This window comes from Rutidosis leptorrhynchoides, chromosome 4, assembly GCF_046630445.1.
Source record: "Rutidosis leptorrhynchoides isolate AG116_Rl617_1_P2 chromosome 4, CSIRO_AGI_Rlap_v1, whole genome shotgun sequence".
Lineage (NCBI taxonomy): Eukaryota > Viridiplantae > Streptophyta > Magnoliopsida > Asterales > Asteraceae > Rutidosis > Rutidosis leptorrhynchoides.
Genome location: NC_092336.1, coordinates 540,443,013 through 540,515,101, shown reverse-complemented (window position 1 = coordinate 540,515,101; position 72,089 = coordinate 540,443,013). Strand labels below are relative to the sequence as shown.

The 72,089-nt window shown below is 34.0% G+C and overlaps 3 protein-coding genes across 5 annotated transcripts in view; 1 reads left to right on the top strand and 2 right to left on the bottom strand.

Annotated features, from left to right (window-relative positions):
- Positions 1–27,081: 27,081 nt before the first annotated feature.
- LOC139839645 (probable protein phosphatase 2C 60) lies at positions 27,082–35,325 on the bottom strand. 2 transcript variants are annotated; one of them, XM_071829768.1, is made up of 7 exons: positions 34,987–35,325; positions 34,748–34,869; positions 34,226–34,641; positions 32,858–33,225; positions 32,513–32,749; positions 32,290–32,412; positions 27,082–28,045 (listed from the first exon to the last, which is right to left on the bottom strand). In XM_071829768.1, the coding sequence occupies exons 3-7, from the start codon at positions 34,542–34,544 to the stop codon at positions 27,923–27,925; spliced, it is 1,170 nt and encodes a 389-aa protein (XP_071685869.1). In that variant the 5' UTR covers positions 34,545–34,641; positions 34,748–34,869; positions 34,987–35,325; the 3' UTR covers positions 27,082–27,922. The 2 variants fall into 2 exon arrangements, with proteins under 2 accessions (XP_071685869.1, XP_071685870.1); XM_071829769.1 differs by lacking the exon at positions 27,082–28,045 and adding an exon at positions 29,225–31,666.
- Positions 35,326–47,716: 12,391 nt separating this feature from the next.
- Positions 47,717–48,379, top strand: LOC139842621 (uncharacterized). The gene is made up of 2 exons (XM_071832741.1): positions 47,717–48,048; positions 48,124–48,379. Exons 1-2 carry the CDS (start codon positions 47,717–47,719, stop codon positions 48,377–48,379), a joined length of 588 nt encoding a protein of 195 aa, XP_071688842.1.
- Positions 48,380–67,026: 18,647 nt separating this feature from the next.
- The window catches only part of LOC139839644 (probable hexosyltransferase MUCI70), a 5,643-nt gene continuing 580 nt past the window's right edge, over positions 67,027–72,089 (bottom strand). The window contains exons 1-8 of one of the 2 annotated variants that reach the window (XM_071829767.1): positions 71,738–71,872; positions 71,515–71,640; positions 70,999–71,175; positions 70,819–70,887; positions 70,533–70,732; positions 69,623–70,038; positions 67,475–67,659; positions 67,027–67,391 (exon numbers count right to left, since the gene is read on the bottom strand). In XM_071829767.1, the coding sequence (XP_071685868.1) occupies positions 67,027–67,391; positions 67,475–67,659; positions 69,623–70,038; positions 70,533–70,732; positions 70,819–70,887; positions 70,999–71,175; positions 71,515–71,596 (1,494 nt within the window). In that variant the 5' untranslated portion in view covers positions 71,597–71,640; positions 71,738–71,872. Of the gene's footprint in view, positions 67,392–67,474; positions 67,660–69,622; positions 70,039–70,532; positions 70,733–70,818; positions 70,888–70,998; positions 71,176–71,514; positions 71,641–71,737; positions 71,873–72,089 lie in introns of those variants that run through there. The other variant, XM_071829765.1, reaches the window with a different exon arrangement.

Sequence of the window (72,089 nt, the reverse complement as noted above, 5' to 3'; positions counted from 1 at the left end):
AAATTACTTCCCTTTATGCGTTAATGCAGTCAAGGGTTTTGCTATTTTGGAGAAATCTTGGATGAATCTTCTGTAGTAACCAGCCAATCCTAAAAATTGAAGTATATGCTTCGGAGTTTTTGAGGTTTCCCACTTTTCAACGGTTTCGATCTTTGCCGAGTCCACCTGGATACCTTCTTTGTTCACTATGTGACCGAGACATTGAACTTCTTCCAACCAAAATGCACACTTTGAAAATTTAGCGTACAGTTTTTCTTTCCTCAATACTTCTAGCACTTTTCTCAAATGTTCTTCGTGCTCTTGATCATTCTTTGAGTAAATAAGTATGTCATCGATGAAAATAATGACAAACTTGTCAAGATATGGCCCACACACTCGGTTCATAAGGTCCATGAACACAGCTGGTGCGTTAGTCAATCCAAACGGCATAACCATAAACTCGTAATGACCATAACGCGTCCTAAAAGCAGTTTTTGGAATATCATCCTCCTTTACTCGCATTTGATGATATCCAGAACGTAAATCGATCTTCGAATAAACCGACGAGCCTTGTAGTTGATCAAATAAGTCATCAATTTTCGGCAGTAGATAACGGTTTTTGATAGTAAGTTTGTTCAACTCTCTGTAGTCCATACACAACCTAAATGTACCATCCTTCTTCTTGACAAACAAAACAGGAGCTCCCCATGGTGATGTGCTTGGTCGAATGAAACCACGTTCTAATAGTTCTTGCAGTTGGCTTTGCAGTTCTTTCATCTCGCTGGGTGCGAGTCTATAAGGAGCACGAGCTATTGGTGCAGCTCCTGGTACAAGATCTATTTGAAATTCAACAGATCGATGTGGAGGTAGTCCCGGTAATTCTTTCAGAAATACATCGGGAAATTCTTTTACGACGGGAACATCATTGATGCTCTTTTCTTCAGTTTGTATTTTCTCGACATGTGCTAGAATAGCATAGCAACCTTTTATTATTAGTTTTTGTGCCTTCAAATTACTAATAAGATGTAGCTTCATGTTGCCCTTTTCTCCGTACACCATTAAGGGTTCTCTTTCTTCTTGTACAATGCGAATTGCATTTTTATAACATACGATCTCTGCTTTCACCTTCTTCAGCCAGTCCATGCCAACTATTACATCAAAACTCCCTAACTCTACTGGTATCAAATCAATCTTAAATATTTCGCTACCCAGTTTAATTTCTCGATTCCGGCATATATAATCTGCTGAAATTAATTTACCGTTTGCTAATTCGAGTAAAAATTTACTATCCAACAGCGTCAATGGACAACTTAATTTAGCACAAAAATCTCTACTCATATAGCTTCTATCCGCACCCGAATCAAATAAAATGTAAGCAGATTTATTGTCAATAAGAAACGTACCCGTAACAAGCTCCGGGTCTTCCTGTGCCTCTGCCGCATTAATATTGAAAACTCTTCCGCAGCCTTGTCCATTCGTGTTCTCCTGGTTCGGGCAATTTCTAATAATGTGGCCCAGTTTTCCACATTTATAACAAACTACATTGGCATAACTTGCTTCGACACTACTTACTCCGCCATTACTCGTTCCGACACCATTTGTTCCTTTCGTTCTGTTAACCCCTGGTCCGTAGACCTCACACTTCGCCGCGCTATGACCATTTCTTTTACACTTGTTGCAAAATTTGGTGCAGAAGCCCGAGTGATACTTTTCACACCTTTGGCATAGCTGCTTCTGATTGTTGTTGTTGTTGCGGTTGTTATTGTTGTTGGGATGATTGTTGTAGTTGCTGTTGTTGTTGTTGTTGTTGTTGTTGTTGTTGTTGTTGTTGTTGTTGTTGGGCCATTTGTTGTAGTTGCGATTGATGTTACGATTGTTGGGATAGTTGTTGCGATTATTGTTGTAATTGCTGTTGTTGTTGTATTGGTGATTCTTATCACTGTTTTCCTCCCACTTTCTTTTGACTTGCTTCACATTGGCCTCTTCAGCCGCCTGTTCTTTAATTCTTTCCTCAATCTGGTTCACTAGTTTGTGAGCCATTCTACATGCCTGTTTTATGGAGGCGGGCTCGTGTGAACTTATATCTTCTTGGATTCTTTCCGGTAATCCTTTCACAAACGCGTCGATCTTCTCTTCCTCATCTTCGAACGCTCTCGGACACAATAGGCACAATTCTGTGAATCGTCTTTCGTACGTGGTAATATCAAATCCTTGGGTTCGTAACCCTCTAAGTTCTGTCTTGAGCTTATTGACCTCGGTTCTGGGACGGTACTTCTCGTTCATCAAGTGCTTGAATGCTGACCACGGTAGTGCGTAAGCATCATCTTGTCCCACTTGCTCTAGATAGGTATTCCACCATGTTAACGCAGTACCTGTGAAGGTATGCATAGCGTACTTCACTTTGTCCTCTTCAGTACACTTACTTATGGCAAACACCGATTCGACCTTCTCGGTCCACCGTTTCAATCCGATCGGTCCTTCGGTTCCATCAAATTCCAAAGGTTTGCAGGCAGTGAATTCTTTGTAGGTGCATCCTACACGATTTCTTGCGCCGTTAGCTGCATTGCTAGATTCGGAGTTATTGTTGGTATGTAGCGCATCCTGTACTGCGGCTATGTTTGTAGCGAGAAAGGTACGAAATTCCACTTCGCTCATATTCATGGTTTGTCGAGTAGTCGGTGCCATTTCCTTTAAATAGTCAAATGAAACAAGTTAATCATACAGAATATTAAGAGTAGTCAATAGTATCTCGTAGTATAATATGAACTCATTTATAAAAGCTTTTTCTTCATATTAGCGTTTTATAAGTTTAAATTCGGGTAGTACCTACCCGTTAAGTTCATACTTAGTAGCTAATATACAATTCAACTACTACAATTCTATATGAAAAACTGATTATAATAATATTTCGCGTTCAAACTTTTTCACAATATTTTACAAACTTACAATACCGCTTATTTTACATATAACATGAAATATAGCACACAATAACTTTGATACAAGATAGTTGTGAAGATAATTCTAGCTAGTACGCAAGTCGTTCAGTAAAGGCAATAAAGACACGTAATTCATACGTCCAGAAACAAGTCATGCATTCTGGTTTTACTAGGACTACTTCCCATCCTTGGTCTTGTGGAACATAACCGTTATGGCCGTTGATAAGACAGCGTGTTGTAACGTCGTCAAAGGGACGAGGGTTACGTAATGTCCAACAGTCCCGTAACAATCTAAAAACCTTGTTTCTCACCCTAACTACTGAGTCCGTCACTTGTGAGAACGTTTTGTTTAATAGTTGTAGCCCAATGTTCTTATTCTCACTTTGGTGAGAAGCGAACATTACTAACCCGTAAGCATAACCTGCTTCTTTATGTTGCATGTTAGCCGCTTTTTCTAAATCACGAAGTCCTATATTCGAATATATTGAGTCAAAATAATTTCTTAACCCGTTGCGTAAAATAGCATTTGGGTTCCCCGCAATATATGCGTCAAAGTAAACACATCGTAACTTATGAATTTCCCAATGTGATATCCCCCATCTTTCGAACGAAAGCCTTTTATAAATCAAGGCATTCTTGGAACGTTCTTCGAATGTCTTACAAACTGATCTCGCCTTAAATAGTTGTGCCGAGGAATTCTGACCGACTCTAGACAAGATTTCATCAATCATGTCTCCGGGTAGGTCTCTTCAAATATTGGGTTGTCTATCCATTTTGTGTTTTTATACTGTAAAATAGACAAAACTTAGATTCAAAAAAAAAATACTTATTAATACAAGCAATTTTTACATATATCATAAAGCATAAGCACACTGTGACAACCCGGAAATTTTTGACCAAATTTAAACTTTATCTTTAAATGATTTAACGTTTCCGACACGATAAGCAAAGTCTATGAAGTTGAATCTCAAAATTTTAGAACTGTTTCATATATACAATTACCTTTGACTACTCTCGACGATTCATGAACAATTATATGTATGTATGTATATATATATATATATATATATATATATATATATATATATATATATATACAAGTAAAAACGACTTTCCTACAGTAAAACACTATTTGTTACAGTAAAAATGACTTTGCTACAGTAAAACACTATTTGCTATAGTGAAACCGTATTTTGCTACAGTGCTACAGTGAAAACGACTTTGCTACAGTGAATTGCTCAGTAAAACACTATTTGCTACAGTAAACACTATTTACTACAGTGAACACTCTTTTCTACAGTAAACACTCTTTGCTATAGTAAACACTATTTGATGTCGGCAAACTAGCAAACAAAAATGGATAAGGCGGCCATGCGATCGCATGGCAAAAACACTGAAAACTCATGCGATCGCATGAGGTACTGTAGCAGGCCACATACTATAAAACGCGAATTCTGGTTCCAATGTACATCCATCTATCTCGATCTCTTTCTCTATTATTATTATTATTATTATTATTATTATTATTATTATTATTATTAAGATTAATGTTATTATTAATCTTATTATTATTAATATTATTAATTAGTATAATACATAAAATACTACGACGAGGTCATGAGCGTATCACTTTCAAAATAGTTTTATGAGTGGGATAAAACTAAGGAAATTATGGGTTATTGCCAAGGAGGTTATGGGTAATGTTCGGGGGTATATTTGTGAATCAAATCTAGTGTTTATCATCTCCGTTACGTCTACGTACCTTCCTACAATATTAAATCACAATATTGATATGTAAGCATTTATATCTTGTCTATTATATATTAATAGTGTATCCATGTCTAGTGCTCGAATATATATTTATACATACTTGTATACTAAATTTTGTCGTTAAACAGTTTATAATGAATCACGAATTAAATACATATATTACTGGTAAAAGGTATATGATATACATGTTTTCGGAAAGCTGGCGAAAAATCAATAACTTTTCATTTAGATATCGAATAAATTCGATGAACGGATTAAATGATATGATCAACTGAATTATGATTGACGTTAATTGAAATTGCTTTTGAATCTGCAATTAAGATTTAAACAACTTGTTTACGAGATTGATAAATTGGATTTTTGAATATTACCAACCGAGTAAATGAATCCTTATATAAGGTACGTCTCATTTTGTTAAACAACTGTCAAAATTGACTTTTTGAAACGACTTTGGATAACTTTTATATGTCGATCTCGAGCATTAGGATTGTGATACACTATGACCTGACCTAGCTTGATAGACATTTATTGACCAACATATGTTCTCTAGGTTGAGAGCTACGGTTATTTGGTAATCCGAGTTTCGATCACATTTTGGTGAACGACTTTATATGCTGCTAAAGTGAGTTTCATATGCTCCCTTTTTAATTGCTTTTGCAATCTATATTTTTGGGCTGAGAATACATGCACTTTATTTTAAACGCAATGGATACAAGTAAATACTAAATTCTACACCGAGTTTGAACCGAAAATCCCTTAGCTTTGGTAACTAGTAACTGCCAGTTATAAGAACTGGTGGGCGCGAGTAGTTGTATATGGATTCATAGGGCTTGACATCCCCGTCTGTCCCAGGTATAGAAACCCTAGCCTGAACTATTAAACAGACGTATGCTATTTGAGTTTAGTACACGTTGGTTTGTGTGTATTGTACATGTTGGTTGCATGTATGTTAAAACAGGGGTACTTATTATAACGTTAAAGCTTAGTTACCAGGGTGCTCAATCTTGTAGAATATTTTGATAAACGTTTCTGGATTGAACAACTGAAATCTTGTGATCCACCTTTATATACAGATTATGCGCAACATTAAAACTATGAACTCACCAACCTTTGTGTTGACACTTTTAAGCATGTTTATTCTCAGGTTTCTAGAAGTCTTCCGCTATTTGCTTATATGTGATACAAGCTATGTGCATGGAGTCATACATGCTTTATTCAAGAAAACTTTGCATTCACAAAATCATCACCGTGTATTTTTTTTTTTTTTTTTGACTTCATTGTCAATGGATGTATTATGGTAAACTATTATTTATGGTGATTGTCTATATGTAGAAATCATCAAACGTTGAAAACCTTAGAAATTGATATTCATTTATTGTGTACCTTTTGAAAAGAATGCAATGTTTACAAAACGTATCATATAGAGGTCAAATACCTTGCAATGAAATCAATGAATGACGTGTTCGTCCATATGGATTTGGAGCGATCGTCACACTATATTACATATATTACACCACACGAATACAACTATCTTATTCCGACTCGCTCATTTCTTCTTCTTCGGTTTTGGTTCGTTTTGCCAAGTTTCTAGGGATATATGATGTTCCCCTAATACAAGCCGTCGTTTTCCATATTGGTTTAGAAAAACCTGGTGGTTTAGAGGTTCCCGGGTTATTGTCACAACTTAAGAAATATGGGTATTGACGATACATATAAAGTTCATCGGGTTTGAAATCAAATTTCTCTATTTTTATGCCCTTTCCCTTATTGTTCTCTTTTGCCTTATTAAATTGTGTTGGGATAATTTCTATAACATCATCGGAATCCTTGTCGGGATCCGATTCATCGGAGAATTGGTAATCCTCCCAATACTTTGCTTCCTTGGCGGAAACACCATTGACCATAATTAACTTTGGTCGGTTGGTTGAGGATTTTTTTCTACTTAACCATTTTATTATTTCCCCCACTGGTTCTATTTCTTCTTCCGGTTCTGATTCTTCTTCCGGTTCCGATTCTTCTTCCGGTTCCGACTCTTCTTCCGGTTCCTCTTCGGGAACTTGTGAATCAGTCCATGAATCATTCCAATTTACATTTGACTCTTCATTATTATTAGGTGAGTCAATGGGACTTGTTCTAGAGGTAGACATCTATCACATAATATCAAACACGTTAAGAGATTAATATATCACATAATATTCACATGTTAAAAATATATAGTTTTCAAAAAAAAATTGTTAAGCAATCATTTTTCAAGTAAACACGGTCGAAGTCCAGACTCACTAATGCATCCTAACAAACTCGATAAGACACACTAATGCAAAATTATGGTTCTCTAAGACCAATGCTCGGATACCAACTGAAATGTCCCGTTCATATTGATTATAAACGTTCCATATTAATTGATTTCGTTGCGAGGTTTTGACCTCTATATGAGACGTTTTTTTCAAAGACTGCATTCATTTTTAAAACAACCATAACCTTTATTTTATCAATAAAGGTTTCAAAAGCATTAAGTAGATTATCAAATAATAGTTTACAATAGAAATATATTACATCGACATATGTTTCTTGAATGCAGTTTTTACATAATATCATACAAACATGGACTCCAAATCTTGTCCTTATTTTAGTATGCAACAGCGGAAGCTCTTAGTATTCACCTGAGAATAAACATGCTTTAAACGTCAACAAAAATGTTGGTGAGTTATAGGTTTAACCTATATATATATCAAATCGTAACAATAGACCACAAGATTTCATATTTCAATACGCATCCCATACATAGAGATAAAAATCATTCATATGGTGAACACCTGGTAACTGACATTAACAAGATGCATATATAAGAATATCCCCATCATTCCGGGACACCCTTCGGATATGATATAAATTTCGAAGTACTAAAGCATCCGGTACTTTGGATGGGGTTTGTTAGGCCCAATAGATCTATCTTTAGGATTCGCGTCAATTAGGGTGTCTGTTCCCTAATTCTTAGATTACCAGACTTAATAAAAAGGGGCATATTCGATTTCGATAATTCAACCATAGAATGTAGTTTCACGTACTTGTGTCTATTTTGTAAATCATTTATAAAACCTGCATTTATTCTCATCCCAAAAATATTAGATTTTAAAAGTGGGACTATAACTCACTTTCACAGATTTTTACTTAGACGGGAAGTAAGACTTGGCCACTGGTCGATTCACGAACCTATAACAAATATGTACATATATATCAAAGTATATTCAAAATATATTTACAACACTTTTAATACATTTTGATGTTTTAAGTTTATTAAGTCAGCTGTCCTCGTTAGTAACCTACAACTAGTTGTCCAACGTTAGATGTATAAAAAAAATTGATATATATTATCTTGAATCAATCCACGACCCAGTGTATATACGTCTCAGGCTAGATCACAACTCAAAGTATATATATTTTTAGAATCAACCTCAACCCTGTATAGCTAACTCCCTCATTACTGCATATAGAGTGTCTATGGTTGTTCCAAATAATATATACACATGGGTCGATATGATATGTCAAAACATTTGCATACATGTCTATGGTATCCCAAGATTACATAATATATTAGAATACATGTATAATATAATATAAGTTAGCTAGGATATGATTAATATAGATTTGTTACCAATTTTCACGTTGCTACAACAAGAAAAATTATCCAATCTTGTTTTACCCATAACTTCTTCATTTTAAATCCGTTTTGAGTGAATCAAATTGCTATGGTTTCATATTGAACTATATTTTATGAATCTAAACATGAAAAGTATAAGTTTATAGCCGGAAATATAAGTTACAAGTCGTTTTTGTAAAGGTAGTCATTACAGTCGAAAGAACAACGTCTAGATGACCATTTTAGAAAACATACTTCCACTTTGAGTTTAACCATGATTTTTGGATATAGTTTCATGTTCATAAGAAAAATTATTTTCTCAGAAGAACAACTTTTAAATCAAAGTTTATCATAGTTTTTAATTAACTAACCCAAAACAGCCCGCGGTGTTACTACGACGGCGTATGTCGGTTTTACAGTGTTCTTCGTGTTTCCAGGTTTTAAATCATTAAGTTAGCATATCATATAGATATAGAATATGTGTTTAGTTGATTTTAAAAGTCAATTTAGAAGGATTAACTTTTGTTTGCGAACAAGTTTAGAATTAACTAAACTATGTTCTAGTGATTACAAGTTTAAACCTTCGAATAAGATAGCTTTATATGTATGAATCGAATGATGTTATGAACATCATTACTACCTCAAGTTTTCTGGATAAAGCTACTAGAAATGAGAAAAATAGATCTAGCTTCAAAGGATCCTTGGATGGCTTGAAAGTTCTTGAAGCAGAATCATGACACGAAAAACAAGTTCAAGTAAGATTTCCACTCGAAATAAGATTGTTATAGTTATATAAATTGAATCAAAGTTTTAATATGAGTATTACCTTGTATTAGAAAGATATATTACTGTAAATAAGAAAGATTTTTTGAGGTTGGATGATCACTCTACAAGATTGGAAGTAAGCTAGCAAACTTGGAAGTATTCTTGATTTTATGAAACTAGAACTTTTAGAATTTATGAAGAACACTTAGAACTTGAAGATAGAACTTGAGAGATATCAATTAGATGAAGAAAATTGAAGAATGAAAGTGTTCATAGGTGTTTTTGGTCGTTGGTGTATGGATTAGATATAAAGGATATGTAATTTTGTTTTCATGTAAATAAGTCATGAATGATTACTCATATTTTTGTAATTTTATGAGATATTTCATGCTAGTTGCCAAATGATGGTTCCCACATGTGTTAGGTGACTCACATGGACTGCTAAGAGCTGATCATTGGAGTGTATATACCAATAGTACATACATCTAAAAGCTGTGTATTGTACGAGTACGAATACGGGTGCATACGAGTAGAATTGTTGATGAAACTGAACGAGGATGTAATTGTAAGCATTTTTGTTAAGTAGAAGTATTTTGATAAGTGTCTTGAAGTCTTTCAAAAGTGTATGAATACATATTAAAACACTACATGTATATACATTTTAACTGAGTGGTTAAGTCATCGTTAGTCGTTACATGTAAGTGTTGTTTTGAAACCTTTAGGTTAACGATCTTGTTAAATGTTGTTAACCCAATGTTTATAATATCAAATGAGATTTTAAATTATTATATTATCATGATAATATGATGTATGAATATCTCTTAATATGATATATATACATTAAATGTCATTACAACGATAATCGTTACATATATGTCTCGTTTCAAAATCATTAAGTTAGTAGTCTTGCTTTTACATATGTAGTTCATTGTTAATTTACTTAATGATATGTTTAATTATCAAAAAATCATGTTAACTATATATATATCCATATATATGTCATCATATAGTTTTTACAAGTTTTAACGTTCGTGAATCACCGGTCAACTTGGGTGGTCAATTTTCTATATGAAATCTATTTCAATTAATCAAGTCTTAACAAGTTTGATTGCTTAACATGTTGGAAACACTTAATCATGTAAATAACAATTTCATTTAATATATATAAAACATGGAAATGTTCGGGTCACTACATTTGATGACTCACTAAGGGCTGCTAACAGCTGATCATTGAAGTGTATATACTAATAGTATGTACATTTAGGAGCTAGGTATTGTACGAGTACGAATACGGTTACATACGAGTAGAATTGTCTATGAAAATGAATGAGAATGTAATTGTAAGCATTTTTGTTAAGTAGAAGTACTTGATATGTGACATGAAGTGTTTCAAAAGTTTACTAATACATCTTAATACACTATATGTATATGCATTTTAACCGAGTCGTTAAGTCATCGTTAGTCGTTACATGTACATGTTGTTTCGGAACCTTTAAGTTTACGATTTCGTTAAATGTAATTAATCCCATTGTTATTATATCTAATGAGATGTTAAATTATTACATTATTATGATAACATGATGTACTAATATATCTTAATATGATATATAAATATTAAGACGTTATTACAACGATAATCGTTACGTATAGATATCGTTCTGAATTTCTTAGGTTAGTAGTCTTGTTTTATGTATAAGGTTCATTGTTAATATACATAATAAGATGCCTACTTATCATTTCATCATGTTAAACATATATCTATATATATATATATATATATATATATATATATATATATATATATATATATATATATATATATATATATATGTTCATATATATAATATCATGTCATATACAAGTTATAACGTTCGTGAATCATCGGACAAACTGGGTGGTCAAATGTGAAATGTCCCGTTCTTATTGATTAAAAACGTTCCATATTAATTGATTTCATTGCGAGGTTTTAACCTCTATATGAGACGTTTTTCAAAGACTGCATTCATTTTAAAACAAACCATAACCTTTATTTCATCAATAAAGGTTTAAAAAGCTTTACGTAGATTATCAAATAATGATAATCTAAAATATCCTGTTTACACACGACCATTACATAATGGTTTACAATACAAATATGTTACAACAAAATAAGTTTCTTGAATGCAGTTTTTACACAATATCATACAAACATGGACTCCAAATCTCGTCCTTATTTAAGTATGCGATAGCGGAAGCTCTTAATAATCACCTGAGAATAAACATGCTTAAAACGTCAACAAAAATGTTGGTGAGTTATAGGTTTAACCTATATATATCAAATCATAATAATAGACCACAAGATTTCATATTTCAATACACATCCCATACATAGAGATAAAAGTCATTCATATGGTGAACACCTGGTAACCGACATTAACAAGATGCATATATAAGAATATCCCCATCATTCCGGGACACCCTTCGGATATGATATAAATTTTGAAGTACTAAAGCATCCCGTACTTTGGATGGGGCTTGTTGGGCCCGATAGATCTATCTTTAGGATTCGCGTCAATTAGGGTGTCTGTTCCCTAATTCTTAGATTACCAGACTTAATAAAAAGGGGCATATTCGATTTCGATAATTCGACCATAGAATGTAGTTTCACGTACTTGTGTCTATTTTGTAAATCATTTATAAAACCTGCATGTATTTCAATCCCAAAAATATTAGATTTTAAAAGTGGGACTATAACTCACTTTCACAGATTTTTACTTCGTCGGGAAGTAAGACTTGGCCACTGGTTGATACACGAACCTATAACAATATATACATATATATCAAAGTATGTTCAAAATATATTTACAACACTTTTAATATATTTTGATGTTTTAAGTTTATTAAGTCAGCTGTCCTCGTTAGTAACCTACAACTAGTTGTCCACAATTAGATGTACAGAAATAAATCGATAAATATTATCTTGAATCAATCCACGACCCAGTGTATATGTATCTCAGTATTGATCACAACTCAAACTATATATATTTTGGAATCAACCTCAACCCTGTATAGCTAACTCCAACATTCACATATAGAGTGTCTATGGTTGTTCCGAAATATATATAGATGTGTCGACATGATAGGTCGAAACATTGTATACGTGTCTATGGTATCTCAAGATTACATAATATACAATACAAGTTGATTAAGTTATGGTTGGAATAGATTTGTTACCAATTTTCACGTAGCTAAAATGAGAAAAATTATCCAATCTTGTTTTACCCATAACTTCTTCATTTTAAATCCGTTTTGAGTGAATCAAATTGCTATGGTTTCATATTGAACTCTATTTTATGAATCTAAACAGAAAAAGTATAGGTTTATAGTCAGAAAAATAAGTTACAAGTCGTTTTTGTAAAGGTAGTCATTTCAGTCGAAAGAACGACGTCTAGATGACCATTTTAGAAAACATACTTCCACTTTGAGTTTAACCATAATTTTTGGATATAGTTTCATGTTCATAATAAAAATAATTTTCTCAGAATAACAACTTTTAAATCAAAGTTTATCATAGTTTTTAATTAACTAACCCAAAACAGCCCGCGGTGTTACTACGACGGCGTAAATCCGGTTTTACGGTGTTTTTCGTGTTTCCAGGTTTTAAATCATTAAGTTAGCATATCATATAGATATAGAACATGTGTTTAGTTGATTTTAAAAGTCAAGTTAGAAGGATTAACTTTTGTTTGCGAACAAGTTTAGAATTAACTAAACTATGTTCTAGTGATTACAAGTTTAAACCTTCGAATAAGATAGCTTTATATGTATGAATCGAATGATGTTATGAACATCATTACTACCTTAAGTTCCTTGGATAAACCTACTGGAAAAGAGAAAAATGGATCTAGCTTCAACGGATCCTTGGATGGCTCGGAGTTCTTGAAGCAGAATCATGACACGAAAACAAGTTCAAGTAAGATCATCACTTGAAATAAGATTGTTATACTTATAGAAATTGAACCAAAGTTTGAATATGATTATTACTTTGTATTAGAATGATAACCTACTATAAGAAACAAAGATTTCTTGAGGTTGGATGATCACCTTACAAGATTGGAAGTGAGCTAGCAAACTTGAAAGTATTCTTAATTTTATGTAACTAGAACTTGTAAAATATATGAAGAACACTTAGAACTTGAAGATAGAACTTGAGAGAGATCAATTAGATGAATAAAATTGAAGAATGAAAATGTTTGTAGGTGTTTTTGGTCGTTGGTGTATGGATTAGATATAAAGGATATGTAATTTTGTTTTCATGTAAATAAGTCATGAATGATTACTCATATTTTTGTAATTTTATGAGATATTTCATGCTAGTTGCCAAATGATGGTTCCCACATGTGTTAGGTGACTCACATGGGCTGCTAAGAGCTGATCATTGGAGTGTATATACCAATAGTACATACATCTAAAAGCTGTGTATTGTACGAGTACGAATACGGGTGCATACGAGTAGAATTGTTGATGAAACTGAACGAGGATGTAATTGTAAGCATTTTTGTTAAGTAGAAGTATTTTGATAAGTGTCTTGAAGTCTTTCAAAAGTGTATGAATGCATATTAAAACACTACATGTATATACATTTTAACTGAGTCGTTAAGTCATCGTTAGTCGTTACATGTAAATGTTGTTTTGAAACCTTTAGGTTAACGATCTTGTTGAATGTTGTTAACCCATTGTTTATTATAACAAATGAGATGTTAAATTATTATATTATCATGATATTATGATATATAATATATCTTAGTATGATGTATATACAGTTAAATGTCGTTACAACGATAATCGTTACATATATGTCTCGTTTCGAAATCATTAAGTTAGTAGTCTTATTTTTACATATGTATTTCATTGTTAATACACTTAATAATATATTTACTTATCATTTAACATAATTAACCAAGTGTATCAATATCTTAATATGATTCATATGTACCTAGTAAGACGTTGTTATAACGATAATCATTATATATATCGTTTTCGAGTTTCTTAAATTAATAGTCTCATTTTTATGTATATAACTCATTGTTAAAATACCTAATGAGATACATACTTATAATAAAAACATGTTAACTATATATATAATCATATATATGTCATCGTATAGTTTTTACAAGTTTTAACGTTCGTGAATCACCGGTCAACTTGGGTGGTCAATTGTCTATATGAAACATATTTCAATTAATCAAGTCTTAACAAGTTTGATTTCTTAACATGTTGGAAACATTTAATCATGTAAATATCAATCTCAATTAATATATATAAACATGGAAAAGTTCGGGTCACTACAGTACCTACCCGTTAAATAAATTTCGTCCCGAAATTTTAAGCTGTTGAAGGTGTTGACGAATCTTCTGGAAATAGATGCGGGTATTTCTTCTTCATCTGATCTTCATGCTCCCAGGTGAACTCGGGTCCTCTACGAGCATTTCATCGAACCTTAACAATTGGTATCTTGTTTTGCTTAAGTCTTTTAACCTCACGATCCATTATTTCGACGGGTTCTTCGATAAATTGAAGTTTTTCGTTGATTTGGATTTCATCTAACGGAATAGTGAAATCTTCTTTAGCAAAACATTTCTTCAAATTCGAGACGTGAAAAGTGTTATGTACAGCCACGAGTTGTTGAGGTAACTCAAGTCGGTAAGCTACTGGTCCGACACGATCAATAATCTTGAATGGTCCAATAAACCTTGGATTTAATTTCCCTCGTTTACCAAATCGAACAACGCCTTTCCAAGGTGCAACTTTAAGCATGACCATCTCTCCAATTTCAAATTCTATATCTTTTCTTTTAATGTCAGCGTAGCTCTTTTGCCGACTTTGGGCGGTTTTCAACCGTTGTTGAATTTGGATGATCTTCTCGGTAGTTTCTTGTATAATCTCCGGACCCGTAATCTGTCTATCCCCCACTTCACTCCAACAAATCGGAGACCTGCACTTTCTACCATAAAGTGCTTCAAACGGCACCATCTCAATGCTTGAATGGTAGCTGTTGTTGTAGGAAAATTCTGCTAACGGTAGATGTCGATCCCAACTGTTTCCGAAATCAATAACACATGCTCGTAGCATGTCTTCAAGCGTTTGTATCGTCCTTTCGCTCTGCCCATCAGTTTGTGGATGATAGGCAGTACTCATGTCTAGACGAGTTCCTAATGCTTGCTGTAATGTCTGCCAGAATCTTGAAATAAATCTGCCATCCCTATCAGAGATAATAGAGATTGGTATTCCATGTCTGGAGACGACTTCCTTCAAATACAGTCGTGCTAACTTCTCCATCTTGTCATCTTCTTTTATTGGCAGGAAGTGTGCTGATTTGGTGAGATGATCAACTATTACCCAAATAGTATCAAAACCACTTGCAGTCTTTGGCAATTTAGTGATGAAATCCATGGTAATGTTTTTCCATTTCCATTCCGGGATTTCGGGTTGTTGAAGTAGACCTGATGGTTTCTGATGCTCAGCTTTGACCTTAGAACACGTCAAACATTCTCCTACGTATTTAGCAACATCGGCTTTCATACCCGGCCACCAAAAATATTTTTTGAGATCCTTGTACATCTTCCCCGTTCCAGGATGTATTGAGTATCTGGTTTTATGAGCTTCTCTAAGTACCATTTCTCTCATATCTCCAAATTTTGGTACCCAAATCCTTTCAGCCCTATACCGGGTTCCGTCTTCCCGAATATTAAGATGCTTCTCCGATCCTTTGGGTATTTCATCCTTTAAATTTCCCTCTTTTAAAACTCCTTGTTGCGCCTCCTTTATTTGAGTAGTAAGGTTATTATGAATCATTATATTCATAGATTTTACTCGAATGGGTTCTCTGTCCTTCCTGCTCAAGGCATCGGCTACCACATTTGCCTTCCCGGGTGGTAACGAATCTCAAAGTCGTAATCATTCAATAATTCAATCCACCTACGCTGCCTCATATTCAGTTGTTTCTGATTAAATATGTGTTGAAGACTTTTGTGGTCGGTATATATAATACTTTTGACCCCATATAAGTAGTGCCTCCAAGTCTTTAATGCAAAAACAACCGCGCCTAATTCCAAATCATGCGTCGTATAATTTTGTTCGTGAATCTTCAATTGTCTAGACGCATAAGCAATCACCTTCGTTCGTTGCATTAATACACAACCGAGACCTTGCTTTGATGCGTCACAATAAATCACAAAATCATCATTTCCTTCAGGCAATGACAATATAGGTGCCGTAGTTAGCTTTTTCTTCAATAACTGAAACGCTTTCTCTTGTTCATCATTCCATTCAAATTTATTCCCTTTATGCGTTAATGCAGTCAAGGGTTTTGCTATTCTGGAAAAGTCTTGGATGAACCTTCTGTAGTAACCAGCTAGTCCTAAAAACTGGCGTATGTGTTTCGGAGTTTTCGGGGTTTCCCACTTTTCAACAGTTTCTATCTTTGCCGGATCCACCTTAATACCTTCTTTGTTCACTATGTGACCGAGGAATTGAACTTCTTCCAACCAAAATGCACACTTTGAAAACTTAGCGTACAATTCTTCCTTCCTCAATACTTCTAACACCTTTCTCAAATGTTCACCGTGTTCTTGGTCATTCTTTGAGTAAATAAGTATGTCATCAATGAAAACAATGACAAACTTGTCAAGGAATGGTCCACACACTCGGTTCATAAGGTCCATGAACACAGCTGGTGCATTAGTTAAACCAAACGACATGACCATAAACTCGTAATGACCGTAACGTGTTCTGAAAGCAGTCTTTGGAATATCATCTTCTTTCACCCGCATTTGATGATACCCGAAACGTAAGTCAATCTTTGAATAAACAGACGAGCCTTGTAGTTGATCAAATAAGTCGTCGATTCTCGGTAGTGGGTAGCGGTTCTTGATGGTAAGTTTGTTCAACTCTCGGTAGTCGATACACAACCTGAATGTACCATCTTTCTTCTTGACAAACAAAACAGGAGCTCCCCACGGTGATGTGCTTGGTCGAATGAAACCACGCTCTAAAAGTTCTTGTAATTGGCTTTGCAGTTCTTTCATCTCGCTGGGTGCGAGTCTGTAAGGAGCACGAGCTATTGGTGCAGCTCCTGGTACAAGATCTATTTGAAATTCAACAGATCGATGTGGAGGTAGTCCCGGTAATTCTTTCAGAAATACATCGGGAAATTCTTTTGCGACGGGAACATCATTGATGCTCTTTTCTTCAGTTTGTACTTTTTCGACGTGTGCTAGAACAGCATAGCAACCTTTTCTTATTAGTTTTTGTGCCTTCAAATTACTAATAAGATGTAGCTTCATGTTGCCCTTTTCTCCGTACACCATTAAGGGTTTTCCTTTTTCTCGTATAATGCGAATTGCATTTTTGTAACAGACGATCTCTGCTTTCACTTCTTTCAACCAGTCCATACCGATTATCACATCAAAACTCCCTAACTCTACTGGTATCAAATCAATCTTAAATGTTTCGCTAACCAGTTTAATTTCTCGATTCCGACATATATTATCTGCTGAAATTAATTTACCATTTGCTAATTCGAGTAAAAATTTACTATCCAAAGGCGTCAATGGACAACTTAATTTAGCACAAAAATCTCTACTCATATAGCTTCTATCCGCACCCGAATCAAATAAAACGTAAGCAGATTTATTGTCAATAAGAAACGTACCCGTAACAAGCTCCGGGTCTTCCTGTGCCTCTGCCGCATTAATATTGAAAACTCTTCCGCGGCCTTGTCCATTCGTGTTCTCCTGGTTCGGGCAATTTCTAATAATGTGGCCCGGTTTTCCACATTTATAACAAACTACATTGGCATAACTTGCTCCGACACTACTTGCTCCGCCATTACTCGTTCCGACACCATTTGTTCCTTTCGTTCTATTAACCCCTGGTCCGTAGACCTCACACTTCGCCGCGCTATGACCATTTCTTTTACACTTGTTGCAAAATTTGGTGCAGAACCCCGAGTGATACTTTTCACACCTTTGGCATAGCTGCTTCTGATTGTTGTTGTTGTTGCGGTTATTATTGTTGTTGGGATGATTGTTGTAGTTGCTATTGTTATTGTTGTTGTTGTTGTTGTTGTTGTTGTTGGGCCGTTTGTTGTAGTTGCAATTGATGTTGCGATTGTTGGGATAATTGTTGCGATTATTGTTGTAATTGCTGTTGTTGTTGTATTGGTGATTCTTATCACCGTTTTCCTCCCACTTTCTTTTGCCTTGCTTCACATTGGCCTCTTCAGCAGTCTGTTCTTTAATTCTTTCTTCAATCTGGTTCACTAGTTTGTGAGCCATTCTACATGCCTGTTGTATGGAGGCGGGATCGTGTGAACTTATATCTTCTTGGATTCTTTCCGGTAATCCTTTCACAAACGCGTCGATCTTCTCTTCCTCATCTTCGAATGCTCACGGACACAATAGGCACAATTCTGTGAATCGTCTTTCGTACGTGGTAATATCAAATCCTTGGGTTCGTAACCCTCTAAGTTCTGTCTTGAGCTTATTGACCTCGGTTCTGGGACGGTACTTCTCGTTCATCAAGTGCTTTAATGCTGACCACGGTAGTGCGTACGCATCGTCTTGTCCCACTTGCTCTAGATAGGTATTCCACCATGTTAACGCAGAACCTGTGAAGGTATGCGTAGCGTACTTCACTTTGTCCTCTTCAGTACACTTACTTATGGCAAACACCGATTCGACCTTCTCGGTCCACCGTTTCAATCCAATCTATAATGTTTGTGAATAAAGTTTTTTCAAAAAACGAAAAAAAAAAAAATTGATTCCCCCTTGATCCTACCACTATTTATATATATATATATATATATATATATATATATATATATATATATATATATATATATATATATATATATATATATATATATATATATATATATATAGGGGCAGGATCAATGGGGAAGTAACCAATCGGGGGGAAGCGGGGGGAAGCAAAATTTTTTTTCGTGTTTTTTTTGAATTTTTTTTTCCGGCATCAAGATCACACGAAAATATGAACATTTAGAAGAGACACTTCGTGATGAATGTTATTATTTAGGCGGGAAAACGATCGACAAAAATAACATTCAAGATAATATTGTTCGTGAAGAATATGAACGTTTTTTTTCTTCTTGTTTTGTGAAGTAAAATTTAGCCCGATTTAGAGTTTAGGGTTTAGGGTTTAGGGTTTGGTGTTTTGGGTTTATTCCATAAACCCAAAACACCAAACCCTAAACCCTAAACTCTAAACTGTTCGTGTTAAAAACTCAATCTAAATCCTAAATCTAAACCCTAAATCTAAACCCTAAACCCTAAATTTCTAAACCCTAATATCTAAACCCTATAAACCCTAATATCTAAACCCCAATAGCTAAAACCTCAAAATACGCTCGAAAAACACGATAATTGTTATATATTACTTCTTCGAGCGTTTTCCCGCCAAAATAAAAACATTTATCACAAAGTGTCTCTACTAAATGTTCATATTTTCATCTCATGTATAATGTTCGTTAACAAAGTTTTTTCAAAAAACGAAAAAAAAAAAAAAATTTTGCTTCCCCCCGAATGGTTACTTCCCTCTTAATCCTACCACTATATATATATATATATATATATATATATATATATATATATATATATATATATATATATATATATATATATATATGCTTTCATTTTTATTGTTTACGATCCCAGTTTTATTTATCCTTAAAGATTGCCAACTTGAAAAAACTTCTTAGTTAAAATTATCAAACATAAAATTTTAGTTTCATTTATAGTTTTTGGTCATTTATTTATTACAAACTGTCAGTCAACGTTACATACTTACATTATACGGAGTATATGGGCAAAACAAATATTTACCTAAAAATCTTAATCTTAAATCCTACGGAGTATAATTTTATTGAACAATTATACTGTAACAAGACAAAAGGATGTTAGTAAAACGGACGAAACTCATTCTCTCATTCTTATTCTTATTCTCATTCTCATTCTCATTCAAACTAAACACCCTAGACAAGTTGTATTTTATTTGTTAGGTCGTTGAACTTTTTCTCCGGACCTATTTTTACTCTAGTTTCATACTCCGTAGTTTTGTTATACCTGCACCACGATACAAATTGATGTACCATGCTGATTTGTATAGATAAACACGAAACACTGTCCTTTTCTAAACTTATTTTTCGAATAAATTTGAGTGGCACAATTTAAACGTACATACGTGAGCATTTGGTGTGGAATTCGACTGCTAACATGTCTAAACTCTCTGTTAACGTCGGTTTTTAGAAAATTTATCGACAAAGTACTTTTATGCGTAAATGAAATTAGTACGTAATACGAGTATTGAGTAGTATTTTTGTGCTTTGGTAGTTGCATAGTATAGTACTCCATCATACTACAAGTATCCACATTAGTATTTTGAAATATATTATTTCAAGTGTCTACTGTAACTAATCAGGAGGAGTTTATTCTAGAAAGAAATTTTTTAATTAGTGAAAAATGAAGTTAATGAAATTTTATAAAACCGTGTGAAAAAATAAGAAGAAACTTGTAATTGAATGGAGGTAGTACTAGTGTAGTTTCCAATAACAATGATCCACTCAAACAACAATAATGGAGTAACAAAAAAATAAGCCGAAAAAATAATAAGAGATAATTTTACTCTCAGTCACAATACAACGGTCAACATCAACTATTCTAGTGGCTAGGGAGGAGTATTTATAATCCAATCATATCCCGTTACATTTAACCTAATGGGTCAAGCCACACCATCATCGCGCAAGTAGCGTTTTTAGAATCAGAACTCAATGAGATTATAAACCTTCCGAAAACTATAAATTCGAACAATATATGTGATCCGTATAGTTAAATTTAGTAGTGTCATATAAAATTAAAAGAAAACTAGAAATTAAAAAAATATGAGTTTTAGGTGTTGTTTGTTTTTGCATCTGAAGACCTTGTTATGTCTTATGTCTGCGGGCGGGCAGACGTTTTCATTACAGACGGTTTGTTTTTTCGAAGACATAAGACAAATTAAGACCTTAATATGTCTTCAAATTCACAGCTATTATATACAGCTTCCAAAGTTAGAAGACATTTTGTCATTTTGATATTGTATAATTATTTGTAAGATCATCCCCTTCTCCTTCATTCTTTCACCACCCATACACCCACCTCCATTGTTAGCGGCCCACCAATCTCCACTGTTAGCGGCGGCACTTCTCTGGCGGCACCTCCTCCGGCAGCGGCGGCGGCACCTCTAACCCACTAAATTGGTACATCTTTGTATATGGATATAGTTGTTGTAACAATCCATGTTTAACCATCACTTTTAAGATCTGAATAATCAATATATTTTGTTTGGATTTGAAATCAATTTTGAGTTTTTGACTCACCGATCAAAAAGATGAATGTTCTTTGACTTTGGGATTTTGATGACTACCCACTTCTTCAGCTGATATTTGACAACATTAATGAGTGAAATTAGGTGAAAATATTATTTATGTATCAAATTAAAAAGTAATCCCTGTATAAATGTATTAATTTAATTTAATTTAATTTAATAATGATAATAAAAAGGAAAGTTCATGACTATAAATGTGTTTGTATACGTTACACGAAGTTTTGATATTAGCTATATACTATTTGTATATATTGATATCCAAATCTTTTTGATGGTTTGATTACTTACAAAAATATCATAACTAGCATACATAAAAACAAACAGTTTTCAATGATTAGCATGCAGACGTTCAAACCACATCTTCTCTACAGATATGGTTCGCAGATCTTTAGACAAAAATATCTTAAAAAACAAACATCACCTTATAGTTAAATTTATTGGTGTCCTATATAATATAAAATGTATTTACTGTTAAGAATTTTCAAGCTAATTTTTTGTTTGAACTATTAATATTAATATCAATATAATTTCGTTTTCTATTTTTTAAAATAAGACTATAAAGTTGTAGTAATATTAATATAAACTTTTTATTTTTATTAATATTAATATTTAATATTTATATTTATTTTGTGCTGGTAAAGTACAGTGAAACCATTATGCAACAAGCCAACAAGTGAGGTGAGAGGAGGGGCCAGAATCCAAGGGTATAACCCAAAAAGGTAGAAGGGCTCGAGGAGGATGGTGGGTTTTATAGCCTATCCTTGTTTCCTACTCCGTATTACAGTATTTATTTTGGTGAACAATTTACAATCCTTTATTTGCTTTCAAAATAATTTAAAACAGACTTTAATAGCCTTTGATCTTTAGGACACTAATTTATATTTTTATTTGCATCTATAGTTAATATTAAAATCTTATAATGATATAATGATGATATCATTATTAGACAAATTCATTTGTTAAGAATAAATCAAAAAGAATAAGAAAAAAAATCTAAGCATGGTGGGTGATGTCATTAATCTAAATAAGTTTGAATTAAAATTAAATCTTATTAATTAAGTAATTATTATTATTTTATCTTATTAATAATTATTTTAATTATTAACATTAAATAATTTTGAACTATTTTAATTAATTATTTTGAATTACGAGAAGGTATAAAAGCTAGGCAGAAGAAAATCATTCTAAATTTTATTTTAATTTACACTTTTAAAATAAAATGACAACCAATATTATCTCTTATGATTGGATATGAATTATTTGATATGCATTTTAGGTGTTTGATGAAATGTTCAGCTGACAAGTTTCTTAGTCGGACTATGTGGTTTCACGGTGCATTAAACTAAATAACTTTAGCATTTACGTTCACATAATACCTAAAACATATCATTAAACTATTTCGTTTAAACAAACTCGTAATTCCACAGATTATTTCACTAGTTATTATATTATAACTAATAATTATTAATGTATATTATATTACTATTATATTATATATTATATTTATATCACCTACATCACATAAAGCATGATTACACATCCTACGTGTCACTCTGCTAATGACCCCTATAATTACGTGCCACGTGTTAATTATACATTTAATCATGATTATTTCAATTAATTACGAAAAAATTACAAGTGTCCTTCTAAAACTCGTCATTTTATAGTTGTTGCTTTACAAAATACACAGAAACCAAACCTCTCTCACTCTTAAAAAACCAATACCCCCAAATCGTAAGCAACGCCAATTATGACCGGACACCGCTGCAATAAACCGCGCCGCTACCACCAGTTAATCCGTTGCGTTTTTCTCTACAAAACGGTATAAATTTTGTATACGAACACCGGATTCTTCGAAACCGCCGGAAGTTTCTCCGGTGATTAAGCCGGCGTGATGAAGATTGTCAGTTTCTCCAGATTCTTACCGGCTGTTAATAATGATTGTCGTCTTCGATGTTTAAAGAATCGATTCGACACCACATCAATGCTTTAGGGATGATTCAAGGTTGTTTCATCGAATTGATTTACGTTTCTAAAAAGGGCATAAGGTATTAATCGATTTGATTTCGGTTTCCAAGTTAATTTTTCAAACATTATATTTTTTTGATTATATGTCAATCTTAAATTTTAGGATTTATCTTTTAATTTCGATATTAGTTGTTAAAACTCAATTCGATGTGGCTTAGAGCAACACAGTATCGTTTTTTTATTATTTGTTGTAGTTTTCATGGTTGTTAGTACCATGTTTTATTCTTAGCATCTGTTGTTGTGGTTTTATGTTTGTGATGTATGTTTGAGTATTACATATAGTGACTGAACGATGATATTTTTACGGCACACCAAGTGTAAGTGTTTGATTAAATTCTTGAATGGATATATGAGAGCTGCAATTAAATTTTGCGCTTGAACTAATATGATTTTTTATCACAATAGGTTTCATGAACAATATGAAGTTTATTAGTACACGTAGAAGACTGATCCTTTCTAAATTGTTGGAAATCATAATTATGATATTATTGTTGCATCTCAAACTGAGACTACAGTAGTAACTTTATTAGTACATGTAGAAGACAATTTTTTTGAGTAGTACCTTGAGTTATAAGAAAATTATTATAATCCTGAAGCTATATGAATATGAGTAATGTGTCAAATTTTTGCATTAGGAAAGTATTTCTTTTAAAATTCGTCATTAACAGTGAACTACTGAACTCTGTAAGACATGGTGCACACGTCCTTATAATTTCAGCTCTCTCTTTCTTTAATTTAGGTACTACATTTAGAATTTAAAATATTATTAAATTACTTTATATATCAGAAAAGCCATTGGAAGGATTTCATATAGTTATAGATGCTGGGAATGGAGCTGGTGGATTTTTCACAATAAGTTCAATAATTGCTTTATTGAACTGAATTCACGTGGTTATACCAATCAGGTAACTTTACGGGTGTGTTTGGACGTTTGGTTATTGGTTATGGGAATGAAGAAGTAGTTTTAATTCCAAAGTTAGGAGTTTCGTAAAATGTTATGTCTTTACAAATTGGGTTCAAATCCACTTACTTAGGCATACTCCAATCCACCATGAGAGTCGGGTTTCAAAATTTATTGTTATTCCCATTCTACCCTGCCATTAAACCATAACCATAGGCATTTCTTAATTAAAACCCAACACACACTTGATTTTTGTTATTATTTATATTTTCAGTATATGCATCTAACTCATTTCAAGTATATTTATAGTCATTAACGGGCCGAATTAAATTTACAGGAGCTGACCCATCGGCAGACGCTTAATGGTTTCTTGCTGGATTAGTTTGAATGTTTTGTTGAGTTAGGATCTATAATCTTTTTTTTCTTTGCAGATATTTGCTAAATGAGTGGATGTTGTATGGTGGTACTGATGGCTGCAAGAGCTTCTAGGGTCTAGAACCAAGTAGCAATAGATGCTGCAATATAACAAGTTGTGTTCTAATTTACGCAATTTGAATATGATGTAAATGCAACAGTATAAACCTTTGACTGCAAATGTGAAGAATGAGGGTGGAGTAGCTAAGGTGAGAGCAACCATCATTTAGTATCAAATGCTGTTATAATTTTTGTATAATATGAAATTTTTTATCAGATGTGTGGGATGCAGTAACCGGGACAAAACAATATGCATTTGAGGGTCATGATGCACCGGTATATTCCGTTTGTCCACATTTTAAAGAAAGTTTACACCTCTAATAAGGATGGTCAATGAAGTTATCATAGTATATTATAATCCTTTTTAAGATGATTTAATTACTATGCTATTGTGATTAGTAAACGGTACTAAATATGCGCTACATAGAAGCTTCTAATGGTTTTCTTACAATCGTTGTACCAGTTTATTTTCTCAACCGCAACTGTTGGGAAAATTAAAGTGTGGTTATATGACAATATGTGTTCAAGAGTTGACTGTGATGCCCCTGGTCATTCATCCACTACAATGGCATATAACGGAATGAAAGTGAAGGAGCTCTGAGACATACATATAACGGGCTTGGCAAACGATCAGTTGAGGTTGTGCACTTTGCTACATTTGGTCATGTGTTTTGCTAATGTCTGAATTAGTAGCCTTAAATTACCTGTTTTGTGTAAAGCAAAAAAAAAATAACCGTATTATGTTATATTTCATCCACAAGAATACTTGTGATGTTTTCTTTATCATAACGTTAATTGACATAACATATACGTTTCTAGTTTGTTTGATTAAGAGTCGCCGTGCAACGCACGGGCTCTTAAAGGCTAGTATAAGTAAATAATAATAACAACGGAGTAATTAATAATAAACTATAAATATTACAGGCTACTCCATAATCTATCTATTCTATTTATCTATCTATCATCTATCTTCTATCTATCTATTTACATATTTTTTATTATTAATTTTTTTTTAATAAAATAACGATTACTATTAAAATTAGAATATCTTCATCAATAAATGAAGAATTCTATAAACTGATACACGAATCGATGAATCGATGAACGTTATGACTCGAAAAGACCTATGTGATTTTTTATTAAAAAAATAGTAATGATGTCATAATTTTTATTAAGCCTTTGATCTTTAGGACACTAATTTAATTGGTACATCTCCTCTTCTCAATTTTCACCTTAATTTTTACTTTTTGATATGGGTATCAAACTTTTTTTAACTGACTAATCTCAAGGCGACTACTCGCTTTGCGAGCAGTTAGGAGTTATTGCAGGCAAATCTCCGTAACCACAAGAGATAATAACTTTATGAATGACAGAATCGAACCTTTGACCTCCACATTAGAATGTGTGCTTACATTAAACCCATAAATATGCAACCTAACTCAAGTCATTTTTCGGAATCTTAACAATTAGAGTTTTGAAACAAATCTTCTTATCAATTATCCCTTATAACAATCTAACAATTTCGAAAAGGTATTGATTATTTGCAGTAGCCATAAACTAACTCATTTCGAAAAGGTATTGGTTAAACTTTCCGATTTTTGATTTCGTTTAATACTATGATTGATTTGGTGACATCATTTTCAAAAGATTGGTATACGTTGTTTGCTACACTATTAATTTTACTGTTAATATTTTTCTTCCAATGTAGCAATGTATCACAGTGGTTTTTAACCGACCCCGTAAAATCACGGGTCACTGACACTAAATTCTTTTTGTACTACAAAATAAAAATTTTTAATGTTTGCCCCAGCTGTTAATGCAAAATTTAATAAGCTTTTGCATCCGTCATTGAGTTCAAGTTCCGCCACTACCGCCTACATCACATCATGTACACACAACAAGAGAGGCATAAAATACTTAAAATAGTTATGTCAGAAGTGTAGGACAAACTCACAAAAGTGAAGTGATGGACTTGTGATAAGAAAGAGGAGTCAAACTTTCATATTTTCAATTAACCCCTTTAGGTACTACTATCGTTTTATTCATTTCCCTACACATTAAATTCACTTAACCTTTAAAATATTGTCTTTTTTTTTCTTCTAAAAAACTTCGAACTTTATAAAAATTCGAGATCTTCACCAAATAAATGAACACTCGCAACAAAGATACAAATAAAGGTAGCAAGGCCCACAAAGACTAAATTAAACTCTATAACCCTAAACTCAAACTAGCGAAACGTAGAATCAACCAAAATAACGAAATAACAATCAATTAAATAAGAGAAATAATTAACAATCCTATATACCAAAAAAATGAGGGAAACGAAACGAATCATCACATGTCTTCAACGTTAAAATTTCGTAACTCTTCCCCGTGAACTTTCTTTATCTTAAGTTTCCTCTTCTCTTTTTGTTTTGGAAGTGCCTTTGAATTAAGCCGTTTGCCTTTCACCCTAATACAACCATCAAGATCTTTAGCCACCTCCTAAAAAAATAGTGTGTTTACCCGATAAAGTTCCCCCACCTAAGCCCAAAAAGAAACCGGCCCGTCAGAACAGCCACGACCCAAATCTTCCACACGGCCTATCTTCAAGCCCTCTCTACTTTGACCCAAATTGACATGATAAACACCCACTTTAGTCAATAGATTGTTGTCTGGTTGTGGATCATGAACATCATTCACCACCGTTAACTCAGGCACACGATCTGAAACACAGTCTACGCCATCCTTCTCGATAATCTCTGAATCAACAACATGATCAACAAGACGTATACTACGAACTCATTTGGGAAAGCCTTGAGAAACAAGAGTCGCTTGAACTTTTTCTAACGAAAACGTAACCGAGGGTGACCGAACTAAACCCAAACTTGTTTTACCTATAGAATTACCCCCTATGAAGTTGCCACCCGCCTTTGAACCCGTAATCACCAGAGAGGAAAACCAAATTTCAATATTCCCAACAACAAAATCGACATCACCAAGAGCAGCGTGCTCGGACTGCATTGCAAGTCACGACAGATCAACAGTACCAACACCACCTCCAATAGCAGTAGCAGAAGGGTCAATCGGATCAACCGTGTGAACAAGAGTACCTCCCGAATGTGCCCCCGAGAAAACAGAATCATTTGAAGCCTGCACAAAGTCATAAGCAAAATTATCTATCGGCAATCTCTCCATAATCGACACGTTTGAACTTCGTTGATCCAAATGTGGCAGTTAACAAGTGAATAAGAGATTAACGCCACCTGGACAAGTTCATGAATATGTTTTGAGTAGGTAGTTTCAACAAAAGCAAATGAAGAACCTATGCTTGACATATCGGACGAAGGTTGAACCACCTTCACCACCACACCCACAATGCTAGCAATTTTAAATTCTCGCTGGAAACAAACTTGGCAGGAAAACCACGTTATTCGTCCCAAACATACCTGAAAAAATGTCTACCGATAGAGAAAAAGGAACCACCATCTCGAAAACGAACCCCGAACGATTCGCAAGAATGTTGGAATAAGTAACCAAATTGGCGCAATCCATAACCCCAACAACGTACCCATCTTTATGAAATTCGAAATAAACGCTTTGCAATTGAGTAAACTTTATCCTCCACTAGAGGAGCAAAATCAACAATGAGCATACATCAATCTAAACATTCAACAAAGGAACGATTTGGTGCAAGTGAAACACTTGAACGAGGATGAAAACCATGGTTAGAGTGGCCTCTACCACGTCGAATAGGTCACCCAATAAAGATAGGTTTTTCGAAGACATTCGAGCTGTTTATCTCATTGATCGCCGAAGCAGTATCAACATCTTGTTCAAACGAAATAAACGCGAATTGGCAGAACGACCACGATTTGATCTCCTTAATCGTGCCAAACTTACCAAATGCATCATTGAGCATATTGTGAGAATTCCTTTCCAGTTGGCCGATAAATATGGAATCACCCACATGTGGATCTGTGGGGAGTTGAATCGAGTTATCCACGTGAGCAGGTTCGTCAAAAGACATGTAAAGGAAGGGTTTTATAGCTAATTGAAACTGAAATTGAAGGAAAAGAAACACCACAACCGAAAAAGTTGGGTGAGATTTGATATTGGCCGAAAAAATCAAATCATCCGTTTAGAGTCGTTGGGCGTAGTTCCGAAGTCAAAGCACAAAATATAGTTCTTTTCAAATGTCGAATGTATAATCAAATAATGCACCCAATGAGTCCCATATTGAATGTTCCATGCTAACTTCTAATTATTTTTACACAGTTTTAATTATAAACTTTTATGTTTATTTTATTTAATATTAAATTGTTATTGTTATACTAATGAAAACATATGTAAAATTCAAATCTATTCATATACCCTTCGTCAAATATCATATCATATATAAAAAAACGTAAAATTAAAGTTGTTCAAGAATACCTTTCATCAACTATCATATCATATCATATATAAAAACGTAAAATTAAAGTTGGAAAAGAATGCCTATGAAAAAATAAAAGTTCAAAGAAACACATAGTTGGAGGAGCAACATTATGAAATACACCACTGCAAAACCTTCAAACACAGAAGGAAATACACCAAAACACAACTAATTGGAGGAGCAACATTATGAAAACTATGAAAACCGTTTTAATGAGCGCGATTTATATCGAGTTACAATTCTATTACATGCAGTACGTTATGATTTAAGAATAATTGTTAATTTGAGTAAGAAAACCAAAAGAAAAAGGCAAGATATATGTTGGGTGGAGAGATTATGTTTGACCGACAGTCTAACCAAGTTATGTGAAAAGTCTCAAACTCATTGAAACTCATGTTATATTTTGTCGTTACATTTATATTTTAAATTCTTTTAGAAAATATTTTATTATTATGGATGGACTAATTAATTAATTAAACAATAATCAGGAGTATGTAATTATTTAAAGTGTGCTTAAGAGTTACAATTGATGCAACTTTAGGTGTGCTTCTAAACGGAAGTTTTACCTTTTTTATATTACTCCGCACATTACTACTCATTTTCAACCACTAGGTAAAACCAGAAAAATGTAAACTTACTCTATTAAACAAAAAGTTAAATGATGCAGAATCGGGCAACAATTTTGGGTTTGCATGGATGGGGCCTCGGAATTATTTGACTGAAAGATTGGGTAAATTTGGGTCCGAACAAATGAATCAAGTTAGTGGGTTGCAAAATAATTTTATTGGGCCACATGAGGATCAAGTAGGGATAGGATAGTAGACGTGTTGGCTAAGGAAACAAGAGAAGAAGTCGGCTAGATCGGAGTTAAAATTCAAGAGCTAAATTCAATAAGGATTTTGATATTTTAAATTTTTATTTTCATGTTTATCTACTCCATATTTATTTATCTATTCCGTATTATTTTATTTAGTATTTATATCCATGTATTAGCTTTGCAAAACTCAGTTTTTGATTGATATTGTCTACGTGAAATAAAAGAAAGCCTTGTGGGTTTTTTTTGTCTATCAACCGAGAAGGTTGTTGTTTCTGCTAAACCGTGAAGGTTAGCACATCTAGGTTCAAACCGAGAAGGTTGAACTATCTATCCATTCTTTATTTTAGCCATCGATCCTTCATTCCGCATTATGTGGTATCAGATTCCAGGCATGGCTAACATCATCTACCGAGGTGACTATAGCAGATACGCCGAACGAGGCAGTTATACTGATCCAACAGATGCTGAAATCGAGCGTTTGCGACGAAGAATAGTAAAATTAGAACGGGGCCGACATCATAAATATGATGAACGCTATGCTTCGTATCAAACAGAGAACCGGTGGGAAAGTATGAATCCATTCGCCGATGCGCCGAGCGGATTCAAACAAGACCTTCATGATGATCCCTTCCAGACCAATGGTATGAAGGTTGAACAACTTTTTAATCTGGAATACGTTCCGGAACCTATTGTAGATGAAGATTCCGAACCCATCTATGATACGGATGGTGAGGATGAAGAGCCTATCTATGATATAGATAGTGAAAAGGACGTGGAAGTGAAGACAGAAAACATGGGTGTCTTGGTTGGGCCATATTTTCGTAGCGAGATGGCAATTGACAATCATGCAAATTTTCTGAATTTTGAAGATGTTGATGTTAATTTGAGAAACGAGTTACAAAACATTTGTGTAATTCTTGAGGATCGGATGGATGTTTCATCCATTGATGTTGTAGACTCGAGGACGAGTCTTTTCGAAGAAGGGGATGATGATGCAGAATCGGGCAACAATTTTGGGTTTGCATGGATGGGGCCTCGGAATTATTTGACTGAAAGATTGGGTAAATTTGGGTCCGAACAAATGAATCAAGTTAGTGGGTTGCAAAATAATTTTATTGGGCCACATGAGGATCAAGTAGGGATAGGATAGTAGACGTGTTGGCTAAGGAAACAAGAGAAGAAGTCAGCTAGATCGGAGTTAAAATTCAAGAGCTAAATTCAATAAGGATTTTGATATTTTAAATTTTTATTTTCATGTTTATCTACTCCATATTTATTTATCTATTCCGTATTATTTTATTTAGTATTTATATCCATGTATTAGCTTTGCAAAACTCAGTTTTTGATTGATATTGTCTACGTGAAATAAAAGAAAGCCTTGTGGGTTTTTTTTGTCTATCAACCGAGAAGGTTGTTTCTGCTAAACCGTGAAGGTTAGCACATCCAGGTTCAAACCGAGAAGGTTGAACTATCTATCCATTCTTTATTTTAGCCATCGATCCTTCATTCCGCATTATTAAATCTAGACATGAATAAGGATTTTATGTTTAAAATACCGCCCAAAAAGGGACTATACGATATTACTTGTATGTGTGAAGTTCAAGTATTAGCTATCCAACTTAAAAGGTTACAGCGTATACACTAAACAATTGATTTTTGCTCAATCCAGCCGGTTAACCATGGTGCACCAGGGTTGCCTGGTTTTACCATTAACAAGAAACTGCCCCCATCTATCTATTCAACATCAGGGGCAACGTTTTGTTGTTTCAAAATATGTGTATCGGCAGGGACATGTTAGCCCTGTGTTGACTTTGACTTTGTCAACATCAGGGGCAACGTTTTGAGCCAAGAAACCACAGTGCACCAGGGCGGTTGGTTTGACCAGTCACCAGAACCTACCTTGGCTTTCTTTGTTTCTTCTGGGGGCATTCGCTATTCACACTGAGACATAGAACTGAAAAGTGAAATTAGAGAGGGATATAGAGGATGGTTCTATATACGTATAGTGACGGATAGATCATCAGGTGGGGCCAGGAGCAAGTGTGTTTGAGGGCAGGCTTACTCCTGCTCCTTTAACGGATATGTTAGGGGTTCTAAACGAGCTGGCCCTACTCATGAGGTTGAGTCAAGAAAAAGGACAATCACCGTGATGTCATCGTGAAAATGACGTCGGACCCCACGATCAATCTTTTTTAAGTCGGAGTATCTCATTTCCCTCTTCTTTGCTGCTTCCTGCAATGCAACTTTAACTAATCTTTTGGCACTTCCCTGCATCAATAGATGCGAGATTAGGTAAGACAAAAAAGTATTTTTGAAAGGGTAAAATGGTCATTTTTTTTTTGTTGAGGTGGTGAGTTAAGCATCTTACAGTGTGGGGGTGATTTTGGACAATATCAACAGCTTGTTGGTTAGTAAGGTGCTCCCAAAGGCCATCTGAAGCAAATATAACAAATTGATCATGTGGCTGCAACTGGTGCGCCGATACGGACGGATCTGAGCTCAATATTGGTCTTTTAAAGGGTTCACGAAGGCGGAACTTGGCGTATAAAGGTGCCCGATTGAATTCGGCCTTTTTTAAGTAAACATCACCAATTGATCTCGAAATCTGCATAGAAAACATAGATTTTGAGACTCAATGATAGAGTCAAATCTATACTTATCTACACAATTGTTCACGGTTATCATAACAATTGTTGACTAAGAGAATAATTACCTGTATCAGGCCTTTTACACGCCACACGTTATGCTTCAAAACTACAATTTCTGAGTCATCTGGATGTGTTGAATGTAACTCCTGCCTTACAGACTCTATACACGCATTGTGTTCAGCTGAGAGCTGAATCGCAAGAACTTCCCCAGTTGCCTTCACAAGCCTTCCCAAAACAGCTCTAGAATCTCCAAGATTGGCAACGTATAGGGTTCCATTGCATACAACTCCAACGAGGCAACATGATCCAACGGCTGCTATTTGTGGGTTCATTGGCCATTGTTTGGAAACAAGAGAGAGGAAACCATCTTCTGTTGCTTGAAAAGCCTTCTTTATTACCTCTACCGACATTGACTGATTTTCAGAAGTAAACCCTAAAGGAAATGAAGTAATCCAAATTCAGTATTTCAATAAACACATAAGAATACATGTTGACTTCTGAGGTCAACCAAGGTATGCCCTAATTTAAACTGCTTGCCCTTTGCTACAAAGGCAACACAAAGTGTCTTGTATTATTATCAAAGGTTTAGGGTTTTCTGTTATCAGTCAGTTACGCTTTACATCATATTTGAACTATAGTACTCTGTACATCCTTTTACACATTGACAAACTGGTTGTTTACCCTGTCAATTTTTATAGAACCAAACAAATACAAATAATACAATAAAATAAAATTCATGACAAAGAAAGCTTTCACTTGAAGTAATTGCAAGAAGAAGAATCAACATGCGAACTTAAGAGCAAAAACATTGTGCTTATTTAAAAACTTATATTTGTGGGTTCCATGAATGGTGTGAGGACAAGTGAGCATGGGTCCACAAAATGAAGAAATAAGAACAGAAGAATTGGTCAACATGAATGGATCAAAAGCCAATGAAACAAGTTACCGTTGGCAAAAAAAGGTAGACGGTTTTCCATGTTCGGGCTACCCAGGAGGGCGAGTAATCCGACCCATACTCTGTTGTACGCAACCCAGCATGATTTTCCTGGCCACCACAAAATATTCGGCCTAGAAAGGATTCGAACCTGAGACTTCTTGCAAGGAACTCAGGGCCCAATGACTAATCTAAGTTACCATTGGCATATGTTCCAATTTTCTTGGCCAAAAGAGAACATAATTGCTAAAAAAATTCCAATAACGTCACTCAAAAGAGGAACAAAATAAGCCTCCAATCACAAAGATTCAGAGCCACATGGCTCACCAGAATTACAAATTCCGATTCTTGTAGAAAGTTACCATTTGCATATCTAAACTAATCCAACATTTCTTGATGTTCTAGTTCACAGCTTATATATTTTGGTATTTAAACAAAGAACACCCTGTGTAGTTGCATGTAATGAATGTAAAAAGTTCATGATTGGGTGGTGACTTACTCTTGAGATGTTGAAAGAGGTTATTGTTAATAAACCGTGACGTCTCAGGACCACCATGCCCATCATATACTCCTACAAACGTACCATGCGGTCCCGATTCTTGCAAACTCAAACACCCTGATTCAAGTTGACTCTGATCTTCTAATAAATTATTCGCTTGAACTACCGACATTGAGAAATCTCCATTAAAATGTTGTCCTGTATCCTTATACCATAATAATCCATCTTGACGACCACCCGAATCAGAACCATTGTGAACATGACGGTCGGACCGTGGCCGGAAACAGGCCCACAAAAAGTTCATGAACCCAGATAGCATGCCTCATCTCATGAAAACCCCTTTTCGAGTTATCCGCATTTGATCAAGATTCAAGACTAACTTATGCACCTCAAATCAACCCTCAGTCTCTAAAACCCTACAGTGTAAAATAGATACAAACATAAACACAAATGCTTTATGCAACAATAACAATTATAAAGTGTAGTAAATATGCAAGTAAAATTTGTCTGTCAAAGTGTTACCAAGTAAAAGTTCCCAATCTTATGCAACAAATGAAGCCTTAATCTCTTTGAATCAACAATAAGATATGTTGTTAACACAATTAACCAATAAATTGGTCAAAATACCAAGAGAATAGTCAAACCTATAGCAGAATCCAGAAGGTGAGCAAATTAGTCAAATACAGAGTATTACTTATAAATACAAAAACCCTAATTAGATGAATTACGGAGTAGTTCAATAGCTGAAAGTTGTGAATTACCTTTAAAGTAGAAAGGTGAAGAAGATCTGAAGGTGAAACAATTAGATCTGCATATCAAAATTAAAACTGTAGCTTGATAAGTACGTGTATCGGACAGCAGTTGTTTGATGACGATCGTGAAACTGAAGATTGATATGTGAGTGAGTTTATGAGAGTGATAAACGCAATTGAAATCAATCGATAGCTTAAGGACAGTAGAGCAGCGTACCAATAGTTTAGATTACAGATATGTATCTATCAATATCAGTATCATATAAATAGATACACATAGATATAAATAGATACAGATTTATATAGTAAGAGAGAGAGATATAAAGGAAGAAAGAGCACTTATCAAAAGGGAGGGACAAAGAGTGAAAGAGAGAGAAGAGATTATCAACTAGATATGTGTGTGTATATATCTGTATATACGTATATGCGTATACGTATACGTATACGTATATGTTTTATAGTAATTTAATGTATGTATCGATAGAGATGGTTAGCTGTAAAGGACGTGCACTTGACATCGAGACAAGTGGCAGTGGCACCAACACCTTACGATGTGGTCCACCCTTCATAAGAATTTCTATCACAAATCGAAACCATAACTTGTTTCGCAAGTTTGTCAAAATAATGCATGGTGAACTTTATGACGGTAAATGTATTTTTTAGTGCTTTATGAATTCAAACTTCTTACTTCCATTTGCAACTTAAGTGAAAAAGTCACTATCTCCACTCAAAATAGACGCTATGCTTACATGGAAGTAACTAATTTCATGAGAGGTTATGAGTGAAACAAGGTGATCGATCGTTCAGGGCTCATAATTTTTAAGAGCCCAACTTTTTATATGTATAGACACAATTAGAGATTTGAGAAACATGAGTAATATAAAAACATAATTGAAGTAGTGAATATGAAACACAGTAGGCTCAAAAACAACAACCAAATGCCCCACCAAAAAAATGAAATCAAAGTCCACTAGCACTCTATCAAGGCTTGGAGAACTTTTTAAAGAAAAACTTATATTTACATTACCATATATACTAACAGCCAAAAGTTATGAATATTACTATTCGCACGCTTTAGTCATGTAGCGACCCGACCAAAACCGTTATTGACGGCGCCGACTACTTAGGTCCCGTTACGTGGTCGTAGTCCCTATATGAGACTCGTTTGACCAAAATTATGTCGCATTCATTTGAAAAGTACAAGACTTACAAGTTTAGTTTACAAAACCGTTCGACAACAAGTCTAAGTTTACAAAAGTCATAAAGTATAAATGAAATAACTTGCGACATAATTAGTTTAAAAACACAGTTGCTATAAATAGCGTAAGTATGTAAACAAAAGTTTGAATCCAAAGGTGCTATCACTAGCGTATGTATGTATGTATCTTGACTCCAAGCAAATAATCAGAGTGTATGCATGTATGCTTGACCCCAAGCAAGTATGAGTGTACGCGGAAGCATGTATCAAATAGCCAAGTATGAACCTGAGAAACATATAGAAAACTGTCAACGAAAAACGTTGGTGAAATCATAGGTGTATTTGTAAACGTTATATTTTGAACCACAATAGTTTGTATAGATGATTATCCAAATCGTATTTATTCCGAAGAATGTAGTTTGTATTGCGAGCACCCAATTACCAAAGCTTAACTGAATCTTCCCTCTGAATTTTGAATATAGTGTTAGAACATACACTATGCACGTTGAAATTATATTTCATCCACTAACGGTAGCGAACCGTCTGAATGAGGGTTCGTTAAACCCGTATGGCCATACAACATAATCACTCGCTTACACTTACACCCTGCAAGTGGAACTAATGATAATTGGATTGAGGACTTTTGTTCTAACTCGTCTGTATCTTTGTATTCGTATTGTGTTCAAAGTATAAAAGTATGAAAAGTATATATACATGTGAAATGTATATAAGTATGTAATGTATATGTTTCTCAGCCCACGATTTAAAAGAATAAAAGTTGTTGAAAAGGTGGGACTATGATCTCACCTCGAGTGCACGAGTATAAAGGTACTTCAACAAGTAAACGTGTGCATGAAAGTTGCTTAGCCTTGACCTAAACAAGTAAGTTGTATCAATTAACCGGTTACGACACAAGGTCGGGTGAAATGTGTTCAATTAGTCCTATGGCTCGTTACGACTCGAAAAGTATAGCATGTGAATCACGTTGCCAAGTTTCATGCAAGAATCAAGTATAAAAGCATGTTAGAACGATTGTATAAAAGTTTGGTTAAGTTTGACTAAAAGTCAAACTTGGTCAAAGTCAACGAAAAAGTCAACGCGTTCGGGTCGGACCCCGAACTATTTTTCTGAGGTTTTTAATCATATATAAGCATGTTAGAACAAGTTACATGTGAATCGGAGGTCCATAGCATAGCAAACATTTTTCATAAAATGGAAAAGTTGGACAGAAGCTGGACGCGGCTTATGTCGCGCCGCGACCAGGGTTGCCGCGCCGCGGCCTTGGTCGTGGTCTGGTGTCAGTCAGTTACAAATGTTCAAGACTTGGTAAAACTTCAAACAAACGCAAAACGCAAACCGCAAACAATTAGAAGACGTATCTTATACCGTTGGAAAGCTCTTTTGACAAGGAACACAACTAAACACAAATCATCACACAAAAACATCATTTACAACAATCGAATTCTCGTCATGTGATCAATAAACTTTCATAATCAAAGTTTCAAGTTCTAAAAACGCATTTCATGATTCGGGCAACCAATTTACATGTACAATATGCCGTTTCGAAGGTAATCAAACACACATTGCAACCAAACACTTATCAACAACAATTCATGGCATTTGATGCACCAAAAGTTCATATAAAGCTTGTCAAACCCTAATCCAAGTTCATAAAATCACTAATCATGTTCTTGAAGTTTTCTTAATCAACCTATACATCAAAATGAAGCTAATGATGCTAGTAACACATTTAATACATGAACTATAACAATTAAACAGCTTTTAATCATCCAAAATCAAAGATTAAGCAAACCCACTTCAAAAACTCAAACTAGTTACTCAAAACAACAAATCGAGCAAACAAAACATATATTCATGTTACACACGAGCCATAGACACTAACTAACACAATTTCAAGTCAAAAACACGAATTTGAGAAATCTAGAGTTTTAGAAATGTTACCCAAAATCGATGAGGTTAGTATCAAATCGTAGAGGATGATGAGAGGATTAAGAATATGTAGTCGGATTTGTTGTGAGCTTCCTAGATCCAAATTAGATGATGAATTAGTGATTTGGTGTTTTGAGAGTAAAAATGGAAGAAAGGAAGAAATGGTTGGTGAAATGAATGGATAAGTGGTGGTGGTGGTGACTAGTTGCCAAATTTTGGCCAAGTGCCAAAATTAGTCCCTCAAGTTTCAAAGCGGGTGCGGGAATTTACCAAACGAATATTTTTAAAACGCTCGAGTAAACGGGTGACGTTGAAATTAAGCAGCAGGAATATTATGAACGTTTATCAACGGGACCACGGATTTAAATAACGAATATATTATTTAAAAAAAAAGACGGTGTTAAATTAAATTTAACGGAAAAACGCGGGATGTTACATTATCCACACCTCAAAAGAAATTTCGTCCCGAAATTTAGTTGGAAGTAGTAGTTGTCGAATCTTCTCCGAGATCTTGCGTTGACAATTCTACGGATGAGGGAAGGTACGTCCTTGGTATTTCAACGAACTTTGACGGTCGGGATCATGTGTTGTTTTAAAGTTTGGTTTCACGATTCACGGTTTCAACCGGTCCCCCTAGGAAGTGAAGTTTGTCATCGATAGTAAGCTCATCGGAAAGGAATAACAAGTTCTTGTTTCGCAAAACACGTCTTTAAGCTGATACATCGAATGTAGGATAAACGGAGACTCAAAATGAGTCGGAAAATCCAAACGGCTAGCAACGGGTCCAAAACACCCCAAGATTTCAAAAGGATCAAAACATCGCGGATTTAGCTTTCTACGTTTTCCGAAACGGGTTGCACTTATCAAGGTGCGACTCTAAGAATTTGCGGTTACCCAATTGGAATTCGAAAGGTTTACGTCTAACATCGGTATAGTTCTTGGTGATCACGAGTCGCGTTGGGTCTTGCTTGAATATGAATAAATTTTCTCGGTTGTACACGAATAAACTCGGGCCCGGTGAATTGATCATCGTTTACTTGGTTCGACAAAGGAGAATGACGTTTCCGATCACATGTGGTTTCAAAGGGTGTGACGTTAAAACTCGAATGAAAATCATTGCGGTACGAGGATTTGATTAAAGGCAAAGACGTTTCTCAAGAAAATTTGAAGTTGATAACACGAATTCGTATTATGGTTTTCAAGACTTAAATCGTATGTTTGTTCGGTCCGTCGGGTTGTGGATGGTACGCGGTACTCATGTCTAAACGCGGTCCCGAGGCTTTTTGTGAGGCACTCCAAAATCTAGAAGTGAAACGAGGATCTCGGTCCGAAACGGAGTACATTCCGTAAGGTATATTTGAACAAGTTTGTTAGGACAAGTTTCTCAAGAAAATTCGCGTCGCGAAAGATTTATCAGTTTCCAAAAACGTTCGTCGGGGCAAGTTCTCATCGGTTTCTGAAAAAAAAAAAAAAAAACGTTCGTCGGGACTATTCACCCTCGAGGTGAATACTAGTATAACGTGGAGAGTCTCTCCCTCCATTGAGAGTTTAGAGTAAAGATTTCCTGAACCGGAAGTACGAGTGTGATGAGAGAGAAGTTTCCGCCTCGGTGCGAGCATAACGAGTAAATCGTAATTAGTCAATAAGACTGTGCGAGGACGAGATAGTATACACGTGTAACATACGGTTGAAGTCGAGAGGAATCGGTAATTCATTCGGAAGCATAAGTACAGTTCGACAAAAGTCGAAGGGGTGTCCCCGGTATGGTTGTTATCAATATTCTCGGAGTTTTCGGATGTCCAAACATGAAAAGATGAAGTCATGTACATGGCACATGGTGGTGTTTAGGTTGATCGAGTCTAACCACCATCACGTGTCACTAGAACTTTGGTATGTCTTACCGTAATATAACCACGTTGATCGAGTGTCGTTATATTACGCTAACTCATACCTCCATCCCCACATCACTCTATAGATTCAAGTTCGTGTCATCGCGAAAATCTAAAATGAACAAAATGTAACGACGTCTCAAACGTGACTCGTATTAAATCGAAAGAATTAGTGCAACTATAAACAAGCGTTCCCCGAGGGAAGTGTATAAATGATTGTTCACGTCAATGTGGTTCGAGTCAGACAATAAGGTATTCAGGTATGAAAAGAGTAACGAGTAGCACGCAACCGTAGTGGTAATTGTTGATGACGATACTCACCTAGAGTAGTGATGGTAGTAACACCAAAAGTAGATAGTAAGAAACACCAGTGGGAAACCGATAGTAAGTTGAAACGGTGGCAAATAACAATCCGGGAGACAGAGTTCCCTAACAAGTGTGACTAATGAAGTCGTCGTCATCCATACGGGTATGAATCCTGAATTTACGCGTGTTACCAGAAAGTTGCAGAATACGAGTTCGTATGATGAAAACTTGGTACCATTAAGAAGTTTGCCTAAGAATGATTCGAGTATAATGCACAAGTAGTCAAGTAAGTGCTATCTATAGCAAATGTATGTCAGAATGCAAATGCTAACTATCCGGTTGTAGTCTAGACTCACTAATGCGTCCTAACGACTCTGTTAGACACACTAATGCACGTCCTAGTTCCCTACAACCAACGCTCTGATACCATCTGTAGCGACCCGACCAAAACCGTTATTGACGGCGCCGACTACTTAGGTCCCGTTACGTGGTCGTAGTCCCTATATGAGACTCGTTTGACCAAAATTATGTCGCATTCATTTGAAAAGTACAAGACTTACAAGTTTAGTTTACAAAACCGTTCGACAACAAGTCTAAGTTTACAAAAGTCATAAAGTATAAATGAAATAACTTGCGACATAATTAGTTTAAAAACACAGTTGCTATAAATAGCGTAAGTATGTAAACAAAAGTTTGAATCCAAAGGTGCTATCACTAGCGTATGTATGTATGTATCTTGACTCCAAGCAAATAATCAGAGTGTATGCATGTATGCTTGACCCCAAGCAAGTATGAGTGTACGCGGAAGCATGTATCAAATAGCCAAGTATGAACCTGAGAAACATATAGAAAACTGTCAACGAAAAACGTTGGTGAAATCATAGGTGTATTTGTAAACGTTATATTTTGAACCACAATAGTTTGTATAGATGATTATCCAAATCGTATTTATTCCGAAGAATGTAGTTTGTATTGCGAGCACCCAATTACCAAAGCTTAACTGAATCTTCCCTCTGAATTTTGAATATAGTGTTAGAACATACACTATGCACGTTGAAATTATATTTCATCCACTAACGGTAGCGAACCGTCTGAATGAGGGTTCGTTAAACCCGTATGGCCATACAACATAATCACTCGCTTACACTTACACCCTGCAAGTGGAACTAATGATAATTGGATTGAGGACTTTTGTTCTAACTCGTCTGTATCTTTGTATTCGTATTGTGTTCAAAGTATAAAAGTATGAAAAGTATATATATACATGTGAAATGTATATAAGTATGTAATGTATATGTTTCTCAGCCCACGATTTAAAAGAATAAAAGTTGTTGAAAAGGTGGGACTATGATCTCACCTCGAGTGCACGAGTATAAAGGTACTTCAACAAGTAAACGTGTGCATGAAAGTTGCTTAGCCTTGACCTAAACAAGTAAGTTGTATCAATTAACCGGTTACGACACAAGGTCGGGTGAAATGTGTTCAATTAGTCCTATGGCTCGTTACGACTCGAAAAGTATAGCATGTGAATCACGTTGCCAAGTTTCATGCAAGAATCAAGTATAAAAGCATGTTAGAACGATTGTATAAAAGTTTGGTTAAGTTTGACTAAAAGTCAAACTTGGTCAAAGTCAACGAAAAAGTCAACGCGTTCGGGTCGGACCCCGAACTATTTTTCTGAGGTTTTTAATCATATATAAGCATGTTAGAACAAGTTACATGTGAATCGGAGGTCCATAGCATAGCAAACATTTTTCATAAAATGGAAAAGTTGGACAGAAGCTGGACGCGGCTTATGTCGCGCCGCGACCAGGGTTGCCGCGCCGCGGCCTTGGTCGTGGTCTGGTGTCAGTCAGTTACAAATGTTCAAGACTTGGTAAAACTTCAAACAAACGCAAAACGCAAACCGCAAACAATTAGAAGACGTATCTTATACCGTTGGAAAGCTCTTTTGACAAGGAACACAACTAAACACAAATCATCACACAAAAACATCATTTACAACAATCGAATTCTCGTCATGTGATCAATAAACTTTCATAATCAAAGTTTCAAGTTCTAAAAACGCATTTCATGATTCGGGCAACCAATTTACATGTACAATATGCCGTTTCGAAGGTAATCAAACACACATTGCAACCAAACACTTATCAACAACAATTCATGGCATTTGATGCACCAAAAGTTCATATAAAGCTTGTCAAACCCTAATCCAAGTTCATAAAATCACTAATCATGTTCTTGAAGTTTTCTTAATCAACCTATACATCAAAATGAAGCTAATGATGCTAGTAACACATTTAATACATGAACTATAACAATTAAACAGCTTTTAATCATCCAAAATCAAAGATTAAGCAAACCCACTTCAAAAACTCAAACTAGTTACTCAAAACAACAAATCGAGCAAACAAAACATATATTCATGTTACACACGAGCCATAGACACTAACTAACACAATTTCAAGTCAAAAACACGAATTTGAGAAATCTAGAGTTTTAGAAATGTTACCCAAAATCGATGAGGTTAGTATCAAATCGTAGAGGATGATGAGAGGATTAAGAATATGTAGTCGGATTTGTTGTGAGCTTCCTAGATCCAAATTAGATGATGAATTAGTGATTTGGTGTTTTGAGAGTAAAAATGGAAGAAAGGAAGAAATGGTTGGTGAAATGAATGGATAAGTGGTGGTGGTGGTGACTAGTTGCCAAATTTTGGCCAAGTGCCAAAATTAGTCCCTCAAGTTTCAAAGCGGGTGCGGGAATTTACCAAACGAATATTTTTAAAACGCTCGAGTAAACGGGTGACGTTGAAATTAAGTAGCAGGAATATTATGAACGTTTATCAACGGGACCACGGATTTAAATAACGAAGATATTATTTAAAAAAAAAAGACGGTGTTAAATTAAATTTAACGGAAAAACGCGGGATGTTACAAGTCACTTGTACACCGCGCAACAATGGTTGTACACTGGTCTATATTCACGTGAACATTACTATTTACGATACTGTAGCAAAATTTTTTTTAAACAGATTTTTTCCCCATTTTTTCCTTTTTTGGTTTCCTTTTTATTTTTCTTCACCCGTAGCAAATATCTACTAGACAAAACATATGAATAGTACCGATATTTCTTTATAATTTGCAGCAGCAAATATCTACTAGGCAAAAAATATGAATAATACCGATTGTTTCCTTTATATTTTTCTCTACCCGTTGTAACAAATTTTTTTTTTTTTTTTGTTTCCTTTATATTTTTCTCCACCCGCAGAGATGCACCTATATTGTTAATTTAAAATAACATTTAAATCTTTGACATGTTATACCTTTTAGTTCGACTCGAGTTGCGCTTCAACGACATCATCGTTAAACTAAACGCAATAAAATACATTGAAAACCGAACCCCCGGCGCGAAGCGAGTGTAAACAACTAGTATTAACTGATAGACAAAAGTTATGAATATTAACTAGGGGCATTTTCGACTTTTCACCTTTTTTTTTAATTTTAACTAAATTTCATTTTACCAACAACGCCCCCCACACTTTTTTGAAAAATTCAAATCGACCCCCCAAACAGGGGGTAAAGTGTCAAATAACCATTTTCATAAAAAATCTTAAATAAACTCCACCCAAATATTCAACTGGTCATATCTTCTCGCTCGCAACGAGTTAAATTTTTCCGACACCATCGTTAAACTCGAAATAATTTTAGGAACACAATGTCACTAGCTATACGCAAAACGGACGTTTTTTAAAAAACGCTAAATATTTGGGGTACTTTTCATACACGTTGATTTTGCGTTAAATTTTTAAAAGTCGACAATTCCATAGCGAAACGCGGAGATGCACATATATTGTTAATTTAAAATAACATTTAAATCTCTCACGGGTTATACCTTTTAGTTCGACTCGAGTTGCGCTTCAACGACATCATCTTTAGCCACAAAATAATTTTACTAAACGCAATAAAATACATTGAAAACCGAACCCCCGGCGCGAAGCGAGGGTTCGATAACTAGTTACTACTAAAACACCCTGTAATTTTTTTTTAATAGAGCGGAAGTCATGAATTACTAAAATACCATTTATCTAAACATGCAACTTAATTATTACAAATCCAGTACTAATCATTTTATTACAAAACAGCCAGTGATACCTTAAACAAACATTAAATCAAAAGACTAAACATTAGAGTTGAGCTCGTCAAACATATTGTCTCCAGGTGAACACTCAACCCAAAACCCTACGTCAAAGCATAACCTGCAAGAGAGAAGGTGAGGAGTTAGCATAAGGCTAAGTGAATGGAACTATCTACAGATCTAGCATACAATAACAACTCATACAACATCAACAGTAGCAACAACAACATTGTTCTAGTTGGAGGAACGGCGGCCTAGCCTGGCACACGACCACTAGCTGATCAGGCTAGAGTCTACTGTTAGTCCTACCACTGAATCTCTAGTATAGTCATCCACACGCAGGTGTTGCGTCATTCAGCACCATACTCAACAAACAGTGGTCAACAAGACCCAACCTAACAAGTCGAAATTGACCTCCTTGAGTATGATCTAACAAGTCGAGATCCATCTCATGAGCGGAACCTAACAAGTCGAGGTTCGATCAACAAACAGAACCTTACAAGTCGAGGTTCTTTCAATTGTTGCACATACAACTAGTAACAACATATAATAACATGGCAACTAACAACTATATACAATGTAGCACGACTTGCTACTCTATGCTATACCCGAGGATAATTCCACTCACCAATTACCATCAAAACTTAATAGTCTAATGTCACCGAGTCTTCACATCCACTTTATCACCTGAGAATAATACGTACCAAGTTAGTAAACTTATCTCATTCACCTTTTATCAAACTAAACAGTTTCAATCATCAAACGATTCATCATAACAAAATCTAAAATATATATAAACTATATCCATTATAAATTTTAACATATAAACAACATATATCAAGATTTGATCACTACCCTATTAATTATCATAGCTAATAAAAACTAAATACCAATTCATATAATATAATTTTACACTTAGAATTATCTATTTTATCATATATAAATATCTCATATTCATATAAGTCGATATATATATATATATATATATATATATATATATATATATATATATATATATATATATATATATATATATAAAATTCATAAAAACCTCATTATTGTAACTAATAAAATTCATATAGTTACGTGGATATAGTTTTGATTAAGTGTAGGAGCTAGTAATCACCACAAGACTTGATTAAATCACAAAACTTAAAAGCTAAGAATTATAATTCAAAGTGTTTTGGTCTTACGCATATATATGTGTATGTGTGTGTGTGTGTGTGTGTATTATGAGACTAAATGAAATGGTGAATGAAAAATGAGAATGAAAGCATAAGTCAACAATTAAAAGCATGATAATATGTCATGTGTCCAAGTCTACCATAATAACATGCCATTTGTCCAAGTCTACCATGATAACATGCCATGAGTCCATGTCTACCATGATTACATGCCATGTGTCCAAGTCTACCATCCTATTTATTACAATTATATTTTAACAGGTATTTTACCCGTAATCTGAAACACAACGTACCTTGTTAAGCAGTCCTAACGAGGTCCAAATCACACAAACAGATATTTTATATGACCATCGTCACAAAGCGTGTTCATACGCCCACTTAATAAGTCCGAACTCACAACTTATTATCTCACTTTTCTATTTAATTTCTATCAAGTAACAATAATTTAAATATCATATTTAAATCATATAATTAAAATAATATTATTATTTCTACATTTTGTCTAGACAGTTAATCAGGGTGTTACAACTACTTAGGGCCTAATGGCCTTTTTTCTGTCTTGCTCTAGGCCTTTAAATTCTTAAGACCGGACCTGACTAATTTTACGATTGAATATCGAATTTATTATAAATTTTTATCTTTTTTATAAAATAAAAAAATGGATTCCGCGGGGCCTTTGGGTTGCGTATTCATAGTTAACAGAGCGTATTATAGGTATGTATATGTATTGAATATAGTCCGAGTTATTGAGCATTTTTTTAAGTGCCCGTTTCGCGTATAGTTAGTCCCGTTGTGTTCGTAAGATTTTTTTAAGTTGAACGGTGGGCTCGGAAAAATTTAACTCACACCGAGCGAGAAGATAGGGCCCGTTAAAAATTTGGGTGGAATTAATTTCCTTTATTTTAATAAAATTGTATATTTACACTTTTTACCCCTGAGAAAAATGTAAACTTGAGGGGTCGTTGTGTAAATTGAGGCAAAGGTGAGGGACCGAATGAACTGTGAGCGCAAACTCAAAACTACAATTCAAAAGTATTGAAACTACAAAAATCAAAAGTATTGAAACTACAAAAATTTAGGTGGCTTTTAGTATATAGGTATAATATAATATAATATAATATAATATAATATAATAATATAATATAATGAGAATATAAGAGGTAGCAACGAGTACTTAATATCAGTGGCAACGGGTCAAGTATTGGCCAGTATAGTAATCTTAGCCAATAATTTGATTAAGGAAACTCATCTTAAACTTGGATTCATACCTGACAGTTTCTTAACTTAATTACTTAGGCTAACGGGTTTTTCACGAATATTCCCCATTATGTTTTAAAAATTTAATATACAAATACATATATTATTAATTTATAAATATAGTGTATATTATGAATATCAATTTTACATGCCTTATTAACAAGAGCACACGGTATCCGCTTAATTTTTTCGCTGTCCCTATTAATCGACGCTGGGAATCGACGGTCGCCGGGCACCGCGACGACGTCGATCCTAGCGTCGATCTCCAATTTCGCTGAACCGACGGTGACAAAATCTAGCCGTTTGAGTTTGATTTTTAAAAAACTAGCCGTTTAATGGCTAGTTTATTTTTTTTTCTTATAAATACCACAATTTTTTCCTCATTTTTCACACACAACTTTATATTTATTTTTCATTTTCTCTCTAAAATATTCAAATTATTTACCATTCAACACAATCTTTTTATCTTATTTTTTCACAAAATGTCGTCTTCTTCGAGTTCTTCCAGCGACTCGTTCACAAACTATACACTAAACGTACTTGAAGATTTATCTAAATAAGATGAAGTTAACTCACGTTGTTATATACGTCGAGATCATTATAGAGCACACGAACGTTTGATGGACAATTATTTTAACGAGGGTTGCAAATATACGGATGATAATTTCAAAAGAAGATTTCGAATGCGGCGACGTGTTTTTCTTATGATTTTGAATGATATTCTAAGCTACGCAGCAAATCCATTGCTGTATTATTTTAGATGGTTTCATCGAAGACAAGATTCACGTGGTACGTGGAGTATTAGCCCACATTTGAAGATGACAGCCGTACTACGTCAGCTAGCATACGGTTATACACCGGATGCGTTGGATGAGTATCTTCAAATGTCTGAACGAGTTGGACGGGAATCTCTACACAACTTTTGTAAGTGTATCATTGATTTGTATGCTAATGTCTATCTAAGAGAGCCTATGTTGCATGACATTCATCGTTTGTATGAAGGTCATATAAGGATTCATGGTTTTCCGGGCATGTTAGGTAGTATATATTGTATGCACTGGGCATGGGCAAAATGTCCGGTTGCGTGGAGAGGGCAGTATATGCGAGGCGATCACAGTCACCCAACTATTATGCTTGAAGCAGTCGCCTCGTATAATAATTGAATTTGGCATGCGTATTTTGGCGTGGTGTGTTCAAACAACGATATTAATGTGCTAAACACTAGTGATTTGTTCAACTCAATGCTTAATGAGGAAATGCCCGATGTTCCTTATCACATAAACGGTGTTCAATACAGAAGAGGGTACTATTTAGCTGACGGTATTTACCCAACATGGGCGGCATTTGTTAAGGGATTTTCAAGTGTCGTTGACAAAAAACGTTCTTACTTTACAAAGAAACAAGCGGGCGCTCGCAAAGATGTTGAAAGAACTTTTGGGATCCTACAAGGTCGTTGGTATATTCTTCAGCAACCCGCATGATCTTACGAGGTGAATATAATGAGACAACTAATGTACATGTGCATCGTAATAATCATTATCGAAGACAATGGATACAACCTTGCTGAGAATGATTGGGTAGTTGAGCCCGTTCAACATATACAACGTACTTGGATCGATAGGTGCGATGCTCAGAACAAGAGAGTTACGTGATAGAGAAGCGCATGAAGGCTTAGATCAGATTTGGTCGAACATTTGTGGGATCTTCGAGACGACTTATGAATTTTATGAGACGAATTATTACGTTATCTAGTTTATTTTATGTATGCTTTGAATAAATGTAATTTAGTTTATTTTATGAATTTTAATAAATGTAATGTAGTTTATTTTATAAATTTCACTTTGTTATTTTGTTTTTATTTTATTAAATTAATTTAGATACAATATTAAAAATCAATTAAAAAAATGGACACTGAAATGGACCCTGTGGACACCTCCACCTTATACACCGTCAGTCAATTTCGGTGTCCAAAATGGACACTGAGAAATGGACATGGACACCTTGTGCTCTTATTAACAATAAATATACATATGTTATCGATTAATGTATGTATATTACTACATATATGTCGGTAAGCATAAATTATTTTCACCGGGTGCAATTTTTTTAAAGCGTATCAACTTTTTTCGGGTAAAATATGGAGTGTTTTGACAAATTATGGAAGCTTTTGGACAAAATATGGATGTTTGTGAAAAAAAATATAGAGACTTTTGGACAAAATATGGAGGTTTTGGGGGCAAAATATGAAGACTTTTGGGCAAAAAAAATCTACTAGGGGCAAAATCGAAAAAACCAAAATTTTTACACTAAAATTACAAATCCACTAGGCGCGGGTGCCCTCCTCGGTCCTATCAGATTTTTGCCCATGTACGTATATATTATTACTTACTAGTTAATACACATAATTTTATTAGAACAACAATATAACTGCTATTCCCTCCGTCTCATAATAAGAGCTCTATTTTGACTTTCAAACTCTTTATTTCTCAACTTTGAATTTAAATATATTTATATATAATATTTGATTAAAATTATATTAGTGGATTGAGTTTTAAATGTTCATTTTGCTGCTATCAGTTTCATTAACTATTTTGGGTAAAGAGTTTTACCCGGTAAATATTATTTATAAAAAATAATAAAAAGAAACAATGAAGAACAAACGACTACAGGTGAGCCCTGAAGCCTCACAGAAAACCACCAACCTAGCTAGACCCTATCCTACACAAGCAAAGAACCTAGCACAAGCAAAAAACAAAACACCGACACCCCTCCAACCAGCCCGACTTCATCCCAAATGTAGTCGAGGCTTTATTATTATTTTTTCCTGCCATAAACAAGGCTGTTTCATTATCCTCAAGTTCAACATCACTCAGTTCATCAACTAGCTTAAAAGAATCATCTAAGTGCATCGAAAGCATTGTGAACCTTTACTTGAGCCCCCTTACTAGAACCAATATGACTTGTTTGATCCTTTTTATTAGTACCCATCGTCTTCTCCTTTTGCTCAGAACCCGTCTTCAGCCTATACACCACTTTGGTCTTTTGTTTACCCACACTAAATCCTACTTTCGCATGCTGCAAGTCCCCATGGTTATTATTGTTAGTCGCGTGACCTTTCCCTTGCTTCTTCCGGACTTCTTGGAAACCATCCACGAGTTTTGGCTCCATCACTTTTTCTTGTATATTTTTCGGACATTGATCATTTGTGTGATCAGACACTTCACAATCAGAACATCTCGGCGGTTTCCATTCGTACTCTACCCTAACCATATCCATAGTCATCCCATTCCCTTCAAGCTGAGGAGTGGCTACACGTAAACTATCTTTTAATTCCATTTTAGCTTAAACTTCTATCATATCCTTCACATAGTTTGGTCGACCCGATGATTCCACACACATTGTGCTTGTATACGAGTCCAACATTATTGGAGTCCCTAGTTTGAAAGTAATAACACTCAAACCATCTTCAGTAAACCCAGTTAAGGGCACATCATGCATCTTAATCCGCACCGGAATATTAGAAAGTTCCTCCTTGGACAGAGATACATTTGGAGACCATTGATTCAGAATATTAGGCACGCTCCGAATTATCCAAGGACCATTCTCAAGTACATCTAACATCCCTTTGTTTGACGTGAATTTAAAGAAAAAGAATCATTTACCATTCATCATCACCTTCTCAATACCATACTTCCTCCATGCATTTAAAACATAACTTTGCATAACAGGAAAAGCCATACGCTTGCCAAGAACGTAATCGTATAGAGTAGTACTATACCGGGTTGTCACTTCTTCTACTGACGATAAAGGAATAACCACATCCACATCATTATCCAAGATATCATCACAAACAAGTTTACTAAAATTAACCTTGCGAGTACCGCTTGACTTTGCTGTCATATTCAGGTAAGTCTGATCCTTATGATGCCCATCATCTTTCTTCACATTGTAAGACTGATTAAGAGTAGGGAACTCGTACTCAGGTAGTTGATCTTGCGGCTGACCGGGCAATGCACGATTAGGAGATACATGACTTTCATTCACCCGAATATCTTGAGCATCTGACTCCATGGAATTAGAACTATCATCATGCTCAATAGTTACAGTCTTTCCATTTGATTCCTTAACCAATTTATCCTCTTTATTACTCATATCACCCAGATTAAGGAACTCATCTTTATTCAATGGTGATTACTTTGGATTAATATTACAGCCACCATCTTCCTCCTCCTCCTCAGATTCATGGCTTGCCGTATGAACGCTAGCTAGATCTCGAGCGTCTTGAATATGTTGCGGTGTCTTCACGGCCTGCTCCTTCTTAATAGTATCCCCCATGTTAATAGAATGGTCCAACAAATCACTGTTAGAGTCATCTGATTCATTGATATCGTCTTTAGATTCCACTCCAATTGTTCTACTTTGCAACACCCGAGTCTGAGTTTCGGACCTTGTTTGAAAGAGTTATTCGAGGTCAAAGTTTAAAAGAAAGATTTTGAAAAGTCAAAACATTACGCTTATCATGGGACGGATGAAGTATTTTTTGTTGTAGTTAAAACGGATCGGGTATATGGAATTCAAATCATTATTCACGTATATGGGCAATATGCGGGTTTGTATCTAAAATCGTCACCGTATTCAAACCTAAGTAGGTAAAACCATCTACATGCTCGGCCTTAAACCTGTTGTGACGCCCCGTATAAAACCATCATGTACGGATCATCAACAACAGGATCATTACAAGGTCAAACACTATATGCTGTTTAAAAACCAGTTTTGCATTCATGAAAATATAGCGTTTTACAAAAGATAGCATGCTTCCTATGAATAGAAGCATTAACATAAGTATGTGACCCAAAGATCGTTACAAAGCCATTGTTTGAAAATAACATAAGTTACGAATGTAAAATAAAAGTTCCATGAGTGAGACATCTCTAAGTAATGCAGCGGAAATCTAACACAGCAGGTCCGTAACAGCAAGTCTATAACACCAAGACAGCAAGTCTAACAGCGGAAGCAACAACGTCTAAGCACCTGAGAAATACACGATTAAAAATTCAACACGAATGTTGGTGAGCTATAGTTTGTAATCAATAAAGTAATGTAGACCACGAGATTTCAGTGTTTCAAAACAGTATGAACAATATATGCTTAACCGTGGGCACCCGGTAACTAAACTTAACAAGTAGTATATCACCCCCTAAAAGTGCACTTGGCGAGTGCGTTTGTCCTCGAAGTATTAAACACCCGTTGAATGATAGCGCGACTAGCCCGAGTGGGGATGTCAAACCCTATGGATCCATATCTAAGATTCGCGTTCACGGTTCAGAAACCAATGATTAAACGTTACCGAGCTAAGGGGAATCTTTGCGTCGTTATGTTACCCACTCATATATAAAGTTTAAGTACTCGTGTCTAGTATGTAAAACGTAAAAAGCGCATGTATTCTCAGTCCCAAAAATAGTAAAAGTAGTAAGGGATGCTATAACTCACAGTGAATAAGCAGTAAAAGTCGATACGAAAAGTATGCAAGTAGTAAGTCGGTCCGAAAAGGTCATCAACCTAAGTCAAAGGTCACTAAGTCAGTATGTTGTCCCCATAAGTTTAAAAATTTAAGTTTAAGTGTCATCATCATCATCATCATCATCATCATCATCATCATCATCATCATCATTCATCAAAGCTAAAGTAAGAATAGAGATCGAAACAATAGGCTGACTTTGGACAGCTGTTACGACCTCTTTACAAATTGAAAAGATGCGTAGTCAGTGGCCATGGCTTCGTATATGAGTCCTCTAACCGCTGTCCAATTTTCAGAACCTAACTCGACGTCTTTTGACCGTGGTGACGGTTTAAGTGCGAGTAGGTCAGAAATTTCAGCACGACGTTACAAAGGCGTAGTGATTTTCGAAAGGCTATAAATCCTAAACCGTATATCGGATTTAGGTGAGTCTTAAACGAAAAGTCATCTACTCGAAACGAAATATCTGAAAATAAATTTTCCAGAAGCCCAAAAAGTCTGATCAGACCCCGAAAAACAGTAAACAAGTGCTCCGGTGGGATTGTTGGTGCTTGATGCTCATCACGGTTCTCATCCTTGATGCTTGTAGCTTCAAGAGTACAACTCATTGATGTGTTAGCATCACTTTGACCAAGATTCAACCATCAACACACAAAATGTCAAGACTAAGTAAGAATTCAACTCACTTAAGAGTTTTAGAAGGATGATGAACCAAGGTTACATCATATTCTTAGTCTTAACACAAACACAAATTCTATCTACAATAAAAGCTACAAACTTTCATTCAATCAAACAAACAAGACATAAATTTGATCAAACAAAGTAATGGAACCCTAAGCTAGAGAGCTTAGATCCTTTTCACAAAAGTTATGAGATTACAAAGCTAGAAAGCTTGAATCTTTTATGTTCTTGAAGATCTTGAAAGCATAAAGCTAGATCTTCAAGTTTCATGAAGACCATAAACACAAGTTTTGATCTTTATAACAAAATAAAGAGACCATAAGCTAGAAAGCTTAGATCTAACAAAAGTAATGAAGATTAAAAGCTAGAAAGCTTGAATCTTGAATGTTCTTGAAGATCTTGAAAGCATAAAGCTAGATCTTCAAGTTTCATGAAGACCACAAACACAAGTTTTGATCTTTACAACAAAATAAAGAGATCATAAGCTATGAAGCTTAGATCTAACAAAATAAGTAAAGATTCAAAGCTAGAAAGCTTGAATCTTCCATGTTCTTGAAGGATTCAAATCCAAGTTTGAATCTACAAGATATAACAAGATCAAAAAGCTAAAGAGCTTGATCTTACAAGAATGATGATGATGTCGTGTATAAGAAGAAGAAAAGAAGAGAAATAAAACTTAAAACTTACAATTTTTTAGAGTGGGAAAGACTAGAGAGAAAATAAGAGAGTAAGTGTGTGTAAATTGTGAATGAGATCAAGTGTGAAATGGTAGGAAATGGCATGGTATCTATAGGAGATGGGGGTGGTGGGGAGGCCCTTAGGCCATCGGTCATGGGGGGACAAATGGGGGGACAACTTTTGCTTTTTGGTTAATGGTGGTCTAAAGTTGGTACTTATGTTGGGATCCCATGCAACATTAGTGATAATGGTTAACAAAAATGCTAGTATGTTGGCTCTTATAAATGGGCATTTGTCTTACATATAAATGGGTCATAATCCATTAATAATTGGGCTAATTAAATAGTCCACTAGCTAGAGTAAGGAGGGCTAAAGTCCAACAAGGTAGAAAGTCCAACTAGACTAACTAGTGTGTTCTAGTGAATTACTAAGCGTAATTAAGCATCCAAAAACCCATGTAATTGTTATCATAAAATAACAATTAGTATTTGGTAGTCATAATATTCCGATTATGACCAAAGTTAAACGTGTACCGACAAACATAGCTCGTTCTAAACGTCAAGTGACACTAACGGTCATAAAAGCTTTCGGGGATCAAGTTAAGTAACCTACGTACTTAAAGACACGTTTTAACCTATAAACGAAATTAATCAATCACGTATTAAGATCCCAAAATATAATAGCTCGATACGCACAAATACGCAGTTACGCGAAAGCACAAAGCACATAAGCAAGTCGAAAAATCCGGGTCGTTACAACTGTAAACTCGAACTCAAACCCAACCAAAAAATATCGAATTTTGAATTTTCTTACTGTCTACGTACTTCTTTTGTTATCATTATAGATTTATTTATTTAAAAAAACTAGAACTTTTGTAATAATTCGGGGACAATCATCGAAAAGATGAAACCTCGAAACAAATACAACACAAGCCATAGAGGCTAAACAAACAAAAGCCACATAAACTATAACTACAACAAAGAAAAAACACAACGAAACTGACGCAAAAAACTAATGACCAAACGACGAAACATAAAGAAAAAAATACACCCCAACTACAACAAACCGAAAAAATGTATGCACAACCGAAAGGACTAACAACTTCAAATCCCTTGACATTGAAATTCCCCAATTCCTCTCCATGAATCTTTCGGGCCCTCGGGTTATTCTTTAGTTTTTGTTTTAGTTTTGAAATCGTGCTCGAGTTAATCCGTTTCCCTTCTACCTAAACATGTTTGAGATCTCTTCTTGCCTCGTCGAAGAAATTAGCATCCTTGTTTGACGTAGAACCGCCGATGTCATCGCTATGATTTACCGCTGAAGAAACAAAGTTATTCTTTAAAATGCAAGAGCCCGAATTCAATACACCTGGCCCAACATGATCAATACCTACAGGCCCCTCAGTGTCTTTATGAGTCTTCAAGCCCAAACTATCCCCTAATTCACCATCACACAAGACGATTGCAGGCTCACCATCACGAAAAACACATCCTACTCGATCAGTTTACAAGATTTCTCCCCCGAAACAGGTAGCACGAATTTAGACGGATTAGCTTCAACGTCGGCCTGAACGTCACTCCCCGGAGAAGAAACCTCTACGTGGATAGCTCCAACCTTATATCCGGAGCACCCCAATCCAACTTGATACGTCGATAAGTGGTTTTCGTTCTCATAGATCGGAGCAACCTAATCTTTAACCGGAGTCACTACAAGATCAGACTCAATCGGTTCCATCCCACCAATATTAATCTCAACATTATCTAACCCACTCAAAACCGATTCACCACACAAAAGTAGCAACGACTAGGTCATTTATGAAATTTAGTATGCATAAATAATTGCCATTGTCAATGTCATTATTATTTACTATTTACTATTATAAAAAGCAAATAATATTATTGATGAAGATATTCGAATACATGATATTTAGAGTAGGAATTTCTTCCTATGATAATGCATCATCAAAGTTTTAACGAAGCTATACCTATTTATTACGAGAAGTAACACGAATAGCAGCAGATTGCAGTAGCTAGCGCAAAAATTACAATCTCTCTACTTATTAAAAGAGGAGCAAAATAATGAAATAGTTTTTCATTTCAACTCTTAAAAATCTAATCCTAACCATTAGATTGAAATAAGTTAGCCTCATCTAACCATTCATTCAAAATCTAAAAATTTATTACTAATCATTTTTAGGCTTCATAATTCAATGTCTAATCTACCCTTAAAACAAAACAAATTTACAACATTTAAAATTTAAATACTATTCTTCCCACTAATTATGTTTAATTACCTTCAATTATTTATTTCTTCCTAAAAAATGGAACCTCCTACCAAATTAATATTTTAATTAATTATATAAAAATAAACAACGCACTCTTTATTTGACCTGCAATAATGAATTATTATAAAATTTATATTATTATTTTGTAAATTGAATGTTTTGATAATTTGTATGTTTTTATTTCACTTGGTATATTACATGTGTCCTTGAATATAAAATAAAAAATTTACACTAAATACGAATAATAAATAAGGGTACTGTTGTTTAACTATAAGAAATAAGAATACGAACAACATCATCATCCTCATTCCTCACCACTAATAATCTATGAACGAGCCTATTAATCAAACACATATTCCCATCTTTGATTTCCTAAATTTTTTCCTTATATGGATCAAATCAAATTATTCAGTTAATTTTCCCCAATAATAGGAAAGTGTTTGACCAAAAAAATATTATTAGGTTATTTTTCGGGTGCAAATCCCAAAATTTGATTTCGCTTCCATTCTTTTCTCAATCTATTCTTATCTTATTGAAATCGTTCAACACTACATTTAAGTTTAGATGTTTCTATTTCGATCTCAATTCCAATCTCTTCTGTAATTTTCTCGATTGATCGTTATTTCAAAAAATAACAGTTGCGTTTTTTTAGTAGAATTAGGGTTTCGAAATCAACACTCATGGGCTATAAAAGGAGATCATTTCTCATTCATTTCATCACTCTCATTCCAAACTACCAATTCATTCTTTTTATTTACTTTGTCAGTTAAACCAAATGGCTACAAACCAAGAATTCGTCCCTTTGAATATGTTGAACAACGAGTTGACTAATCCTTCAGTTCGAATCAAGGTGTTCTCGGTCTGGAACAGGAACTACTAGACCAATACGAATGTTTTGGCATCCATTGAGATGGTATTCATCGACACAATGTATTAATTTGTATATAATACTAATTACTAATAAGACTATGTTAATCACAGAGACAGTTGATAATAATGATCTATTTGTACACTACGTATTAGTTAGTAACTTTATGCGGTTAATACACAGGGTAACAAGATTGCTGATAGTGCTCCAAACGAACATATATTTAGTCGCAATATCATCCCAATATGTAAAGTTTTTAGTTATAATTATTCTATTTTTAAGTTGTAATCGTTTAAATAAATAAATGTGAAGACAAAGCACGAAGATTAAAGAATTGATGAAAAAGTGCCACTAAAGCCTGAAAAGTGCCACTAAAGCCATAGTGCACTCAAAAGTGCCACTAAAGCCATAGTGCACTCAAAAGTGCCACTAAAAGTGAGTTAAAGACTTGCGCGGATTTTGGGAGTTAAGGAAAATAATTTTTTGTGCAAATTACAAATTGCAAAACCCAAAGTACAAGATATTAAATAGTACGAAAGGGCGTTCGAAAATTCGGAACCGGGACCTGAGCCAACTATCAATGTCCACTCAACGGACCAAAAATTACAAGTCAACTATGCACAAGAATATAATATAATATTTAAATAATTATATAAATTATTTATATATTATATATATTATATTAAATAACGTCGACAAGCTAGAAAACAAGGCATGTGGGCTGGATACAGGTGGCCATTAGAGATGGCAATGGATCGGATATGGATCGGATGATGCCTTATCCACATCTATATCCATTTAGTTTTTGCTCATCCATATCCATATCCATATCCATTTAATTTCAGTTCATCCGTCCATATCCATATCTGATGGATTAAGCGGGTTAATGGATATCCGTTGGATATCACATGAAATGTTAATCCAATGACGATTTTATCAATTTAATATAGATTATAACAAATATAAATATTTAATCTTTATGTTTTTGATTTGTTACACATGTTTTAATTGTAATTTAATTGGGTAAAATACGTTATAATATAAGTAAATATACGTTTAAACTAATCTAAATATGCAAAATTGAATATTTTTAGCAACAATTTCATAATTTTGACTATTACAACCCTTATTATCGTTAAGAATTTAAGAATTTGTAGGTTATATGTATATGTATATCGATATGTATATGTATATTCATATATTTTAGTATATATATATGTATATATAGATGTATTTCGGGTGATAATGGATATATCCGTGGATGATAAATTGTCATCCATATCCGATCCACGAAATATTTAGAACATCCATATCCATATCCATATCCGTTAATCGTCCATTTACATCATCCATATCCATTATAAATGGATCGGATCGGGTGGATATCCATGGATGGAACATCCATTGCCATCCCTAGTGGCCATGCGATCGCATGGCCTGGAAGCCATTTTTCCATGCGATCGCATGGGCTGAAAATTCTGGCCACATCTATAAATACGAACGAATTCGACCAGAATAATTACACAATAATAATAATACTCCCTCTGTAATATATATATATATATATATTAGTTTAGTTTTATATTAGATTAGTTTGGGTTATGTAAAGGTTATTTTACGGGTTTTAAAGTCGAAGTTCTGTATGTGTAAAGCTACGCGATAAATACTCAATGTAAGTTATGTTCTCCTTTTTAAATTAATGTCTTGTAACTAAGTTATTATTATGTTTATTTAAATCGAAGTAATTATGATGTTGGGCTAAATATTAAAGATGGGGTAATTGGACTTTGTACCATAATTAGGGTTTGGACAAAAGAACGACACTTGTGGAAATTAGACTATGGGCTATTAATGGGCTTTATATTTGTTTAATTGAATGATAGTTCGTTAATTTAATATAAAGATTTACAATTGTACGTACCTATAAATAACCATATACACTCGATCGGACACGATGGGCGGGATATTTATAAGTACTAATAATCGTTCATTTATCCGGACACGGGAATGGATTAATAGTCAATGGACTTATTAAAACAGGGGTGAATTACATACAAGGAAAATTGGTGTAATTATAGTTTAAGTCCCCAATTAGTTGGAATATTTGACTTCGGATATAAGGATAATTTGACGAGGACACTCGCACTTTATATTTATGACTAATGGACTGTTATGGACAAAAACCAGATGGATATATCGAATAATCCAGGACAAAGGACAATTAACCCATGGTAATAAACTAAAATCAGCACGTCAAACATCATGATTACGGAAGTTTAAATAAGCATAATACTTTTATTTTATTTAATTTTCGCTACTTTAATTATCGTCATTTATATTTTGCATTAGGTTTTAATTGTGACTTAAAATATAAAATCGACAAACCGGTCATTAAACGGTAAACTCCCTTTTATATATTATTATATATAATTATATATATTTTGTACAAATATAATTGTTTAAAAATATAGTGTAAAATAAGTCGTCTCCCTGTGGAACGAACCGGACTTACTAAAAACTATACTACTCTACGATTAGGTACACTCCTATAGTGTTGTAGCAAAGTTTAGGTATATCCACTTTATAAATAAATAAATAACTTGTGTAAAAATGTATCGTATTTAATAGTATTTTGTAGTAAAAATATAACTATTTCGTATACACCTCTACGCACATCAATTGCTGCTACAATTCAGAAGAAGTTGATTGCAATTTTCCGTAGAACATTTGTTGAAGGTAAATTTTGGATCTGACCGGTTTTTGTGTTGTCCCCTACGAAGAACGGAACTATAGGATGGCAGTCAACGAGTGGAAGGTTGTTTTGTTGCGACAAACTATGATTCGCATGGCTGCACCTTTTTGTGATACCGGAAGATGGTTTTGTTCCTTTGTCACATGTTGATGTTAATGAATGGAACGTTAATGGGTTAACTGATTTTGTTAAGTATGATACATTCCATCTAACCATAGATTATATATACTTTTATTTTATTTATGATTTACACATTATTATCATTCAAAACTAAAGGGATTTCTTTATATTTTGTTTATAGATGTTCTTGGACAATTGATTGGAAACAATCCTATTGAAATCAAATGGGACAAAGGAAGTGCTAAGAAGTCAATTACGTTTTACCTTCGTGATTTAGCGTATGAATACTCAACGCTATTGAAATATTAATTATGTTCCTTTGATTAATTTAATAAATTATCATTTATCAAAAACAGAAATTTATACTATTTTAATGTTTAATGCAGTGGTACCCGTATTAAGTGTATGTTATGGTCAAATCTTGCTGAACAGCTTTATCAGTATGTTGAGGCACATAAAGACAATAGGTCTTTAATAATCTGCCTCATAAACAGCTGCAAGCTACATGATTTTAATGGTTAGCATACAATAGTATAAATAGTACACAAGCCGTGATTATGCCTTGAAATAATTTAAATTCTAACATATTTTTACATATTCAGTATGCACAACAAGTCCGCATGTTAGTAACCAACTTTATGGATGCCGGCTCTTTATTGATGAAGACATAAGGATCATCAATGCTTTCAAAACTGCGTATGTCATATTCTCTTGATACATTACTCATGCTTAAACTACAAAAGCAAATCCATATATTTTATGGTAAAAAAAATACTAATGTCGTCATATTATGCAGGAGTTGAAGTTATAGACATAATAATAATAATAATAATAATAATGCTTACATATCACTAAATTTTTAGCAAATATAACACAAATAGTTCATAAAGTAATAAATGATATATAAAAAAAAAAACCCTCATGATTCAATCATTACCAATTCGCAATGTTTGATCTTTCATTAATTATGATTCAAATAAAGCCTTGAAGCCAACTTAACATCTAAAGTTCTACCCCCGGTCAATAAGGATGATTTGGTGTTGTCAACCAATGAGACCTTCAAAGCCAAGAAATTTCGTGAGCTGCCTAAAGTGATCATGGCAGATGTTCATCTAATTCAAAAGGTGAAAATTTGGTAACTTAAATATTCTTTTTTATGCTTAACACATATTAATTTATAATATGAGTTGCTCAAAGGTAAGTGTTGATGTTCATTCCGTTTTCAAAACAATTTCCATTAGGTTAAAAGCTTTGTCATACGGGGTAAAGTTGACAACATTTGTGATGGTGATGGTTGGTTTGGATTTCATTGTCAACAATGCAAGAAGAAGGTGCAACCAATATATTGTTTGAATCAAGAAAATCCTGATTACTTCTGCACCACATGTGATAAAGAAGTTTTTTATGTCACCCCTAAGTATGTATAATTTTACATGCACCATTTCTTAAAATTACTTACTTAGAAGGTTATAATCATTAACCTTTTTGGTTCAGAACGCATGAATATAAGCGTGGTGGACAAAACTGGCAAATTGAAGATTACTTTGTTTGAGACACAATTGGCAACAATGGTAAACAAGAGTGTAATTTATCTGTTTAGAAGATAATTTATCTTATTCTTTTTCGGGGAAATGCTTTGTTGATAAAGGAGACTTTTTAGCAATGAACAATTTCTCAAATTAAATGTCTGAAAATCTTGGGAAAATATCCGTTTTTAGCAGCTTTTGTGATCCTATGGCATTAAAATTTCATAATTTTTAATAATACTTGGTGTTGGATTATTGCTGTGAATTTAATTAAATTAATCTTCTTTTAAAGGCTGGTGAATTACATATTTCAACACTTGAAAAATTACAACCTATACTCACTATAAGGCAAAGAGCTTTGGCATGGATTGCACTTCACAATTACCAAAAAAGATTAATTTCATTTAATCACCAATGACAAGCAATACCTATATAACATTTTTAATATTCATTTATATGGTATCAAGAACTAGAATAAAAGTGTATGGAAAACGAATGTTATTCTTGATTATAGTATTATTATAAGGCTTATTTTCGGCCCATCACTTAGCTTTCCAATTACTATATGAATCGATCATTTCATAATCGCCCATAGATCGAATTCTCATTCAATTATTTATTTTTAACTTAACCCACGAAGCAGCGGCGGAACTTGAACTCGGATACAGGTGGGGCGGGTGTAAATTTTTTTTAAATCTTTCATATTCAGCAGGGACGAACACTAAAAAAAACCTTATTTTTTAGTAATTTTTTTTGTTTTAGTGTAAAAATTTTTATTCTGTAAAATTCAGGGTGGACGGATACCCACCTTGGGTTACTCTATGTTCCGCCTCTGCCGCGAAGTCGCGAACTAGTATTTATTTATATTATATTTATATTTATATTTATATTTTAAAAAGAGGTTATTACGGTTGGAGTGGACAATCAAAATAAAGTCATATTCACAATCAGTTAATTCTGATAGTTCAAAGTCCATTCTTTGACAAATAGCTACGGACACGCAATTTTTAACATTTATACGAGAAAATGAGATACTGTATTGACTATTGATATTGAAAACGATATTATATTAATTAATGTTAATTGTAGAGAAAATTGATTTACGAAGAAAATATGGCACAGTGACTACAACGAACTCTTATTGATAGGACCAATTTCTAGTGGTTCCACTTTGACTTATCTCCCTCTTTCTTGAGATTTTGATTTGATAATTTCGTCATTTTAGACCATTAAAACTTAAAAGTATGTATCAGTCTTAATACTTTCGTTTTAAGTGATTTATTTGATACAAAGTATTTGATATATGTTAGATTTATATTTATTCCAAATTATTATGTCCTATCTATTCATACATCATAATGTACATTATTATTGACATAATACATCTTATGCTATAAGACTTTTAAGTCAAGTCTTATTAATTAACCTCTTAATGTAATTTAAGTTATTACTAGACTTATATTTAATGTAATAGTATTACTTATCACAAATAAGTCTTATTTATGATCGTATAAAGTGCTCTTAATATGTCGTGATAAGGGACTATTGAGATGTCAATTCTTAATACACTGAAGTTGATCCTAACCTTGACATCTCCTATAAATAGAGACTTATGTTTACCTCATTAGATAACAATCACAGCAACACATAACAATTATTATAATAATTCCATTACTAATGGAGATCAATCAAATAGAAGATCAACATACTAACTTGTTCTTATTTTTATGACATCTTCATCTCCTAACTTTTATGTTTGTGTTAGTATTTATATTATGAATTACATGATAATTAGTTTTCAAAAATATATACTTACTAAATGATAGTAACTAGCAGATGACCAACCGTACACTGTCACGGACACTTGTAATAACGAATTGTTAGTGTGTGTTTATTATGAGAAAGGAGAAAAATATTTTAGGTTTAAATTGAAAACTTAAAATGAAAGGGGGAGAAGTGTAATTAAAAATCTAAGATAAGAAATATAAATAAAAAAATTAAGGGGATTAAAATTAAAATGATTCAGAGAAAACACACAAAAAAAGGTTGGCAAGGTTTGAACATGCACCAGATATGACGATTACTAATAACTAACCACTCAGCTACACTTGCGTTTATATTTATATGTAACAATCACTAGCGATTGTACCCTTATGGATGTGGGAACCAATTACCTCACTATTCCGATTTTTTATATATATAGTTCACTCTTCAAATTCTATATCACACTACTAAATTTAATTATAAGACTTGGTATACTTTTAAATTTTATAATTATTCCAAAATAAAGCTTTGAATTTTTCTTGCACCTCATTATATTTTATCCTAAATTCGTCACTAGTAATATTATATATTAGATAACTTAAATCGCGTGTTCTTTTTACAAAGGGAAAATAACCATTTTACCCATACTCAATAGTAAATTTTTAGAATTGCCAATTGTATATATACTCCCTCCGTCCTAAAATAGATGTCCTGTTGGACTTTTCAAAGTCAATTTATTAAGTTTTGACTTTAAGTATTTGTTAGTTTTCGCTATAAGTTATCTGATGAAGTTTATATGAATAGATTGATTTTCGAATGTGTTTTCATTTAGTATAACTTTCATTCGATATTATATAACACAAAGAAAGATATTTAAAGTCAAAGTTGAAGAAAAAATAATCAAAGTCAAAACAAGACAATTATTTTGGGACGGAGGAAGTATTATATATTATATATTAATATTAATTGTTTTACACAAAATCAACATAAATTTCAGGGTGCTATTTCTTTAGGACAATTCTTTTTCTTTTTCTTCTTTTTCTATTTTCTTGCTTCTTTCTTTATGTTATGAGGATTCTTTTCTTCTTTTTCAATTTCTTTTTCCATCCACTATTTATTCTTTCCGTTTTACTAAATTGTTAAACTTAACTAAATTATATAATAAAAATTATACTATACAATAAAGGGCCAACCATCGTGTGTGTTGTATAAAAGTTCATTTTTAAGATGAATATACTTTTTTTACTTTGTCTTATTACGTATTTTTAAAGTGACTTTCAATAGTGAAAATGACGTTTTATTTTTTCTTTACAGCGATTGGGATCACTCGAGGGGGACTTTAACCACCTGTTGCGATCATCTCCCGTTTTGACTATGCCGATGCAGCGATAAACCCCGCCTCCATCGCTGCACGGGAGGAAACTTTGAAACCGATCCAAGGGCACGGCCAAGTAAAACCTCCTTCCCTTTACCCCCCAAACGATATGAGAAAGGTGTCATGGGTGGATAATTTAATATGTAGCCAACGGGGGTCGAACTCTTGACCTCCCCTAAAAAATGCAGGTCACCAACCGCTGAACCACATCACAATTTCTCTTTACATTTTTGTTTTTTCCTAGCAACGCGGTCATTTCAAAACTAGTTACAACTAAAAAGACATAATGTAAAAAATTTTGGTAGTACCTCCCTCATATAACCTATTACAAAAATAATTTAAAACTAATCGAAGATTCAGCCAAGTTGTAAAGGAAATATATATTTAAAAAGAAGTGACAAACCTATACGACTATGCATAAACAATGTTATAAAAATATAGTCCAATAAGTGCATAACAACGTTCAAAAATCCAATCCGATAAGTTGGATATACGTAATTGTTTTTATTGAGAATAAGGATAAAAGAAAATTAATTTTAGACAAAATTACACGAATGGTCCATGTATGTACATTGTACCATACTAGTCAAAAAAGATTTATTTTTTATGCGGATAATCCTTGTAGTTTACACGCATTACACGAATAATCCAAATCACTAACGTCATTAACGTTTTGTTAAATTTCGCATATGTGATGCACATGAGGGTATTTTCGGTATTTGTTTCTTTCTTTGTTACTCCGTATTTAATTAAGGACGGATTATATTTCCACCAGCATTTCATGTTTATTTTATCCAAAAATATCCCTCAACATATTCTTACAAGAAATTGGTGTAATCTTTTAGGCTCCATAAATGCTCGCTAGGTAGTCATTATCTAATATAATTGTGGTCGTTCAAAAAAAAAAAAAATATATGTAATACATTAAGGGTATTTTAGAATTTAGATGGATCTTTCAAAAGTGATGATGTAAATATCAATTCCCATAATTAAGTTTTCTCAAAAAAAAAAAAAAAAAAAAAAAAATTTGCTTAACAAAATTATCTGAAACCATAATTTGAAACGAATACAAAAAATCATAACATTCGTATCTCCAAAATAATACTTGATAATTATAATTATATTTCGTAGCAAACACTCATATTACGAAGTGAGTTATGATATATTTTACTTTAATTTTCAATAAATCCACTAAAATAGTGCATAGTGCATCCTTCGATTGTATGGTACAAACTGTTAATGCATAGACATGAATGAGTTTATCATAATTTGAAGTGAAAATATTATCACCCTTACGGAGCAGTTGAATAATATAATAAAGATTATAGCAAAGACTACATGCTTTCCGACGACGATTGCTTAGATCCACCTCCGACAAATCCGCCACTACCGCCATCTCTTAGATCCACCGCCACTATCGACAGATCGATCAATGGTGAAAATACATTTCTCCTTTTGAGGCGTTTTGGGTCTTTCATTTCAGATCGATCTATTTAGCAAGTGTGTGAATCTTTTTTAAATAGTGATTCTCTTAAGCTATATTACAACTTGATTAATCAAGTTGTGATTGTTGTGAGAATGATAAAATACCAAGATTAAATAATTTAAAAAATTGAAACAATTTTCCCTTACATTTTTTCTTCACACAAATCATAACCTATAACCTATCAAGTTATCTTATAACTTGAGAGGATCCTAATGCTTCATTTCTCACGTCTCTGTTCAAAAATCAATTTCTACAAAAACCTAAGCGGTCTCGATGGTATATCTCAACAAACGATTAGGTGTTCGAACAGAGACGAATAAAATTGAAATGGATTTGAGTGTTTCATGTCTAAAAAGGATAAACAGATGCATAAGAATTATCGGACCAAATATGTTTGGTTATTTCAGGTTTGGTTTTGATCCGGTTCGGTTCTCAAATATATTCAATTCTAGTTGAGATATAGTCTTATACTCTTATACAAAAACATATAGAATAAAACTCACAAAAGTAAATACTACGGAGTATGATTCTTGAAGTTCTCTGTAAAATAGTTGAACATTTCACTAATTCTTAATTTGCAAAATAAAACTGTATACAAGTACAAGTTGTAACACCAATATAAACTGCCGGAATGAGTCGTTTTGGTCGTTTGATGACGTTATTGATGTTAAAATTGTCACTAGTGCTTTAAGATGTTGACTCGCATTACAAAATCATAACCTCATTCATATTCTTTGAGATTCATTACGAATCATATCCAGTTAGACACTAGACACCCAATATGAAAATTAAAAAAATAATTAGGTTCATGATCATTGTCCTAATTTTGGAATTATATATCTTTAAATATTGCAACATTCAAATCGGTCTATGTTTCATATCAAAACCTACCCTAGTAAAGATTAAATTCTCATGTCATAATCTTATCCTCTTCTTAATCACCCTGTTTAACGAAGCTATAAACACTAAAATATTCACAATCAACTAGACTATTACCTAACAACGTGTAATGTAACTGAATTCTATTGATTAACAATAAATAAAATAATTCCTCAAATAATGTATTATAATTAAAATCATCCAGCTTTGGATGTTCTTGCTACGGGTGGAAGTACAACTGAATTAAGATCAGCAGGATAGGGTGACCAAAGCCCTAATCCTCCTCTGCTTTCTTTTAAACCACTGTTGTTGCCTTTAAACTCTTTCACCCACTCGATATCAGATGAATGTTCACGAGTATGTGGGTGCAGTATAAATATTGAATTATATTCACAATTCGGGAACATGAAAAACTTGAATTGGCCCTTTAGTCTGTAGACAACGAACCCAAAGCTCAATTGATCTCTTGGTGTAAATAGATTTACTTCGTTGAACCACAAACAGCTAAATAAGTTATTTAGTGCCGTATGTTCACGTATGATTATAGCCCCTTCTGGTACATCTGTTTACAAAAAAAAAATATCATCAGGAATCAAAATAACGTGAAAAGAGATGTTAAAAAGATAATAATATTTAATATATTACCACTTATAGTTTGCTTTAATGGGCTCCAAGGTTCCAATCCCTCATAGCGATAAATTTTCATGTGGCGATCAATTAAAGGCCGAGCATATTTCTTCCTTCGCTTGTTAGAATCAGCCTCCTCATAAATATTCTTATGATGCTTGTGTTGAGCTATGGCAAATGTATGCTTCCCACGCCACAGATATCTGCGCAAATTATATAAAGTAAAAATTATCCCTAATCAACAATAAGAAATTTATGTGTTACATTTTAAGATAAAACGTGATGAGTTCATCAAATATGAAAAATTAAGAAACCACCATAAGAGACAAGCTAACATTGGTTAGCAATTAGCCAATTATCATACTTGAACCCGATCATATCACACACAGAGTATTCAATAAATTAAACCTCCGAAATCCCTTTAATGCAATGATTAAATTATAACTGGACACTAACTATCTTCATAAATTACTGAAACTTTTGGATAGAAAGTATGTTAAGCCAACCTAACCAGACCTTAACCATACCAAAAGATTAACATTTTGACCAGGTTAAATGCCCTAAATGTATCGATGAAGTATGGTAATGTTAGTGTGCCAAGATCAATGACCTCAATATTAACTCCAACAATGGGGAAACCATGAACTATAACTTGTAACTTGGAAAATTATAGGGTACTGTGAAAAATGCAGCTATTAACAGTAAATAAGAGCTTGTAAACACGTATTTCTGTATTCTTAGCAATATGTTTCCATGGTTCGCTAGTTTAATCCAAAGATGGATTTGATGGCATGCCAATTGATCTATGAACTAACAATGTTTCAACTATACCTGGCAAAATCGTCAGGTTGGGTCGGTTTGGGTAACGGGTCAAAACAGTTTTGGGTTGAAATGGGTCATGGGTCAGACAGGTAAAAATTTTAAACGGGTCCAAACGGGTCAGGTTGGGTCGGTTTGGGTAAGAGGTCGAAATGGGTAATGGTTCAAATGAGTTAAATAGGTCCAAACAGGTCATACATAAGATTTGATTTTTTACATTTATTATATTGTTTTAGTTATTATTATTATTTATTATTAATATTTATTATATATATAAAAAATATTAATATACATAATAATTGATATAACCATTGATGCTTTCATAAATGATTGACAGATGAATCTTGCTATGCTCGACCCATTTGACCCGTTAGACCTGTCATTTATTGAACATTAGGATTTGATACCCATTTGACCCATTCTTTTATAGTTTGTATAAAACACAATAGGTTGAAGAAAAACTCATTGGCCCTTTTTTTTTGAAGTTTTGATTTACATTGCCATGCCTAATTTTTTTCAAGACCCAATTGACCCGAAAGCTTGACCCATTTGACCCAAATTTGAGAGTATGAGTCTCAATTGGTAGGTATAGTTTCAACACAATTGTTCCAAATTCTACCTGTTTATGTCACAGATATGAGGTGGCTAAATGGGCATGTAAGCAGGTTATGTAACAGAATGACAAACATATATTTGGAACACCATCAAATTTGGTAGGGTGAGTTCGCCCCAAAAAATTGTTTGTACTGTATGCTTTAATCTTTTGTAGATACTTAATTATCAAATGTAATTGCAAATACTAGATGATTTCAGCAATAATCTAATTTTTTGGATGAAATGATTTCGGAGATTTTAAGCAATATTATTACCCTTGTGGCAACTTTGGACCCATTTGGCATATCAACAGTTCCCCTTATGGCAAAATTTGTTGGTTTAATTCGTTTGACATGAATCATCGCCCAAACTCATCCATTCAGAACTCAATGGTCAAAATTCCCACCTATATAAAAGAGGAACATGATATACCAAAAACATCGATAAAGGGAACATAAAAAGATATTGCACATCAAAAAAAGATCACATGTTATAATTTGTCTGAAAAAACGGAAACTTCAATCGGCTAAGCATGAGCCATTTCAAGCACCTAAGCGGAACATAAGATAAAAAAATGCAACCCTTTTCTTGTACAAAATAGAACATGTAACTTTTTTATTCTACAAAATATATACGCAACCCTCTTATCATGTTCCCTTTTTATGAAATTTGCCCTATATTAACAGATAAGACAGATGCAAAAAATAACAACCACACAAGGAATAATTGATAAAAAAAAAAAAAAAACTGTACCTCTCCAACATAAGCAACGGGTCAACAATTAGTTCCATTTTCCCATCGATCCAAATACTGTAAATAGCTTGAGGAAAGAGCCTATGAGTCAATATCTTAGGAACCTTCCCGTTTCGTCTAGGCTCGTCATACGGTGGATGCTTAAGCAGAATAATACGCCATATTCCTACCCATTCTCCCCCGTTATTATCTTCTCGCACCGTAACATTTTGTTTGATAAAATCTAACGATATTTCATCCACCACCATAAGAAAACAAAACAACTTCTTCGATCGTGGACTTACATTTGATGGTTGATGAGGTGTATCATACTTATCGAAGATTCCAGAAGCAACCACAAATTTACATTTCTTGACATATTCAATGTCTTTGAGAGACATATCTGCACCACCATCTCGCATAAACCCACAATGCACCTGATTAGAAAACAATAAACTTCACCCTTTGTGCATTGAATCAGATTAAGGGTGTGCGTTTGATAAATCTGAATGATTAAGCATTAAATGGTTCATAATCTGAATGATTCAAATTCAAAGGTTTTGAATAACAACACCCTGTTAGATAATCACTTTGAATGAACAGTGCGAATGATGTAAAATTACCTTATTAGCCTTTTACATGAATAAAAAGACAATATAGTTGTTTAGCAATCGTTCTTAATTTAAATTGAAGATAATATTACATACAATTTAAGGTGTTTAATGGTGAAGAGAGTATTTCAACTCTCAATGGTTCAGCACCGAACGTTGAACCATTAGATACCATATGTCATTCAGAGGTCAAAAACAATCACGCTAAATGCTGAATGGTTCAGTATTCAGCGCTGAACCATTCAATTAAGAGGTAATCAAACGCACCCTAAGAAGAAAACAAAGAGGAATCGAGTTTCATAGTTCAAAAACCGGTTTACCTTCATGCTCGATTTTAGCTTAAAACTATCGTCTCTTTGTTTCCATCTTTGATGCCCACCGAATAGTGGAAAAGAATCTGAACCGTTTGTATTTGCATCATCCACCTCAAAGTAGGATAGACTTTGCACAAACTGTGAAGGAGAACTTTTATCCGGAATCACTACTTTCTCCGGGTCCCTGGCTAAGGGAATAGAACAGCCTAATACATATATTACAGAAAAGTATTATCAAGCTCTCTTTAATGATTAATAGTTTCTGAAATAAGGTAATACGTAACAGCCTTACGATGCGGAGGTGTTACTAGCCCCATTGTGAGTAGCACATGATATATTGTGCTGTCTTTATTACAGGTAGCTGCATATAGCCGAAAAAACATAACACATCAATTATACAGTATTAAAGTTATCTAGCGTAAGATGTAAAACATTAAAAGGAAAAAAAATAGCATACATACATGTGAAGTACCTGAGAGGAAAACAAGTGAAGATTGGCAACTCCATATATGAAACAATAGTACAACTAGAATGAGCAGCATCCACATAATACCACCCACTAGTAGCAAACGAACAATTCCCCTTTTCCCGATTATTTTAATTGGGTAATCTGAGGATGAATTGCCTCCATCGAAAAAACCATCTCCACCTATATGTATATCAAAACAGCAACAACATTCATACCAATGTCTTTTAATCTACGCGTGCTTATAGCAACGATATTTGAAATAAAATCACAATCTAAAATAATCTGATTCCAAATGGCATTACATAGTACTACCATAAAAAAACCACAATCCTTTGTTACACTACTACAGTCTATAATTGACAAAGGGGGTAAAGCAATTGCATTATTATTATTATTATTAGTACAGTCTATAATTAATCACACAATTTTATTTTGAAATTATACAGTACCAGCCAATATGATTCCTAACTTGATTGCAACACGTTACTGAGTTCATATGAAATAATTATTACAGGTTACCTTTATTATCGAAGTTATCATTTAAACTGTCAGGTCTACGGCTTGCTCGTAAGGAAACGAAATGGTGAACGTCGATATCCATACTTACAGCTCTATTATATTTAACATCAAAGTAAATTGAACCATCTACAGAAAATTTAGGGAAATACATTAGATGCAGATTACAGATATATAAACAGGTAACTTAATTGAACTATAATTATGAAATTGGTAGCAATATTACCCAAAACTGGTAAGAAATTGACGTTTGCAGTGGTTTATCGGGAATGCAACCGACGGTAAAATTAACGAGGTTTGAATCAATATTAAAATATCTAAAGCAAGGGGTAGAAAAAATTACGCCGGTTGATACCTGAGCGTTGATACCTGAGTATTTATTGAATAACGTTACTTCACACTGACAGCCGTTTACTCTAACAATAATAAGGGGTAGAACTGGATATTATTAATAGTATGGGGACTATTTATACAAATGTAGCATCACATTCCATTCTACCCCTAATTACATCTGATTATCGACGGGCATGTTTGCTTTTGGCTTTATGGACTTAATTGACTGAAGGCATTATTCGGTC

What these genes read in the sequence shown, in the direction of transcription:
- LOC139842621 (XM_071832741.1), top strand. Translation starts at nt 47,717, where the DNA reads ATGACAGCCGTACTACGTCAGCTAGCATACGGTTATACACCGGATGCG. An exon ending in ATGCTTGAAGCAGTCGCCTC is followed by an intron (nt 48,049 to 48,123) that starts GTATAATAATTG and finishes GCTAAACACTAG; the next exon opens with TGATTTGTTCAACTCAATGC.
- LOC139839645 (XM_071829768.1), bottom strand. Translation starts at nt 34,544, where the DNA reads ATGCTATCTGGGTTCATGAACTTTTTGTGGGCCTGTTTCCGGCCACGG. An exon ending in GTGTAAAAGGCCTGATACAG is followed by an intron (nt 32,750 to 32,857) that starts GTAATTATTCTC and finishes TTTTCTATGCAG; the next exon opens with ATTTCGAGATCAATTGGTGA. An exon ending in TCCAAAATCACCCCCACACT is followed by an intron (nt 32,413 to 32,512) that starts GTAAGATGCTTA and finishes CTATTGATGCAG; the next exon opens with GGAAGTGCCAAAAGATTAGT.